Raw genomic sequence first — 52,305 nt, 5'->3', positions numbered from 1 at the left:
ACACTGGTGTGACACTCCCTCTGTTTTTGTGGTGCTATTTCAAATGTTCCTGTTTTTTACAATGGGGCAACTAAATCTCTGAGTGGATAGAATGGCAGTCTCATTTTCTTCAGTTTAAATCTAGTCTCAGACACTTAATGGCTGTGTCCATCTAGGAAAGACTCTTAACCCTCTGCCTCCTACCCCTGATTAGTAAAATGATCTTGAGAAAGCAAACCACTCCATTCTCTTTGCCAAGGAAACCCCAAGAGGGGCCACCAGGAGTCAATCGCAACTAAATAATGACTAAACAACAAAAACAATCTTTTAGGACAAATGTATATTTATTGTATCTTACATTAAAAGTATACCTTGAGAAGATGTCTATAGATTTAATCAAATGGCGAAATTCATTGTCATATGAAATGTGTTTTGTATTATGTGCAATATGAATTGATGAAATAAAAATATTTTATGTCCCTTCCATTAAAGAACTCCTGATTATTTACCCTCTACTAATTGGAAATAATCTCTTCCTCCTTGTAACTAACATGACATTTATTATGAATGTCATTATTAATCAGTGGAGCTAACACTGGTCTTAAAATAAAAGGACGTAGATGAAATTGCAACTCCAGCATTTAATATCTGTGTATCCATGTAACAGCCACTTCATTTCTTTGACTCAGCTTTTCTCCTGGTAAAATGAGGATAATAACATTTCTCCACCATGTGGGATGGTTTGAAATAAACCATTTAATATGTATTAACGTGCTCTATGTATCAGTTGGCTGTCATCTTTATTTGGAAACTTTTTACTCTGAATTTTATCTAATCATTTGCCAACCTAATGCATCCACCTCCATGTTTTATAAGAATGGGTACATCAGATTCATTATATTTGTATAAAAAGATGCACTAAAACCATTGGATATGGGGTGACTATAGCATCTTCTTGTCTAAGTGTTTCATCTTCTGCTACAATGTTGTATGTGTACTTTCAAAATGCCCATTTAAGGGCTGCCATATCAGTGAATGATTTTGGTCAATTCATCAATTTCATTATCAGTTCAGGTTCTGAATGGCAATCAGTCCAATCTTCAAGCATTGACTGGGGGCGTACTGCTTGTTGGGCAGGATGTGAGGAGTTAGAGATAGAGTCATGGCAATTTAAAATTCTTTCCCAACCAGTCCAAAGTTTTCATTTTATAGGCCCTAAACAGTTCCTATTTGAAGGGCCATTCTTTGCGCCTGTTTGTTGTCACAGTAAGATAAATTCCTTGAGGGCAAGGAATAGGTTATAAGTCTTCACAGATTCAATAAGAGCAGTGGGTGACATGTTAAGAAACGAGGGCTAAAGAAGGAGACAAGGAATGAGGAATGTGGACTGAAAATCTGGCTAGCTCAGTGACCCACTCTTCCTAGACCAACTTGTCACTCAGTAGTGGAGGAAGTAACATTCAGTCTCCAGCTTTGTATTCCATGATATTTGTCATATCATCGAGTGACTCTGCCTGTGGGAATCAGGAAATTGAGACATATTCTTACCTTAGAGCGGAACTGCTGTACAATGGCCCAGCCTGTTTTGTTTATAAGGACCTCTCTGAATTGTCTTTATATTTTTACAAAAGTAATCAATAAAACTTGCTCCATTTTGAAGCCATTTACTGATCTCTAATAATCAACCTATCAATGTGTTGTTACTTGATATATTTTAATAAATTCTTTTAGTTCTCTTTTTCCTGAATTTTGTCTTGTTATTGTTGAGGATGAAGACCTAAATAACAACCTTTCTTTTGAAGAATCATCTAAGAAAGAAGATTCTATAATCACAAATGTTAAGGTCAGCAATAATTGATAGACTGATTAATAATTGACACTATGATCTGTTGGTGTCTTCGTGATGTTGAAAGAAAATAGGGAAGGCACTTAGTAAGTGATTGGTTTTACTTTATGGATGAAAAATGGATAAATATCAGTCAGGATGGGAGGAGCTTTAGAGGCTGCATTATTTTTCTGGAAGGAGTATTCACAATGAGGAGATCAAAGCTCCATTATAGTGTTGTGAGTTCCAGAGCACCCACTGTGCAAACATGACATAGGACCCTGCTTTGGGAAACTTCTGATAAATCCAAGCTGTTATGATGATTTGGTCTCATGACAGCAGAAATATTCTGGGAGGCCTCCCTGACTCAAGAACTGGTCAAATACTTAGGGCTTACTAAAGCTCTAGAGACAGAAGAGAGGAAAATAGACTTTGAAATTTGTTTTCTCTATGTAGCATTTATTCAGCACAAAAGAAATAGTTTTAGACCTACTATGTGATGGTCACCAGACACTAATCTTATTAACTAAGATTATCATATGCATTCTGTACATAAGAACAACAGAGATAAATCTCAGAGAGAGATCTCCTTTCCTAATTTAGTCAAGGGACACTGAGAATAACGTCTAACAGGCAGTAATATTCTAATGCCCTTAATTGCCTCATGTCCTATAAACACATCATACGATTGCCAACTTTTATCTTTGTGTTTCACTTAATATGTGCCAAGGTACGAAAGATCATCTGTTATATTGGAGGAAATAATCTGTATCCTTAGAGAAAAAAGTGTAGAAGCAAAAATATTGGTGCCAATGTGCTGACCTCCTCCTTAGCTCTAGCAATTCAGAACTTGGGATAAGAGCATGGAGAAACTTGTTTTCGTGTTCTCTAGGGGGTTTCTCTTTTTTCTGCTAGTTTCCTCTTTCTAAGGAAGGGCTTCTTCCTATTTTGAAAGACACACTCAGAAAACCACACACACACACACACACCATATATCTACTTATGTATGTGTGCATGTATATATGTACACAAATAACTGTGTACATATACACTTTTACACAATTATATATTACACATGTACATTATATACAAACACATGCATAAATGATGAGGGGTGTACATTCCATATAGCATGACAGTGCCATTATGTGACTAACGCAGGGCCAGAATAGACATCTTTCCTGTTTTCTCTCCAATCCTTCTCTAAGAAAGACTAATTTTGTCAGAAAACACCACAGGATTTTGATGCCAGAAGTTTGATCATTCAGCTTACTGAAGGGGACAGAGTAATAAGACAGAATTGTGTCTATCTGTTCCTGTATATATTTTTTGTCTAGAAGATATGGTTTTGGGGTTCAAACTGACCTCCTTATCACTGTTCAATAAGGAGAAAGAGCACCTCGGGCTTGATTCCTTGCATTGTAGGTAGAGATTCCACAAAGAATAAGCTTTGAAGTAGAAACGAATTGCATTAATCCATGTTGAGAATAACACAAAAAACCAGAAAGCACACACAGGAGAATGTGTATTAGACAATACAGAATGAAGGTAATTTAGATCACCCGAGAGAATTCTTTGTTCTGTGATGAGAAATGCTACCTTGAAAAAAATTGAAGTTAAAATGCAGGAAAACATGCAAAACCAATTGGATGATTTAAAATGCTTCTTACATGAACAATTGGCAAATACTGACCACACCAGAAACATTTCTGACCCTGACAGACGTTTTTATAGACCTCTAAATGAGGAAATTCCCTCCCTCGAAATGAGAATGGAAAACACCTCTCCTATAGCTCAGCTAACAGACTGGTTCTCTCATGTTCTGCAAGTCTTGGCTGAACTTACTTCCCAAGACCCTTCTCCTGAAACCCAAACTTCTGAAATCCCAGTTTCTCCTGTTCCTTCTCCTACCCAAAAACCAATTCCATCCCCCAGGAACTCTTGTCCTTCTAAAGAAACTCATTCTAGTCAAAATGACTCACAGGTACCAAATTCAACTAGAGGCCTTCTTCCTCTAATAGAAGTACCTGAAATAGGACACAAAGGGGATGTGGTGACTCTAAGGCACAATACACCAATTACTCCCCAAGAAATAAATGAATTCACATAAAATGTTCTCACATATGAACAAGATCCCTTGCTGGTAACAAAAAAGATGACAGACATATTTTTTTTTTACTGTATAATCCATCTTACAAAGATGTTGAAAACTTGCTACAGGATTTTTTAATTGAACATGGTAAAAATAAAATAATTTCTCATGTCAATAAAACCCAGGGGCACAATGCAGCACACTGACCATCTCAGGATACCAAATGGCACTATACCAACTCTGAGGATTATTTACAACTATACCGTCGTAGGGAGTCCATCTTAACAGCCATGAGAGATTGTGCAGGCAATACAGATTAGAGGACAGAATTTGAAAGAATTAAGCAAAATGAGGAAGAGACACCCTTCAGATTCATGGACAGAATAATTGAGTTTGGGGGTTGATAACTGCATTTTGATTATTTTAGAACACTTTGCCCAAGATGGCTACAGATTGGATCTTGAAGAATTGTGAAAAACTGCTCTATATGTTTCAAAAGGAAACAAAGAAAAGGAGGAAGAGACTAATGATCTCATGGAGAAAATTGAGAAACAATGGAAAGACAGGATTGTTAAACTGAACAAAGGGCATGATACTCAACCAATGGCACTTGCCCCTCTCCAAGAATCTATTTATTGATCCATTACCTGCCAATTCCTTGAGAAGAAGGGACACAAAATGATAGAGTGTAGAACTTTATTCAAGGCAATCAGAAATAATATGAAGTTTAGTAACAACTATATAAATGATAATTAAAGAAGTATCTATAATAATAATTGTTTTAGTTATTATTAATAAAACTTTATAAAATATACTATTTTATTATTGATTATTAATTTTAAAACACACATAAAGAAGATCTTTCAATGAAGAGGTTCAGGTAATTAATGGGCAATTGCTTGTAAGAATTTGGTATGTAATATTACATATTCATATTGCAATGCATTCAGCACTACATATTACTACCATGGACTTTGGAGAAGAAGAGATTTCATCAGAGAAGATGAGAATATGGAGGATCTGAAGTTGTAATAGGTATGTTGCATACAACAGAAGCATAACACAACCCAACCTAAACATATAGATATAAACATAAACACGGTTAATATACATGGTTTCAAGTAGTGAATACATGAAAAACTACTTGTTATAGGATTTATTTATATATAAATGTCATGTAGATAAATGGATACTGTTTAGATTTTAGATAGGTTGGAATAGTAGTAGCATAGGTAGGTAGGTGGGTTTTTACTAGATCACATTAAGATAGGATGTCAGAGGTCATGGTGATGTTAGGTAGTATATAGGGATGTAGTTCAGTAATTTAGAGTTTAGGGTTGATCAGTTAAGGTAGGGTATAAAATTATATTGTAATATACATTTCATTTTACACAATACATTGTATATAGTATATAGTCTAGTCTAGTAGTTGTCTCTTGGTAATCGAGGATGACGATTGTCTTTGTGCGTTTTTGTGCACAAAGACACTTGTGCATGAGGATTTAAGTGGAAAAGTCGATGCACAGAGACAGCCCCACTCTCTCGGCGTTGGAAGCCTGGATTCAGTGGCACGAAAAGTTGTTACATCTGGAGACTTCCTCAGCTGCATTGGATGGCCGTGTTGTCCTTTGTGCTCCAACACGCCCTAAGCACTCCACAGTGCTTTGCTGCGTCGCCATCTCAGCCGTTGAACCTTCTTATTGGTTTCTTCCGCCTGTTCAGCTGAAGCAGTCTTCACATGCTGGGTGAGCAAAGCCCTGGTTCACCAGGGGTCAATGACCTGATGGATACCCTTACAAGGTTTAGCCAACCTGTCGAAGCCATTGCCCGGGGTGTGGCCGCTGCTGCATGCTAGCAGATACTGGCAGCCACAAGTGAGAGCTGGGTGTCAGGTGAGGGTCAGAGGCTGGAGAGCTGCCCTAGAAGGGCACGACAAGCCCTCCATACCAGAGATACTACCCCTCCCTGAACACCCCATACACCCCATAGTATATAGTACAAATTATATATCACATAAACATGTAAATAGATAACTAAATATATGTAAGTAGTATGTATCTTAGGTTTGAAAAATTAAATTATAATGTATGTGTATGCATATACAAATATATGTATGTGTGTAACATCTATGCAAATATTATATTTATTGTCTACTGGGATTGGGGAGATGATGACATTCCAACCTTTGTGCTTAGGCCTGGAATATTACTTACAAAGTTTGTACCTTTGCCTAAGTTCCTAAGCCCCAAACTTGGGTTGTGTCTGTCAAGTTTATAAAGATAGTACTTTCGGACTTCATTGTTTTACATGAAGTTTTGTGTTTGTATTTCTATTTCAATATTTTCTTTGCTTGTTTTGATTTTGCATAGGCTTATTTTGTATTTTGAGCTTTGGAACAGTACATTATATAATTTTTCTTTTTTCCTTTCCATTGTTTGAATCCCTAGAGTAGGAAAGTGTTAGATAGGATGAGACAAGACAGAGTGGGCTGCTTATTATTTTGGGTAAGAATTTTAGGTTGGGTGTAATTTAACTTTATTGGTGCACAAATGCCAAAACATTGTTTTCAACACTATTTTGGCTTTGTGCAAAGTGGGGAACTGTTATAAGGAAAAGTTAAGTCTAGGAGGAAAGTGTATCAGTTTGCAAAGGAGAGTGGCATGAGACCAGCAAGAAGAGATTCTGGAATTTTGAAGGAAGGTTAGACTGGAACTGAGGGGGCTGCTGTCTCTCTGGAGGTACTTGGAGGGGGTTGCTTTTCCTCAGGGGCTCATCCTATCCTTATACCTGTCCTTCTGGGTCCTTTTTTGATCCAGGACCTTCCTTGGGCCCTAGCATTCTTTCACAGACCAATTCCTTAATATCATCTAAGAGGGGATTTAGTTGTAGCTTAGCAAGAACTGGGGCTGGGATTGATCTAGGCAGAGAGGAGAGGGATTAGTGTAGACATAAACCTCTGAGAAGAATCTCCATGAGGAGACATTAGATCCTGGGACTTCTAGTTAGAGGGGTTTGGCTTTAGAGTTATCCCAATCCCTTTTAGCCTTTCCCCTTTTCATTAAGCTACTGTTCACTTTTATTGAGTGGTCTGTGTGTGATCTCAGAGCAGGCTCTGCCCTGGTCAGAGTGTCTATTACCCTTCAAACCAACAGTCAACCTACGGACACCAGCCCAATTGCATCCTTCCGATCCCAGCCCCAAATACCACCCTTTTACACTTTATAATTTAAAGAGAATATTCTATGTTTAATGACATTACAGCCTCCCCAACAATCATGGTACCTAGAACTCAGCAATTTCAAAAAGCACTGAGTCTGGATAGCAGGCACAGAAAAGTTTCTAGTCTCCTAGAAAACTCACAGCCTTAGCAAGTGAGAAGGAATACACACCAACTGACAGCCCCACTGCTTACTACCCTAATTTGTATCCCAAGTTCTCCAATCACTGTGTACAAAGTAAGGGTAATGAGTTCTTCCTAGAATTCCTTTTGGACTTAAGAAAATATCAATATATTTTTTTTGAGGCTTTGGATATTACAATATTGATTTTCTTTTATTCTTCTGTGTTTGTGACCTTGTGTCTACTGTCACCAAAATAAAACTCTATACTGTATTTCATTTTTGTTTTTATTCATTTTATAGCCTTTCTGGTGGTTTTTATCTTTCATTAAATAAAATGTTAAATTTGATCTCTGTTCCTGAGTTGAAAAGCTTGAGTTTATTTGAGCAAGTGCTTTCAGAGCTAGCTCTGGAGATTCATAAGTTTTCAGCTCTTCCAGGTGGGTATGATCTAAGGACAGGATTGTTTCAAACCTTTCTAAACTTTTTCAGAGCTGTGAACCTACAAGCACAATTTTCCACCCTGTTCCTATGACCTCAGATCCATATACTCCTCTCACTACAAGCACAGCTGTGGTAGCTCTCAGTTTCCCAGTGGGAATATTCCTGGATATGTCAGGGGTAATGCAGTAGAGTCCTGTACTCAGAGCCAGAAAAAAGGACTCTTATAATTTCTGTTGGATACATTGTCTGATCAACTTACCATTTCAGGTCTTAAAGCTCCAGGAGCTCTTGCCACTAATTTAGCTTTCCCCAGACCTTTTGTGACATGATTTGAAAATTCTGCTTTGGTGTACTAGACTGTGCTCCACTGCAATACATGGTGACAGATCTTTCCTAATCACTTTCTAAGTGGTCTTGTGTAGAATATTGGTCCATGCTGTCTTCTGAGAGGGGTTTATACTGCTTAGGCATTAATTTTAGAGTGACATATCAAAGTTTTTGAAGGGTAATTTAGGAGAGATAAGGAGAGTTCATATTTCTTCTGCATTATCATAACATGGCCATCTATCATTGTATTTTCAACAACTCTTTTTCAGGTAGCAATAAAATGGAAACATGCTATGGTATTAATTGTGGAATGACCCAACATGTTTAATATTTTCTTTTGATGGATTATTAATGTTTTATAATGTAAAAGTTAATTTTAGTTTCTAGCAATAAAAGTATTATATTTTAAGAGGTTTATTAAAGATTATTAGAAATCACGGATAGAAAATAAACCACGTGCCTAGGGCTGATTAGCCCATTCACATCTTACTCACAACATCTTGTCATGTCCAAGTAGAGGAAGAGGTAGGCTGAAGTAGAAGTTACAGCCAGTTTAAATACAAATTGTGATCTCGTCCAGGTGGGGACTCAGGTGAGATTATAGGGAATTCTGGGAAGTACCAAGAACTTCTGGGGATTGAAGTCTGGGGTTCAAATCTCCAGTTTGCATTATCCCTCTGAGGCCCAAGGAAGACTAATCTCTCTGCTAGAGTTTTTAAACATACACACTTTGAAATTACAATAATTTGAGTATAAGAGGGAACAGAACAAAACTAATGATTGGTAGGCACATTGACAAAAATCCACTTAGGGGGTAGTCCCCTTTGGCATGAAAGTATACATACAAGTTAAATGTTCAATCAACCACACCCAAAGTTCATTCTTGATCTTTCTCGTGCAGCTTGTGGTCTGTGGAGCCATCTTCATGATGTCTTCTCCAAACAGTTCAGTTTCTGATTCAGAGAGGTAGTATGTTTCTTAACCTAAAATTCTTCTCAAAAGGAATTTAAACTTTGAAATTTAGAATAATAATAATAATAATAATTTTACATTACATTATAGGTATCATTTAGGGATGCATGGATGAGTTATGAGGTATATGAATCAATTGGCAAGAGAAATAACAAAAGCCATCAGAAAAATCCAAATATAAAAATATAACTTCTGGATGGAATATAGACTATTAAAGTCTTATGTGTAACAATTCTTAGTAAAGGAAAAGTAAATCTATAACAGGCCCTTGAGTCAGGGCCCAATTAAAATGATATATGGAATTAAGCATTTACACAGTCAATAGCCAGGACTACAGAAAGTTGCCACACTATGAAAGACAGAAAAGGGAATAGATTATAGGTGCCAGGTAGGAGCCAAATTTTGACATACTTGTCTGTAAGTATTTTCATGAAGAGTGTGGATACCAGTAACTCCTACATCTTAATGTATGTCAAGCATTGCAACCTCAAATCTCACACAAGGTTCAAGTGCTTTGTATTGGCTTAGAAGTGAATCAATGCTACCTGGATTGGTTTACTCTTTTTTTTTGACCTGTGTGCTCTTTTGCCACAATTCATGTTTAGTTTTGTGCTTCTTTGGCCCTGTACAATGGTTCTTTTGTATTATCTTGTCCTGGAATTGGACAGAATCATTAAGCAATGTCCCATAATTTTTTTAAACAATTAGTGGCATAATTTTTATAGTCTCAAGTTTTGGGCCATGCATTGACATTATAGAAAATATATTTTAAACTTATATTACTGCTAAATCAAAAAAGTTAAAGAAAATATTAATACTGGTGACATGTGCTTAAAATATAAAAAAGAGAGAAAAAATAAAAAAACTAAAATAGTATATTGCACATGCAAGAAAAATATAAAAATAAAAGAGTTTTAAAAATTAAAAAAATGTGGCATATAATCATTAACACACTCTGTCAGCTAAGGAAATATAGAATACAAGGCTTTCTTACCAACAATGAGATCCATTTTCTCTTCATTCCTGGCCATGATCCACTGTAAGGGCAAACAAATGAATTTTCCAAAGTTACAATTTTTATATAGAGAACAGTAGTACAAATATGTAGGTATCAACATCCCCAAAATTCTCAATACCCCAATTAATTACAAAAGCAAACAAAAGCACTATCACTTTTCACATAAGTTGCTGGATGGCATTGTTAAAAGCCTGTGAACTGATGGATATTTGTCACAATTTTTACAAATGTAGCAAATCTTTCAACCTGGGTAAACATATTTTTAAACAAAGTAAAACTTATTTTGGTTCTAGAACATCATAAAGAATTCTAGATATCATTCTTGTGGAAGTAAAGTGAGCTGAAGAGTTATAAATGAGAGATGTTCCTCTTTAGGGAGTGCTCCAGGGGTACTATATGCCCTGGGATTAACTTCCCAGCTTCCATTCAATTTTTATAAATGTGGGTTGTAGGGATTAAATTTGTGTTTCACTTCAGTTACTAACATGTACCTTACCTCCTGTTAGGGGCAGGCAAAATGACCAGTTGTTGGGAAAAAAATTCTAAAGAACCCTTCAAATCAATTTGAGATATTTAGCTCATTAAATTTTTCAAAGGTTATTATACAATTGTAGCAATGTTCTGAAGGAACATCATAAAGAATTCTAGATATCATTCTTGTGGAAGTAAAGTGAGCTGAAGAGTTATAAATGAGAGATGTTCCTCTTTAGGGAGTGCTCCAGGGGTACTATATGCCCTGGGATTAACTTCCTAGCTTCCATTCACATTTTTATAAATGTGGGATGTAGGGATTAAATTTGTGTTTCACTTCAGTTACTAACATGTACCTTACCTCCTGTTAGGGGCAGGCAAAATGACCAGAGTTGTTGGGAAAAAAATTCTAAAGAACCCTTCAAATCAATTTGAGATATTTAGCTCATTAAATTTTTCAAAAGTTATTATACAATTGTAGCAATGTTCTGAAGGAGTCTATCTATCCTCTATGTGACAATTTACTGAGTCAAAAATAGAAAAGCTGTTCGTTTATACACTTACTCAATAATATTTGTTCAGTATAGTTATAGGGGAAAAGTAACAGAATTTAACAGTAGTTAAAACCGTACATTAAAGTGATTCAGTGCAACAGAATAGTATTGAATACATTAATATATGAACTTAAAATCACAAAGTTAAAGTTTAAACAATACAATCAGTAAAATGTAATAAAATACAGAGATTTTTATAAAACGTTGGAGTCTAAAAAGCCTGAAATATATCACATCCAGTCTCTTTAAAGTTCCTTGTTTTTTTCTTTTTTTATCCATTTAGATGCCTGTTCTCAGAAGGCAGAAGAGTGTTAAGGGGTAGGCAATGGGGGTTAAATGACCTGCCCACGGCCACACCACCAGGAAGTGTCTGAAGCCAGATTTCAAACCAGGACCTCCCATCTCTAGGCCTGACTCTCAATTCACTGAGCCACTGAGATGCCTCCCCACAGTGAGGGTGAGTTTTTGGAATCTCAAATTGGGCCAAAGAATTGCAACAGCTGAAATTTTTCCACTGAATATCTGAGAGAATTAGAGGGAGTAAATTTAAAGATTCCTCAGGTACTTCCAATGATAGGGAACCATCTGGGGAGATAAATAAAAGTACCAGTGCACTCAAAAGATATCCTTTTAAAGCCATGTTTATAATTTCCTGTTTGGAAAAGTCTCTTCCTTCTCCCCACCTGTGATCCCCTGGCCCTTGCCACATGGAGGCTAATCCTGGCCTAAAGAAATATCACCCCTGTTTTTTACCAGCTGGTGGAAGTGAGTCCTGGGCCTGGGGCCATGAGAGATCTGCTCTGAAACCAGAGTTGCTGGGTCTGGGCTGGTTCGGACTGGGAGAGAGGATCTGCTTCAAACAGGTCTGGATTGCAGGATTCCAGAAGCAGGGCTGGGTGGGCAGGGCTGTGATCAGGTGAGCAATCTGAATATAGAAAGTCTGTAGAAGATGGCTGCAGGTAGAAGCGCAAGCAAACAGGCTCAAGCTGATCAGGATGCTTTTCTAAAAAGCCTTGGAGAAATGTGGCTGAGAAATCATTATCTAGGCTATCTTTTTAAAAAACATTTGAGTTCTCATCCAATCTAGTGGTCAGCAGAACTGTAAAACTTAAATTAGTTTCTCTACTAAAAGTATTATATTTTTAGAGGTTTATTAAAGATTATTAGAAATCAAGAGTAAAGAAATACAAAAATAGAAAAAAAAACCTAGGACTGGTAATCCCATTCAATTTCTCTTACTATATCTTGAGAGACATGTGTGTTTAGAAGCAGAAGCAGAGAGAACCAAGTAGGCATTGCAGTCAGTTTAAATACAAATGCTGATCTCGCGCTCAGGTAAGGACTCAGGTGAGATTATAGGGCATTCTAGGAAGTGCCAGGGATTTCTGGGGATTGAAGTCTAGGGTTCAAATCTCCATTTGTACAGATAGAAATGTGAAAAATATTAAACCAAGAATTAGAAATCGGGCACACACACACACTCACACACGTATACACACATATACAGACATATGTAATTTATTTTTAGGATATTCTTTTCATATTCATCAACATATTAAGGTTCTGCTCTTTAGAGGCCATATTATATACTCAATAATTTAATTCTAACTCTCTTCAGAAATCAAGCAATATGACTTTCTTCAATAAAATTTTTGAATTAGTACAAATGAAAGACATGATGATAACAGAAAATAAATGGTATAAAAGCCAGAGTATTTTAAATCATTCATTAAGAAGGGAGTGCTATATCTTTAAGATTTGAGAGGAAGAGCTTCAGAACACCTTACTCCTCAAGGACTAGCTTTGTTTTTTAATATCTGCAGGGTATTTCTGTCCGCCCTCAGAAGGATCACATAGCATTTGGGAGCAAAGATACAGATGAGAATCCCAGCACTGGAGACCACAATGGAAAAGATCTCCATGGCCACCATGGCCTTCCCTTTGGTGCTCTGATATGCGGGCAAGAAGGCAATCCAGACACTGCAAAACACCATCATGCTGAATGTCAGGTACTTGGCTTCATTGAAAGTGTCTGGCAGATTCCTTGCCAGGAAAGCCAAAGTAAAGCTGACCAAGGCCAGGAAGCCCATGTAACCAAGGACACAATAGAAGGTCACAAGGGAGCCCTCATTGCACTGAATAACAATGAAGGAAGCCTCAGAGTGTGTATCCATCTCAAAGAATGGAGGATCTGTCCCCAGCCAGATGCTGCAGAGGCACATCTGTATAAGTGTACAAATGAAAATGAGGGCATGAGATACTGCTGGTCTCAGCCACCTCCTGAGCTGGCTCCCTGGCTTAGTGGCTCTAAAGGCCAGAACCACAGTGATGGTTTTGGCCAAGATGGAAGCAATGGCCACCGTGAACACAATGGCAAATGTGGTTTGTCTTAAGATGCAGGTGACTGGTGTAGGACGACCAAGGAAGAGTAAGGAAGAAAGGAAGCAAAGGGTGAGAGAGATGAGCAGAACGTAGCTGAGACTGCGATTATTGGCTTTTACTATGGGGGTGTCTCTGTGCATAACAAACACTCCAAGGACAAAGGTGGTGAGAATGGACAAGCAGAAAGCTAAAGAGGCCAGAATCATTCCCAGAGTCTCTTCATAAGCCAGATAAGTTACTGTCTTTGGAAGGCATCTATCTTTCTCCTTGCTTGGGTAGTGATCTTCAGGGCATTGCATGCACTGTTCTGCATCTGAAATACAATAAAAATTAATCTCACTCTCTTTTATATGCAGTATATTTTTCTTTCTCCAGTAAGTTCAATATTAGACATTTCACATGAAGCTCAACTTTTTTTGGGACTCCTCTTCAGTCAGAAGAATAAGAGTTCTGGAGAGTCAATAAAATTTAAAAATACATATTTTAGTTTCTCTTTATCTCTACTTGTGGAAAAAAAACACTTGTTAATTATTCATTCTGTCACATATTTCTTAAATGAAAACTAAACTATGACCCATTCCAAAATTTAACTCTCCACAGAAAGACTTTAAGGCCTAAGTGATGACTATATATATATATATATATATATATATATATATATATATATATATATTTATATATATATATATATATAGTGTGTATATTTTTATTTTTGTAACGAGTATTCTCACAATACTAATGAAATAGAGAATGATTTATTCTGTAATCATTGTCTATTACAACAATTCGTTAAAGAAAATGCACAATTGCAAGTCCTCTGGGTTCTGTGAATCTTAAAATTTCTCAGACTTGTGAATGTTAAAAATTCTCAGACTCTGCCTTAGAACATTTTGTTAAGACCATTCCCCATTTTACACAGTGAAGGGATTTTGGTCAGGAATGTGAAAACTCTAACCTTATTCCACCCATACTTAAGCATACTTTAGGGGAAGATAAAGTTGTAAACTACTTACTGCACAATGAAAAATTACTTAACTCATATGTACAGTGTGGCAAAAGCCTTAAGCTAATTCTATTTTTAAATCTAATACAAAATGTTGCTAAGTACTTATAAAGGTCAGGCAACTTGCAAACTTGCAAGGGGCAAAGAGGTGTGAACTTACTCAGAAGTTTTAGTCTACCCAGAGAAGTTGAGAACTAAAGAAGGTGTGAATTAAGAATGGTCAGTTCTGTGAAAAAGACTACTGTGATTGGTAGATGTGAAAACTTAAGGGAGGTGACATAGGAGAAAATTCTCTTTAAAGGAGAATCAGAAGGCCTCTGAGAGGGGAATTCAGCCTTGGAAGCTGAAGTGGAGCTCAGGAACTGAACTGGTGGGTCTGCTCTGAACACTAGATTCTTGCTTGGGACAAATCTTTTGGTGAGAGAATTAAATAATGACTGATTTCTCTCTTAAGGCTTTAAGCCTAGGCTGACCTAGGCTGGCATAAAATGGCCTAACCCCTCTCTCATTATTGCCTCTTACTTTCTCTCTCCCTTTCATTAATTCTTTAATTTGTATAATTAAAATATCCATAAAACCTATCAGACTTGGGTATATTTCATATTTGGGAATTTTCCCATGGTGACCACTATATTTTTTATTTCAAACCATATTTCTGCAGTCACAGTTTATGTCAACCACTCTTTTAACTGTTACAGTTCTTTAGGTCCAGGATTCTGTTGATGATAATCAAACATGTCCTATTGAAAGTTGGTAAAGATAGTTTTCAAAACTATTTTGGTTTCTTAAATTAGAAACTATCATGCATCTATAGCAATGGCTCCATACTTTCTTCAGGTTATTAAGTCTCAATTTCAAATCTTTCTTCTTCATGATTTCCACTCATCAGGATTATGCTTTTATTGCATACATTAGCATTATTTCATCATCAGGGACTATTTCCCTCACCAAGTGTGTTTCTTATAAATGTACATATGTGTCTAATTCTTTGCTATATTTTACCTGAACTATTAATAAAGTATATAATTATTGACTAGAGTTTTTATTTATGCTCATGAGATTTGGGGAGAGAGTGAAATTTAGAGATATACAAGAGAAATATTATAGGAAAAGGAATTTGATTAAATAGAATTTATTCAAACACTGGTGGATTAGAAATCATTCATTATTCAGTTAGAGGGTGGATGTCAATTTAGTCATAATCTAGAAATATTGTATACAAACCATTTCTTACCACTGAGCCTTGGGCAAAAATTAAAAAAAAGTAAAAAAATCAATAATAGGTAGAAGGAAGACCAGTCACCCTTTGTGATTTATACATGGCATTTTTATACTCAGTTTTTCCATTTCATTTGAATATTAGCACTATGAAATTAATAATCTTTTAATCCTTTTTCTATGAAGAAATGGAGACAGTCATGAATTCTTAGTATATTAGACCCTCATTATTTTATTCAATCTTAGCAAAGAAGGAAAAAAAAATATAAGAGAAACAAACATCATAAAAGATGGTTCTAAGTCTTATATACACTATTCTGCCTATGCATTGCAAATGGCAAAGTTAGGGGAGAGGGAAATAAACTGGTGTGCACCAAGTAGTATATTCATTAGTGTGACCACAAAAATATGGATTTCAAGACTGTGAATTGTCAAACTGTAAAGATAATTTTTAGTGTCTTGATTTAAATAAAAAATAAGTGGTCACCATAGGAAAATTCCCAAATATGAAATACCCAAGTCAGCTGCGTTTTTATGGAGATTTTAACTAATACGAATGAATTAAGGGAAGGGAAAGAGACAGAGTAAGAAGAAATAGTAGGAAAATGCTAGGGCCTAGGCCAAATGGTCTAGACCTTTCTCTTTAAGAGAGAAACTACGTCAGTCTTTAATCATTCACCACAAGATTTTTTCCCAAGCAAAACTCTAGTGTTCAGAAAGACCCTCCAATTCAGCTTCAAAAATCAATCTAAGTTCAGAGGGCCAGCTACTTCAAACTAGACTGAGCTCCAACTAGCCCAAACTCTTCCTAAGTAAAGAGAGCCAGCTCCTTTTAAAGAGAAATTTCTCTTATGTCACCTCCCCTAAATTTTCATATCTACCAATCACAGTAGACACTTTCCACAGGACTGACCATTTTTAATTCACATCTTCTTTTGTTATCACCTTCTCTGAGTAGACTAAAACTTCACATCTCTTTTGTTAAACTTGCCTTTTCTAAATTGCTTGAACTTTAGTGATTAATTTAACTTTTATAGATACTTAGTACCCTTTTGTAATAGATCTAAAAATAGACCTAGCTTAAGGTTTTGGCCTCACTATGAGTTAGGAACTTTTTCATTGTTCAGTAAGGAGATTTACAACTATTTCTTCCCCTACAGTATGCCTAAGTATGGGTGGAATAATGTTAAAATTCCCAAATACATTCCTGACTAAGTACCTCCATTGTTTAAAATGGGGAATAACTTAACCAAATCTTCTAAGGTACAGTCTGAGCAGTTTTAAGATTCCCATTAGTTTCAAATGATCAATAATTCTTTCATCTCTCTCTAGTTTAAGTGCAAAATACTCATCAGAGAATAAGGAAATTTTTTATTCCTGTTATTTGTACTTCATTTTAAATATATCATACTATACATTAATACCCTATTTGTAATTTATCTTGTGCTTTTGAAATATAAGAAATCTTTATTTCAGAATTACAGTTAAATATGTTTTAAACAGGGGATGCTATTAGATTATAGATTGACTTTTTTAACAATAAGATAATATCAACAGTAATTGAACACAATTGAATATTTAATGGAATATTTTAAAGAAAATATGAAGTTCACTATAATAAACACAATTTTAATTTGAACATAATTTTGCTATAATTTACAAAACATTTTTAAATGAATAAAATATTTTAAAGGTATAATGTCAATACACAAATATAAATCTGCTGCAATGTATTCTCTATATTCTGAAAGGTCAAAATGAAATTAGTTTTACTCGATAAGTAAAAAATGAATGGAAAATAATTGCGTGGAAAATATGGGAATATAACTTTCAAGGTCTAAGTTATGGTAAGTGGAATTTTGCTAATTGAAGTACATATTCATTGGACACTATATAACATAGAAATATTCCATATTACTCTGGTAAGAGAAAAATTTCCCAGGTTAAGCCATGGAACTAAAATTAAATAAAAAGATAGAAATCCAGTGTTTATAATTTGGCAGAACTCATTCTCTTTAGGCACCCACCTGTTTTATTAGAAATCTTCCCATCAGGGCACAAGGTACAGTCAAAGCAGCAGATGGGCTGGCCTTCAAGAGATTGTTTCCTGAAGCCGGGGTCGCAGGCCACACTGCATATAGAAGTAGGAATCTGAGTTTCCATAAAAGGAAGAGAAAAAAATATCAGTGCAAGATGAGGAAATGATAATTTAAGACTTCTTCTATAGCAAACATTTAGAACAACATATTTGAAGTTTGGAAATACAAGGATGATATATTTCTGATTGGAGATTTTCTCCCAATTATCCCTCTTCTACTCCATCTCATCTGCTCCTAAAGCCATGAATATGGAGAGAATCGACACAAAACGCACTATAGCTGCTCCAATTTTTAAAACACAAATGTGTTGATAGCATATTTTCCACCAAATATGTGACAGCACATCTCTACAGTGAACTTCATTTTGTACAAGGAATGTTGAAGTAACATATTGCTCACAGGAGAGGAAATATTTCTTTATATTTTTGTTCACTAAAAAAGTCTTGTTCTTCTCATTTGAGTAAGGTATCCTGTTTTTTTCAGAGTCATAACTTTAGACAGTTTATAATAAAATTTTAATTAAAAAAATTAAAACCAATAATTAATTAATATTTGTTTGATTGAATCTGGTTGATTAATAAGAATCAAGATATTTGAGTGGTTGATCTTGTTTCCTAGTCTGGCATCTGGACGTACCTCTGATGATTCAGAGAAGGTGGGATTTATGACTTCCCATAGACAAATAGAATTGAATTTTTATAGAAGTTCAATATCAGAAGAGGAAATACCCACAACATTCGATTTGTCGTTTGGTCATTTAGCATTTGTGCCACTTTTCACTAACTTAGTTGGGATTTTCTTGCCAAGGATGCCAGAGCGGTTAACCATTTCCTACTGCAACAGATTATGCAAAAAATAAAAACTGAAGGAAAAAGGATTCAGTGACTGACCCAGACTCATAGAGCTAATAAGTATTTGAAGGCAGATTTGAACTGGAGAAAAGGAGTCTACCAGACTCCTGAAACTCTTCCCATTATACAAGTATATTTTAATTAAGAGCCTCTAAAAGCAGTCATGGGAATTTTTGGGAAAACAAACTCATGATCAAATGTTTATATCAGCTATACTTTGGTGGGTAAAAATTTTCCACTCTCCCTCCTTCTGTTGTGATTCAAACTTGCCCCCTTGATCTGAGGTATTTCAAGATTTTCGTCATAAGATTTTTTCAGATCATTACATAACTTAATCAGAAAGACTTTTAAAGGAATATTGAGAAAAAGAAATAAGAGGAATCAAGCTTCTGTCTTACTGAGAGCAAGAGAGGAAAGTAGTTGTTTCTGTCCTGTCCTTGTCATTCACAATGTCTTCAGGGAAGTTTTAATGTCTAATGAAAAGACAACAGTGTCCAGGCTTCTAATAGCCTCATCTATGTAGCTCTTATTCACCTGACTCTTACCTGGGGGAAATCTTCTGGCCAATCTATGTCCTCTTCATTAATTCTTAACACTTTTTCCTGAGGAATCACTTCTCCAACTTTCACCTCTATCCAAATCTTATCACGGAATGATCTAAAATTCAGGATATCATATGTCTCAGCAGTCATGGAGGGTCCATCCCCACATAAGTCATCTTTGATGCCACTGACAGGATTAACACACTTCAGGAAGTGGAGGAGCTGAAGGCAAGGGCAGAATTTTGTTACACCTTAGGGAAAGAAGGGTTCATTCAGTTTTCTAAGTCTTGATAATCAACACAAAATTGGGTATTTGTTTGAAGCTTACAAAAGACATCATTCTTTTCTTTTTTTAATAAATTTTTCTTATTGGGTTTTACCTAGCACTCCATACTCTATTTCTCTTTTTTCCGAGCAAGTCATAGGTGACATGAGTGATATTCTAGATAATGAACAGACCTCAGATGTAATTTTAACTACCCTCAAAAAAAAATCATGAATTTCTTTCAAATACCTCTGATATCTTCTATTCCAAGATCTTTTGAAAAAATCTGTATTCACAAACAATATATGGATTTCAACAAGAAGTCTTTTTCCTTAGGAAAAAAGTCTATACAAGATCTATAGAATATTTGATTAGCTAAATTTAGGATTATAGAACTCTTTCAATCCATATTGCTGAAATTTAAGGTAAAGAAGAAAAGGAGAATACAAATACTTAAAAGAGTAAATAATTCCAAAAAAATCATTGAAATAAAATAAAGGGAAATAATTCCAGTAAAAGAGAAAAGGAAAGATGTTGTTCCATTTTGATAGATTATAAGAAAATGAAATAATAACAAAATTGAAGAATATTTGAGAGAGAACCATTTTAAAAATACCAAAATAATTATTTTGTTGGAAGTGAGAGGACAAATAGAGAAATTAATTTATATAAAAAGGCACCCAAGAAAGAACTTTTGCAGTGGAAATAAAAGAAAAAAGAGCAAGCAATGGTTGAACCCCAGAGAAGAATTAGGGAAGGGGAAAAAAAGTAAAAGACAATGCAAATGAACAGAAAACAGAATTTTAAGTAAAAGACTGGACACAAAAAGAATACAAAGGGAAATATATATATATATATATATATATATATATAATGGAGAGAAATAGACAGAAGTGTAATCATGAATAAGTGTGTAAATGAGATAGATTCACTCATAAATAGCATCAAAGCACAATGCATAAGAAATCAAAATCATACAATATATTGTGTGCCATAAAAATACAAGGAACAAAAAGTTCTCATAATTAAAATGAGGGCTTTAGCAGAATGTATAGAATTTTGGTGAGTTCAAAAATCATAAAGTACAAATCAAGATCTCTGATAAAATAAAAGTGAAAAGAGGGAGACAGAGTCAAGATTGCGGCCTAGAAGGAGCAGAATTTCAGTCCTCTGAAAACCCTTCCTTACCGATCACAAACTGAATGCTCCCAGGGGACTGAAAACCAAACTTAACAACAAGAGAGAGTCAAGGAACCCTCCTGCTGGACCTAATTCAAAAGATATGCCCCCTGAAAATCTGGAATCTGAGAGCACTTGGATCTAAGGGGAAGACAGAAGCAAGATCCCAGAACCCACCCCCCCTCCCACACAGAGTGCTGAGATTCTAGCAGCAGTGGGAAATTCTGTGCGGGCAAAGGTGCTGTTCTGAAGGACAAAGCTTGAGAGCAGGGCTGGCCAAATTCAGTGCTTCCAACACAGATGGCAGGGAAGAAGCTAGAGAGGGAGCATAAATCTGGCAGCCTGGTCAGAGCTTTGGAGATCCTCCATATTTGCTCCAGCCTTCCAGGAAGTTTAGGACTCAGAGCAAAGGCAGCTCAACTAAGCTGAACTTAATCCCATCAAAAGTCTGCAGAACTCAGGGAAGCCCAGGCTACCCACCCATCCTCATTGACTGCTGGATTTTAAGCCAATCAAAAGTCTCCAAAGGACAGGGATGCTCAAACCCCCAACAATCCTCCCCCAGAGTCTACACCAAGAGATCTTCTGTTAAAGCTCCAAGTGGGGAGACTGATATAAGCCCCCAAAAAACAAAAAAAAATGAGAGAAACAAGAGCACAGACAAATACGGGGAGTAAAGAGGAGGTGAATTTGTGCAAACAATAGAAAAAGAAGAAAGAAACTACAATCGACAGCTTCTACTCAGCAAATGGAACAGAGGGGGAGAGATTAGCAAACAATAAATCAGAAATCCCTGTGAATTGGATACAGGCTGTGGAAGAACTTAAAACACAACTAAGAGAGGCTGAAGACAATTGGGAAAAGAACTTAAAAATTAAGATAAGTCATCTGGAAATACAAGTACTTTAACTAAAACGAGAAAATAATGTTGTGAAAGCCAAAATCAACCAGCTGGAAAATGAGGAAAAGGAGATGAAAGATGAGGTAAAAGAGATGAAAGATGAGGTAAAAAGGATGAAAGAAGATCTCAAAGAAAATCTGACCAGAATGAAAAGGATGACCAAAAAGCCAGAGATGAAATCCAATCATTAAGAACCAGAATACAACAACTGGAATTAAGTGACTTCACAAGGCAGCAGGACACTATAAAACAAAACAAAAAGAATGAAAAAATTGAGGAAAATGTGAAGCATCTCATTCACAAAACAGACGATTTAGAAAATCGTTCAAGAAGAGACAATTTAAGAATCATTGGACTACCAGAAGACCATGACAAAAGAAAAAGCCTGGACATAATACTAGAGGAAATTATTCAGGAAAACTGTCCCGATATCCTAGAACAAGAGGGTGAAGTGGAGATTGAAAGAATGCACAGATCACCCCCTGTATTTAATCCCCAACTGACAACACCCAGGAATGTTATAGCCAAATTCAAAAACTATAAAAGCAAAGAAAAGATATTACAAGCTGCCAAGAAGAAGCCATTCAGATACCATGGAAACATGGTGAGGTTAACACAGGATCTGACTGCATCCACACTGAAGGACCAAAAGGCATGGAATACGATATTCGGGAAACCAAGGGAACTAGGTCTACAACCAAGAATAAAATACCCATCAAAGCTGACTATATTCTAACAGGACAAAGTATGGTCATTCAACACAACAGAAGAATTCCAAGCATTCATAATAAAAGACCAGACCTGAACAGAAAATTTGATGTCCAAGCACAGAACTCAAGAGAATCATCAAAAGGTAATTAAAAAAGAGGGGGAAAAACCAAAACAAAACAACAACAAAAAATTTTTAAGAGACTCAATAAGTTAAAATGATGTGTATCCCTATTAGAAAAGATGTCATTGGTAAGTCTTAAAAACTGTTGCTATCTCTTGGGCAGCTAGAAGAATTACACTTAGAGGGAACAATGACAAACTGTATAGGATAAAAGGACAAGACATAAATAGGTATATAGATATATTCATGTATAAATACATATACATGTGTATATATATATATATATATATATATATATATATATATATATATATATATATATATATATATATATATATATAGTAGTAGTCTCTCAGTGACCGAGAATGACATTGTTCTTGTGCATTTTCATCTATGGTGTACCCTCATATGGCTTTGGATATATATATATATATATATATATATATGTGTGTGTGTGTGTGTGTGTGTGTATGTATGTATATATGTATGTATGTATGTATGACCACAGCTAAAAAAAAGAGGTTAATACTAAAAGAAATGGGAAAAGGAACAAATGGGGTTAAATTTATATGTCACAAAGAAGCTCATGGCGTGAGGGGGGAGAACATCGATACACTGGAAGGGTAAAGAGGTTGGAGATAGGAAATACTCAACTCTTACATACTTTGAAACTGACCCAAAGAGGGAAGAACAATCCAGTCCATTGGGGAAGAGAATAGATTAGCACCCTATAGGGGAGTAGAAGGGTGAAAAATGGACTGGTGGGGAGGGAAGCAGTACAAAAGAGGGAGAGGGTGGGCGGATATTAAAAAGACTACAGGGGAAAATAAGGGAGGGAATAAGAAGAGAGGAGGGGTAGAAAGTGAAGGAAAAAAAGGGGGAAACTAGGGGGACTGACTATAAATAAACATTGGTGTAGAAGGAAACAGTGAAAGAAGAAAAGGCAGGACCAGGAGTAGAAATCAAAATGCTGGGAAATACACAGACAGTAATCATAACTCTGAATGTGAATGTAATGAACTGACCCATAAAATTCAAGCAAATAGCAGAGGGGATTAGAATCCCAAACCCTACCTTATGTTGTCTGCAAGAAACACACATGAGGAAGGTAGATACACATAGGGTGAAAGTAAAAGGATGGAGCCCAATCTATTGGGCATCAACTGATAAAAAGAAGGCAGGAGTAGCAATCATGATATCAGACAAAGCCAAAGTAAAAATAAATCTAGTTAAAAGAGATAGGGAAGGTAATTACATACTGATAAATATGTATGCACCAAATGACAGAGCATCCAAATTTCTAAAGGAGAAACTAGAGGAGCTCAAGGATGAAATAGATAGAAAAATGATACTAGTGGGAGATCTGAACCTTCCCCTATCAGAACAAGATAAATCAAATAAAAAAATAAATAAGAAAGAGGTGAGAGAAGCAAATGAAATCTTAGAAAAATTAGAGTTAGTAGACATATGGAGAAAAATAAATAGGGACAAAAAGGAATACACCTTCTTTTCAGCAGCACATGCTACATTCACAAAAATTAACCATGTATTAGGGCATAAAATCATTGCAAACAAGTGCAAAAGGGCAGAAATAATAAATGCAACCTTCTCAGACCACAATGCAATAAAAATAATAATTAGAAAGGGTACATGGAGAGATAAATCAAAAATTAATTGGAAATTAAACAATATGATTCTACAAAACTGGCTACTTAAATAACAAGTCATAGAAACAATTAATAACTTAATTGAAGAAAATGATATTGGTGGGACATCCTTTCAAAACCTATGGGATGCAGCCCAAGTAGTACTCAGGGGGAAATTTATATCCTTCAAATCATATATGAACAAATTAAGAAGGGAAGAGGTCAATGAATTGGGCATGCAAATTAAAAAAAAAAACAACTAGAAAGTGAACAAATTAAAAATCCTCAGATGAAGACTAAATTAGAAATCCTACAAATAAAAGGAGAAATTAATAAAATTGAAAGTCAAAGGACTATTGATTTAATAAATAAAACTAGAAGCTGGTACTTTGAAAAAACAAATAAAATAGACAAAGTACTAGTCTAATTAAAAAAAAGAAAGGAAAAAACCAAATTGGCAGTATCCAGATGAAAAGGGAGACCTCGCCTCTAATGAAGAGGAAATCAAGGCAATCATTAAAAACTACTATGCCCAATAATATGGAAACAAATATGGCAATCTAAGTGATATGGATGGATACTTATAACAATATAAATTGCCTAGACTAAAAGAAGAAGATATAAATTATCTAAACAACACCATATCAGAAAAAGAAATTGAACAAACCATCAAAGAACTCCCTAAGAAAAAATCCCCAGGTCCAAAAGGATTCACAAATGAATTCTATCAAACATTCAATGACCAGATAACCCCAATATTATACAAACTATTTGACAGAATAAGCCAAGAAGGGGTTCTTCCAAATTCTTTTTACAACACAAACATGGTACTGATCCCCAAGCCAGGCAGGTTAAAAACAGAAAGAAAACTGTAGGCCAATCTCCCTAATGAATACAGATGCAAAAATCTTGAATTGGATGCTAGCAAAAAGATTCCAACAAGTCATTACAAGGGTTATTCACTATGATCAGGTAGGATTCATACCAGGAATGCAAGGACGGTTCAATATTAGCTGCACTCTTTGTGGTGGCCAAAAATTGGAAAATGATGGGATGCTCTTAAATTGGGGAAAGGCTGAACAAATTGTGGTATATGTTGGTGATCGAATAATCCCTCATAATAGTTGTCTCTCGGTAACCGAGGATGACTATTGTCTTTGTGAGTTTTTGTGCACAAAGACACTTGTGCATGAGGATTTAAGTGGAAAAGTCAATGCACAGAGACAGTCCCACTCTCTCGGCGTTGGAAGCCTGGATCCATTGGCACGAAAAGTTGTTACATCTGGAGACTTCCTCAGCTGCATTGGATGGCCATGTTGTCCTTTGTGCTCCAACACACCCTAAGCACTCCACAGTGCTTTGCTGCGTCGCCATCTCAGCCATTGAACCTTCTTATTGGTTTCTTCCACCTGTTCAGCTGAAGCAGTCTTCACATGCTGGGTGAGCAAAGTGGTGATAGACTACTATTGTACTAAAAGGAATAATAAAGTAGAGGAATTCCATGGAAACTGGAACAACCTCCAGGAAGTGATGCAGAGTGAGGGGAACAGAACCAGGACAACATTGTACACAGAGACTGATATACTGTGGTACAATCAAACGTAATGGACTTCTCCATTAATGGCTTTAAAATGTCCCTGAACAATCTGCAGGGATCTATGAGAAAAAAAAAAAAACTGTCCTCAAGCAGAGGACAAACTGAGGGAGTAAAAACATAGAGGAAAAGCAGCTGCTTGACTACAGAGGTTGAGGGGACATGATCAAGGAGAGATGCTAAATGAGCACCCTAATGCAAATAACAACAACAAGGAAATGGGTTCAGAGCAAGGACACATGTGAAACCCAGAGGAATCGTGCGTTGGCTAGGGGAGGGGTACTGGGGGGAAGGGGAGAGGAAAAGAAAATGATATCTGTTTCTAATGAATAATGTATGAAAATGATAAATAAAATGTTTTAAAAACTGAAAAAAAAAGCTAAAATAGACCTAATTAAAATAGATAATTAGGGAAATTACATCATGCAAAAGGGAAACAAATAATATAAAAAAATTTTAACAGCATGATCTTCTGGTAAAGATTTCATTAATGAAATATATATTTAGTCTACAACTGAGATAAAATTATAAAATTTAAAATATTCTCTACTTGATAAATGGTCAGAAAATTCAAAAAGCCATTTTTAAGAATAAAAAAGCTAAATACAATTATTTGGAAAAAATGCTCTATCTCAGTATAAATTTAAAAAGTAGATCGTGAATCAACTGGGGTATGCCAACTTAATTTTATTGAAACAAACATTCTGAAGATTATAAGGGAAATAATTTGGCAACTAGTAGTGGAGCAGTGAACATCTCCCTTTACACTGCAGAACAATTTGGATTTATGCCCAAAGTTATATAAATTACTAATACTTATTCACTCAGCTATAAGAATACTAGATCTATGGGTAAACAATATAAAAAAAAATGAAACAAAGGATCTATGTTTTAAAAAATGTATATAGCTACTCATTTCCAGGTGACAAAGAATTACCCATTGAGGGAATGTCCATCAATTGGAAAAAATAACTGAATAAATTATGGCAAATAATTGTGATGGGGTTCTATTGTATTAAGGGAAATACCAATGGGGTTGGTTTACAGAAACATGGAAAAGCTTTTATGAACTGTTGTAAAGTGAAACAAGAAGGACCAGGATATTGTACACAGTAATAACACTGTAGCTATGACAATCAATTGTGAAAGAGTTAACTTCTTTGATCAATCACATGATCCAAGACAATTCCAAAGAATTCATCATGAAAACATACTAGACACTACTAGAGAGATTAATGATGAACTCCTAACGTAAAATGAATTTTAGTTCCTCACTCTCTTTCTTTTTCCTGCTTTTTCTTCAGAGACAAGGCTAATACAGACAAGTTTTGTATGATATCACATGTATATTTTATCATTTGTCTCGCCTCTCAGTGAATGGAAGTAGGGGTGGAGGTGGAGTGTTCAGAAGTCAAAATATAAAATGAAAAGAATGTTGCAATTAAATAAACAATATTTTTAAGTATGGAAATGTTATGGGAAAAAATCCCAGGAGATATTAATGGTATACTTAAAAACAATCAACTCTCTCACTCCATAATCTCTTCTCTTGATACATTTCTAAATTTAAACTGCTATATTTTTATTATTTTGAATGACAACAATAAATCAAGAGTACAAATAAGAGCAAAAAGATAATGTATTCTAGAAGTTTTCAAGCATTCAAGTACAAGTGTTCTTGCCTAGAATTAGTAGAAGTAATAGTGATCACAGTAGTAGCATTAATAGAGTAGTAGTAGTAATAATATCATAGCTGTAGTCTTAGTCAAGGTAGAAGTATTCATTATAGTAGATGTGGTCATCATTGTCATCATCATCATAGTGTGGGTGTAGTATTTTTATTTTGCTGTTTTATAATTACACATTATACTATATATTTTACATTATTTTTTATTTTTCAGAATCACATTTTATATTAAGTAATCACTATATATGTATGTTGATAAAAAATTATTATATTTTATTTAAACTAACGTTTATGTACTGCCTACTAAATGCCAGACATCATGTAATACCATGACTTAGAAATAATTTTATTATCATGACTTCCTAGAAAGTAAGGTGCTATTTTCTCCCTGTTTTGTAATTGAGGACTTTGAAAAAAAAAAAGAGATTAAGTGACTTGTCCAGAGTTGTGCAGTTATTACATTTCTGAGGTTTGGTTTTAAATAAGGTCTTTCTAATTCAGTCAGATGTTTGATGTAAAGATTAAAATTAATATCCAGTATTCCAAGTATTATATTTAATAATATTTATTACATCTTTATCTTGAAGTATAAGGAAGAAAGGCTAGCAAAAATCATGAGCCGTTCCTCCTTCCTCCACCATTGATTCCAAGAGACTACGTGGGTGGAAACAGGAACTCAAAGCTCCCCCCACATAAGGAGAGAAACAAACAGGAAAAGGAAAAGGGGATTGTGGGAAATGTACTGTCTACTGTTCAAGATTCAAAATCAATACATACTTCCCTGTGATCTTTTGGGAGACCAGCCTCCTCAATTGATATCAAAAATATAACTTATAACCTGAACTAGAGGTATATACAAATATTTCAGTTTTTAAAAGGAAATTACAATTATTTGGGATAAGAGGGAAATAAAAGGGAAAAGGAATAAAACCAATAATAAGTTCATTAACAAAAAGCTATTTAGTGGGCAGTACTCTTTGGTATGAGATTATACATTCAAAAATAAAAGCATTCTACCCCCTCAAAGTTCAAAATCACAGTATCTCAAAGTTCACTCTGGATCTTCTGGTATAGAGTGTGGTATCTGCAGGCATCTTCACAATGCCTTCTAGATTCTGGGAGGTAGTCTTTTATTATAACTTTGTCTCTAATTCAAGTCAAAGTTTACAATAATAACATAGTACCCTCTGAGGAAAAAAAAAATACATCCCCCCTGAGGAGGATATAGGATTCATGTAGGAATTACAATGGATACATGGTCGAGTTATAAGGCATATGAATAAAGTATCAATAAACATCAAGTAATGTATGAAATTAAAATAAAAAAATTACTTCTGAGACAGATAAAAAAAAAACATATAAAAAGAAAACTAGAAAAATAATCCTGGGAAGAAGGGAAAAAAAGAAGAAAATGGAAAAAAATATCACACCTCACAACAGGTTCTTGTAGGGTTCCATTTCCCATAAGTGTGGAACCATAATTAGTCACTAACCCAGTTTAGCAGTCTGGACTACAGTAAGTTGTCACATCATGAGAGAAAATAGAAAAAGAGACTAGATCTCAAGCCAAATGGGAAATAGAATTTCCTGATTCAACACTTTTCTTCATTTTTTGGGGGGATAATGGAGCCAGAGAAATTGATTTTATATTCTTGATATAACGTGTGGTACAAGGAAGTCCTTCAATTTACACATATTAAACAGCCACAAACTCGATTCTCACATATGGTCAAGTCATTGTGCTTTTTGTGCAAAATATCATCAATCCCCATAGGATTGATTTGGTTTCTTTAGCCTTTTTGTACTCATTTGGCACTTTGCAAGTCAAGTTCTTTGTGGTCCATTTGGCCTTGGATTAGACATAGTCATCGAGGTATGGGATGAATAATAGGCTACTAGGCATTGAGCAGGAACCAAAATTTCAGTTAGAACACCTAAAGTTATGCCTTTTGTTATTGGAACTACAAGGTAAATGGTTTATCATAATTTGGTATGCCTATGGCAGGGACACACAGAACAGCTTTTTTTTTTATAAGTGCTACAAGGGGCTTAGTGATTTCTCCATAGCAAGGGATCCACTGCCAACCAAATCCTGTTGCTCCAAGAATAGCTATCAATTGGTTTTTAGTGGTCGGAGGACTTAACTTTTCGATATTTTCAATATGTTTGGGAGACATTAAATGGGACCTAGCAGATAAAACAAAGCCTAAGTATTGTACCTTGGGGAGATACCACTGAACTTTTTCCTTGGAGACCTTGTGGCCTCCCCTATGTAGCTCTAAGTGGGGGTGTTTACTCTCCACTTTCCATGCTTCAGCATTTTATGAGGCCAAGAGTAAATCATCCATATACTGAATTAAAAGACTGTATTTAAATTTTATGGCATCTGTATCAGCAGTTAAGAATTGTGTAAACAAAGCAGGGCTGTCCACAAACCTTTGGGTAAGATGAGTTCAGATCCACTGGAAGCCATTCAAGGTGAATGCAAAGATATATGCCTGGAATTCTCATGTATGGGTATAGAGAAGAAAGTTGAGCAAAAGTCTAATATTTTAAAATATGTAGCTATGGTAGGAACAGAAGAAATAATAGTATTTATGTTGGAAACTACAGGGTGTCTCTTTATAATTTGTTCATAGCTCTCAAATCCTAGAGAAATTTATAGGGATGCTTGCCATCGGGCCCCAGTTTTGACTTTTTAACAGGCAGAATGGGTGTATTGTACTCAGATTCACCATGAATTATGATGCCATGGTCAATTAGATAATTTATTACTGGCTTAATGTTATCAATTGCCTCCTTCAAAAGAGTGTACTGAGGAATGGAAAGAGGTAGGATAGATTTTGTTTAAATTTGGACAGGGACAGCCGATTTATGTAGGCCAACATTAGAAGATGGTGTGTCCCAGAGATACTCAAGTATATCATCTGGGATCTCAAAAACAGGAGTTTCCTTCATTTCATGAGTATGTGAAAGAATTACAGGGAGTAAAGTTAAGGATTCCTCAGGCAGTTCCCGTGTAATAGAGCCATCTGGAGAGCAAGTTATTGTGGCCCTAAGATTGCACAAAGGTTCTCTCCCCAGCCAATTTATAGGAGAGCCAGGCATGAAGAGGAGGCAGTGTTCCATACTAAGGGTTCCTATAGACACTATTCTAAGGGAAATCTTGGGAACATTTAGGGGTGTCCCTGATACCCCCCTGACATTAACTGAGTCAATGGATCTGCAGTAAGAATCAGGTGTACTATTCAATACAGACCGGGAAACTCCAATGTCAATGTCCAAAGGCAATCATAATAGGCATTACCAACCTTTAATGTTACATGGTGCTCATTAGTATGGGGATAGGCAGGATAGGGACAATGTTCAGTAAGACGTCAGGGTCTGGAAAATAAAAGTTTGTAGCCACCTATCCTTGTTCCCCAAACCCCAACTCCCACCCCGGTACACCTTCATAATCTTTCGTTAGTAGCTTGGACTGAGTCCTGAAGGATAGTAGCTCCCTCTGTGGTTCAGGGATGAACTCCTCTCAAAATATACTGCTGAGAGGTCATTTGGTATGAGTTGTCAGGTGACTGATTTATGTCCCTAGGATGATTATCAGTACTAAAATTATGATTCCTGAAATCACTATTATAATTATCATTCCTGTAATTATTTCTATAAGAATTTCTCCGATGGGTATAGTTCATCATCACCCAGAAAAAATCCCTACAGTTCATTATTATGTGACCCTTCTTATGAAGGAATTGGCAGGTAAGGGACTGATATTTAGGTTCTTGGTGAGGGGCTAGTGCCATTAGTTCAGCATCATGCCTTTTGTTTTATTTGCAATTTTTATCCTCCAAAATTTTTATTTATTTTCACAGGGTTTCTATGATATTATTAGCCTCTCTCTGTTTTTCCTTTTGGCCTTTAAAGACATAAGGAGCAGTGTTTCTCAACTCTTCAAAGTCCATTTGAGGCCTTCTTGGCAAGGCATCTTAAAATAATCTTGGACCTTGAAGACCTTGAAGAGTTGTTGACAATATATCTCTTTATTTGCTCAATATCTTTGTCTTTAGAATTATCAAGGACTAGATATTGACCCCCCAGATCAATGACCTTATCCATGAGTTGTGAGGATTTCACATGATCTGATTGTCTAGGCCTTTCTAATTTTAACCATGCTTCCATATATTCAGAACATTCTACCATAGCTGTTATAATGGTATCTCTACAATGATGTAATTGAAACTGGTCCATAGTACTTTTATAATCCCGTGCAGGATCCTGAGCTGGCCAGTGTGTACATTATGCCCCTGGACCATGTTAATATAAGAGATGATTTCATTTTTCTCACATTCCATTAGAAAAGCATTAAGCAAATTCCCAACATCCTTATAGGATGGGTCATATTGATGAAAAATGTCAGTCATCTTCTTGGTCATGACCAAAGTTTCATATTCAAATGAAGATACATTATGTGTCATTTCTCTAATTGCTTGGGGGTGTAAAAGGAATATGATTTCTTAGGATCACCACATCCACATTGCTTTCTATTTTGGGCACTTCCCTTAATGGGAAAGAGGTTTCGTAATAGTCATCTGATGTCTATGATTCCTTAGAAACTGACTGTGGTGATGCTGAGGCAACAGGTTAGGAACAGGTATGGTAGTAGAATGAGATTTCTTTGGAGTTGGGGCCAGTTGTGGGGTGGGAGAAAGGGTAGGAGAGGATAGGGTGCTAGAAGAATATAAGAGGAGGTAAGATCAACCAGCAGTTGCAGAGCATGAGATGTTACAGAGTATTAAAGAGAGGGGTCTGCACCTGATGTATATGAAGGGGTGTCTCATCTCCATTTCAGGAGAGAAAGGATCATCCTTTATTTGTGCTTCAGAAGCAGGCTCCCAAAAATTAGACTTGTCTTGGGTGGGATCAGTATTTTCATTTCATCATTTAAGTGATATTTTTTGATTGAATTTTCCTGTTGACCTGCATTTCGGCATTAATCTCTCATATAGAGGCATCTTTTGTCTTGAGAATGAAGATCAGAAAAATACAATGTGGTAGGAGTACAATGAGGAAGAGGGAATTTGGAATTTTACATGCTTCTAATTGGAATTTTGATCAAAAAAGGAGAAAAAATACTATATATATATATATATATATATATATATATATATATAAAGATATATTGATTTATTATTTAATTATTTTTAGTATATGGGGTGGGGTAGAAAGTGAAGGTACTTAGCTTATTTCATTTTATTTCATGGTGATTTTATTGGATTTTAATTTTTTTTTATAAAGGGAAAAAATAAATGAATTATTTATTAATTGCTGCCATCTAGTGGAAGCAGACAACCACTTTAGCGAAACAGAAAAAGGGGAAAAAATAAAAGAGAAGAGGAAAAAAGGAAGAGTAGAGAGAAGAAAAAAATAAGTACTCAATATTGACCAATAGTAGCCAAGAGGCAGCACAACAACTGGGAGCAGTTAGGGAAGTGGTTAGGGGTGGTTTTCAGGATAAGGGATGTGGTTTGGGACTCCCAGAAACCAAAATGGAAGATATGACTACAAATTTGGTAGCGACTGAGAGATAGAAGTAAGGCAAATTTGGTAATTCTGGGAGGGGTAGGAATTAACTGGGTTGGTTAAAAAGAGGGCTAGAACCCTCCCAGCCAAGGGAAAGAGCTTGATGGAGCCTAGGGGACAATCAGCTGTTCAGTGGTGAAAGGGGCTTCCCTTCCACACTGGCTGGGGAAAGAGAAGCTTATATTCACCAGCTGGAATGGATCAGGGCAGCAGAAGCGGCAAAAGCAGCAGCAGAAGCAGCAAAAGCAGCAGCAACTCCATGGTAGGGGCCAGGCTAGAACTAGCTGTGGCTAAAACAAAAATCCCAACAGCAGCTTTGGGGCTCAGGAAGGGGAAAACAAGCCAGGTGTGACCAGGCTTTAGCAGCTGCAGGATGTAGTAGCAGCATCAGAGGGGCCTGGAGTGCCCTGGCTGAGGTAGTAGTTTGAGGCAGCAGGGGAGGGTGGGCCTGGCTCTTAGCCGGGGTTTGGCCAAGCTGCAGACAGGATTGGTCAATCAGGCTGATGGGGCTGCTTTTCAGGCCATGGGAGGGAGCTGCTTCTCCTCCAAGTCCCCTAAATTAAGGCAGCTGGTCCAGTAAGAGCCTGACGGTCCTTTGGGGTTTGTAAACATACTTGCAGCTTCCATAGGCTCAGAAGGTAGAAGCAGAACTATGGGACTGAGCTGCAGTTGGGCAGCAAGAGAAGATTTGAAAACTCCCAGTAGAAAAGCAGCTTTGGTTGTAAACCAGTAGCAGATTTCAAACTGCTGGGATGCTGGGCTGTAACCAGGCTGCAGACTTTAAACAGCCAGGCTGCCAGCTTTCCTTTTAAGGAAAAAATAAAAACAAGTTCTAAAATCTCTTCATCATCTGCCAGAAAATATAAAAATTAAAATTAATATCCAGTACTTAAGGCATTCTACTTCATAATATTTATTAGATATTGATCTTGAAGTATAAGGAATTAAGGCTGGCAAAAACCAAGAGCTGCTCCTCCCTCCACCATGGATCTGAGAGACTGGTGGGTAGAAACTGGAACTTAGAATTCTCCCCATGTATGGAAACACACAAACAGGAAAAGGAAAAGGGTATTGTGGGAAATGTAGTCTCTAAGGTCCAAGATTCTAAATCAATACACTGGTCACTTAAGGGATGGGAGGTAGTGAAGTCAGTACACAAAGGACAGGAGCTTCATTTTTGTTTCTGGGTCATCTGTTACCTGGCTAAACTTCTTTCTCATGATCTTGTAACAAACATCATCATTAGTCTATATAAGAAAGTCATGTTTTTCTGACTCAAATTTCTCTTAATGACCAATGAATAAAATTCTTTGAACTTCCAGTCAGTTCTGTGGTGACTGATCCCATAGAATTTTAGTTCATAGCAAATATTCTGTCTAATTGTATTTGAAATATGCTCATGCAAAGTCTAGACTTTCTGTACCCAGATATATGAGCTTATTTTATGAATTCTCCCAGGTTAAGATGATTCCATACATCTCCAGGTTCCCAACATGTCCACCAAAGCAACCAGTTACTCTAGCATGTAGGAACAAGACATAGAATACAATTTTCACTAATGGGTTCTCTACCTGTTAAGAAATAAATGAATCATTCATGCAACTGTGTGTATAATTATGCATGTGCAAATACCAAATATTTTGGTCAGCATGAGAAACTGTATATAAGCATCATGGTATTGGTAGTATATACTTGAAAATCTGTTACCCTAAAAAACAACTCTATTTCCCAGGAGTGCATTGACTTCCTCTAATTACATACTTGCTGTAGATATGGGATATTAGGTGGGGACAGGGAAGGTCCCAGCTCTTTACTTCCTGTCCTGAGCTTGGTGGTAAACTGGCTGATCAGTAATGGGCACATAGTCTTTATTTTGTATCTTCTTTATTCCTTGATTTCTAATGACCATTAACAAATCTCTTAAAATATACTATTTCTATTATTAGATATTATAATTAAAATTTTACAGTTAAACAAATGGGACAAGAAAATCTCTTTTTTAAAAAGATATCCTATGTAATTTTTTTAAGTCACGTTTCTCCTGCCAAGGATTTTTGCCCCTCCCACCAACCTCCACAAACTCCAACTCTCTTGAGAGCTGCTGTGATTTGTTTCCCTAATTTTTTGCCCAATTGCTTGCTCACTCTACCTACCTGGCTATTTTTAGCCTGGGGGCTCTTGGTGAAGAAGAGATAAAATGCTACTCTTGCCCATCTGCCTGAGTCCTTCATTACTCCTTTCTCCTTCATTCCTTGTTCCTTGCTGCTGACTCTGGCATTGCTGATAGTGCTTACTCCAGTCCCTGACCCCAATCACTCATCTGGCCCTGAGTCCCAGTTCCCCAGTGGCTCTGCTCATAAAATTCCCCTTCTGAACAGATCCTGACCCCCTACTGCTGTTGCTGATTGTTGCCACCAAGAACCTAGGTGTCCAGACAGATGGTAGAAAAATAGGGTGTTCTTTCCTTAGGCAACAATTAGCCAATGTAAAATTGAGATTTGAACCCTGGACTACAATCCCCACAAGCCTTTGCTCCACTTCCCCAAAATGCTTTGTAATCTCACGAGAATTCTCAGGTGGGCCGAGATTGAGAAGGTACTTAAGCTGATTTAAAGGCTTTTGAGAGGGCTCTTGGACTTCCGTTTTGGGCAGGCATGGCTTTTTTCATAATGTAGGTGAGGTTGTGTCTAGGCCACTCTATGGCCTGGACACGTGTTTCTTATCCTGTATTTTCTTTAATCCTTAATCTTCAAGAAACCTCTAAATATTATAATACTCCTTGCAGAGAGAAACTAATTTCTACCTGCCTCAGTCTCCCCATATTCCTTAAATTTTAATCTTTATACCTCCACATGGCAGGGTACCTAGGGAGGGTGGGGTGATGCGAAGGAAGAGACTCTTCCAAACAGAAAGTTGATTATAAGCATGGTGTATTTTATGAAAGAGCAGTGCATTTCCTATTTCAAAAAGCTTCTATCATTCATGAGTGCAGTGATCCTTTTAATTATCTTAGCTGAGATTCAGGGGAGTAATTTATCTTCCTGCAACTCTTTGCCATTTGGGACTGTCCAGTTTGAGATTCCTAAAACCCATGTTCTCCTAGTACTGATAAAAGGAATCTCAAGGGATAAAAAAAGGAACTTTAAAGTGACTAGAGGTGAAATTTTTAAGGCCTCATCAGACTCCAATGTTTTATAAAATTCTCTGTATTTTATTGTATTTTGCTGAATATTTTGTTTTAAGATTTAATTTTGTTTTAAGTTCATATATTAATGTATTTGATACTATTTTGTTAAACTGAATCATTTTATTCTACTGTGTCTTAATATTAGATATATTCTGTTGCCTTTCCCCTAGGGCTACTGAACAAAATATTGTAAAAGCCCATAAATAGTTTTTCCCCCATTTTTCAATTATTAATTGTCATATAGATATTGGATGGACTAAACCTGGCTAACAACCTTTAGAGAATTTAATAAGCTAAGAATGTAATTGTGATTTTAAGGGGCCTTAAGAAATAATTTTAATTAACTACTGGTTTCTGAATGGATGAACATTTTTATACTTATGTTTTAAAGAATACTGTAATTAAGTTACAGAAACAAAGAAATGTTCCTACCAAAGTGTTTATATGAATGAGGAAGCCAAAAAGAGAGCTCCTGAAAAACCTCATCTAGTTAGTTTACTTCACCCAAAAAATGTAGATTTCTTGGTGATGTTCTAGACTCAAATAAGTGTTACTTTGTTTAAAAATATATTTCCCAAGGTTGAAATATTTCCTACATCTATAAAAATTGTAACAAATATCTATCAGTTTATAGGGTTTTTTTTGTTGTTGTTATACAGCAATTTATATGAAATATGATAGTGGGTTTATTTGCCATTGTAATTAACTGGGCTATTTTGAATTTTATGGATTTTGACACTTCTTTGAATGTGTATTATCTACTGTATTACTGTTTTATTCTGAAAATCATTTGTACTCACACAGTGGTTAAGTTAAAAAGGAAATGCATCTCATATTTTGGGTGAGAAACCTTTGTAGTCTACATTTCCTTACCTGACACAGTGTGTAAATGATTGAAAGGTATATATTTTTGAATTTTAAAACACTTTTATTATTTTTTTCTTGCTTATGCAATACATTATTTCAGTTTAATTTTCTCTACTTTTACTATTTGAAGCACATGTCAACAGTATTGAGAAGATTTTTCTTTAACTTTTTTTTGAATTTGTAGTTATATAAGTTTAAAATATATTTTCTATAATATGAATGTATACCACAAAGCATTAGTGTATACAAAACTGTTATTTATTAAAAAATATTTATGGAACTTTTCTTAATTTTCCTGTCTGATTGCAAGACAATTGAATACAAAACGAGTCATTGCACAATGTTAAGAAGCACAAAATTAAACTGCATAGTGTCAATTGAGCACAAGGTCAAAGATTCCAACCAATCCCAATGGGATTGATGTAATTTTGAGGGAAGACAAGAAGACTTGAACTTGTTTGGGGTACGAGGTTGTGGCTGTTTTGACATATATCGGGGTAGGTCTTCCTTTTCCTACATTCTACAAAGTATCTCAAATGTGGCTCCTACCTGACTCTTATAATCTAGTCTCTATTCTGTCTTTCATAGTGTGGCAACTTCCTCTAGACTTGGCTGCAAATGGGTAAGTAAATTAGTACTGCAGTTTGTCCTACAGATTTGTGGGCTAGAAATTACTTTAATTGGATCCTAACATAAGGGCCTTTGATGAATTTATTCTTATTTACTCAAAATTGTATGTACATAAATTTTTGGCATTTTGATTCTGATTTTGAATTTGTTCTTTCTCCCCAAAATTTACTTTTTCTTCCATTTGTTTTTCTTTGATGTTTATCTTTTTTTCTTTTGATAACATATACCTCATAACTCAGTCATGCATCTCTAAGTGATCCCTCTAAGTGATCTCTAAGTGAGTTTTTTCAACATCTTCTTCAAGAGGGTATGTATTATTTTAAATTGCAAAATTAAAATTCTTTTTGAGAATAATTTTAGATTAAGAAACATGTTACCTCTCCAAATCTGGAAAATGAACTCTTTAGAGAAGGCACCATGAAGATGCCTGCACAGACCACACATTTAACCAGAAGATCCAGAGAGAACTTTGGGATACGGTGATTTGAACTGTGTGGATTTGAATGTATTTGTTTTGTATGTATCCTCTTATGCAAAAGAGGACTGTCCCCTAACTGCCTTTCTGTAAATGCACTTAGCAATTCTTGATTTTGTTCTCTTTTCCTTTTCCCCCAAATTATTTTAATTTCAATATTGGGTACAAGATCTATTGGAGAAATCAGTCTTCCTCAGACCTCAGGGGGATAATTTGAAAATCTATTACCCTAAAAAAAACTACATTTCCCAGGAGCCCACTGACTTCCTGTCATTATGTACTTCCTTTGGGTAAAGGATATTAGATGGGGATGTGGAATGTCCAAGCTCTTTACTTCCTGTCCTAAGCTTGGTCATGATAAGTGGGGTAGGGGAGCTTTGAACTGACTGATCAGCCATGGACACATGGTCTATATTTTGTATCTTCTTTGTTCCTTGATTTCTAATTATCATTAATAAATCTCTTAAAATATAGTATTTCTATTATTAGAAATTATAATTTAATTTTTACAGTAGTATTGTGATCTAGCACAGAATAAATACCCTAAATTTGAGTTGAATTAATGAAATTCTCCTACTACATAGAGTTATATGCTGAAAAATGTGTATAAAGAAGAACATCTATATTTTTCCCAAGATTATTATATAAGAATTGGAGTAAATGGTAATTATTTAAGATAATACCATGTTTTTTACACAGACTGTCATATAATCAAATAAAATAGACAAAAATAGGGAGTAAGTTGTGATATTGAAGTATTAGATCATTGCAATATCATACAAAGGTAGATGTTTCAACATACAATAATGTATTTTCTTATTTTAGTATATGGTTTAGGTTTGGGGTTTTAAGGTTATTCACTTCCAAATATGAATAATATGGAAATATGTTTTGAGTAATAATACACATATGACCAAGATTGAATTGTTTCACATTTCTAGGAATGGGGAGGGAAAAAGAGATGGAGAGAGCATGAATAATATAATTTTGGAAAAGGAATACAAATTTTTTATTAAAATAAAATGATGAAACAAAAACAAGTGTTATGAGTAGTCTGTGCCATATTCTAACTGGCAAGAGGATGGTTACCTTCCATGAAAGAAGCGGGTGTGCTGGAAGTTCTGATAGATCTTTTGCCTCAGTCTGAAGCATTTGGTGGAGAGCATGAGCCAATAAATAAACTCCACTGTAGATATTAGAACTCAGTTCCATTATGGTCTTGTCAAAATAAATAGGATGTACATCTGCAAAGGTCAAACTTTCTTCACATTGTCGATGAGTTTTATTTAAATTCTTTATTTCTGGAAGTATACAATTAAAAACTATCTCCCAGAAAGATTTTAGGAAAATGTCCTCAGGGTTGGCTTGGGGATGCACACTTTTTAGGAAATCTGTGAAACCAGGAGTCTCCCTCTTGAATTGTGAAAATATTATTGTACCATGAAAATTGCTCATCATTTCATCACTGGAATATGCAGAATAATCCCAGGAAGCACTGATGACCAACAGCTTCCCATACAATGCAAAGTAAACCAATGTTTCAGAAAAAATTTTAAGGGAGTCTGTACTTCCATAGATGAAAATCACATTGGATGAGGGCCCAAGGATCCTATAGAAGAATTTCATATAGTCACCTTCCAGTTTAATTTTATCAGAAACTCGTTCTGTAAAAGCCAGACATAAACCATTCCAGGCCATCTCCTCTTTTAGATGCTTGGAGAATTGTTCCCCTGTCAGGTCATCTGAAATAACCAGCCCCACCCAAGTCCAATGAAAATGTAGCATCAGTTGAATTGCTGCCAGGTGCAGAGTGGATTCCCTGCTTCCCAGCTGATAGATGTATGGATACTGGACCTCATCAGACAGGAGAAGATCAAATGAGCCATAGCTGAGCTACATGAATATAAAGAAGAAATAACTGAAGTGCTGATATAGAAGCAATTTCTGAGTTCTTTAAATTTCATCTCAAGCAAATATCAAAGCCTCATACATTGAAAGTATTGATAAATTATCTTTAATATAATTGGATAGATCTTGGCTAGAATAGATTTTATAGAAGGCAATTCTGTAGGTAGATTCAAGATTCAGAACACAAAATGACAGAATTAAGGAGAGAGACATTTTGAAAGGAACTCCTAATCTCTCCTGTATAAAATATCCTTTTACTCGTATCTCCTCTAACAATAATTTCTGTTTGAAACTTTTTAATGAGGTAATATTATCTTACACTAAAAACCCTCTTCTACTTTTAGACAACTCTTCTTATTTGTCTCTTTTTTCTTACATTCATCATTTTCAAAATCAGCTTCTTTGAAACATCTGCTCATTGCTCCAAATTCTTTTATCGTCTCTAAGTCTCTTGAATGAATTCATGAGTTTAATATTGAAACATAGATATATGTCCTCTTAATTGACCTCATCACTTTTTAACCTTATACAACAACCATTCCTTTTTCCAGCCTTTCTGTATCAAACATTTTATTCATGTCAAGGTAAGAAGGAAAATTTGATAGATGAATAGTTTTTAATCACTGGATCAAAAAAGTTCCAAATCAATTTTATAAAAGATGTATGTAAGAATAATTTGGGCAACCCTGAATAAGACTCACCCTTAATAGGAATTGCTAGTTCCCCCTGAACACCCAATACTTATTTTATGTCTATCAACACTCACCCGTGGCTCCTAGGATCTCTAGCATGCAATGTGACCACATACTAGTAAAACTTTATTAGCAGACAGTCTAAACCTGGTGGAGGGTAAGTGTGCAGCCTCAAACCACAGACTCAGTTAGGAATGAAAATCTACTACATCAAAATGGGATGATAAGAACAATTTGTTCCAAAGGCCATGAAGGCAGCTAATGCAGTAGCTATTAAGCAAAGGTGGTACAAAAATAATTTATGACTATAACATAATTAGTGCACCCATTTCTCACCCAACAGAACAATAAAAACTACATAAAATAAAGAGGATACTTTTATTTTTTATTAATTGTATTTTCCTTATTAGTGACTTTTTTTTATTGTGGATATCACATGACACTGTATACTCAATGTGGATTGTATGGAATTATACTGATTGCTAGAAGGGAAATTAGTCATTTATTTGAGTGACCCTAACTTCAAAGGAATCTTGATATTCACAATTGCTACTCATGGGAACTTGCTAAAAAAAGGGGATGATGGATCACCATCACCATGATCTTTGAAGAATGAAAACTGTGAAATTACCAAAAGATAATGTAAAGAAACAATGCCATTTTAAGTAAATTATGGCAGGGAAACATCAGGGAATTTACTGAAATATGTAATTTCTTTCTTTCCTAATGCAAATACCCATCTTCCTAGGCAATAGAGGGATGCATTTGGACAAGCAAATAAATGGAGACTAGCCTTTGCACTTAACCGGGGGATTATGGGGTGTTCAGAGAGGGGTAGTATCTATGGTATGGAGGGCTTGTCGTGCCCTCCCAGCTCTCACTTGTGGCTCCCAGTAGCTGCTATCATGCTGCAGCGGCCACACCCCGGGCAAAGGCTTCGACAGGCTGGCCAAACCTTGTGAGGGTAGCCGTTGGGTCATCGTTGACCCCTGGTGAACCAGGGCTTTGCTCACCCAGCATGTGAAGACTGCTTCGGCGGAACAGGCGGAAGAAACCAGTAAGAAGATTCAACGGCTGAGATGGCGATGCAGCAAAGCATTGTGGAGTGCTTAGGGCATGTTGGAGCACAAAAGACAACATGGCCATCCAATGCAGCTGAGGAAGTCTCCAGGTGGAACAAATTTTCATGCCACTGGACCCAGGCTTCCAACGCTGAGAGAGTGGGACTGTCTCTGTGCATCAACTTTTCCACTTGAATCTCCCTCACGTACAAGTATCTATCTGCACACTCATCTATCCTAATCCCGTCCACCCACTTCAAGACCTGCAGCATTGGGGGAGTGACGACACAACAGATGGAGATGACCACTGGCAGTTGTAGTCACGATCCTGCACATAGGCGGCCCATGGACCAGTGGCCACTTGGACCTATAAGTGAGCAGAGACGTTGGGCAGCATCCTGGGCAACTGAGCAGCCCTCTCTAGGACAGCCCTGCTCACCCTAATCAAGGGAGGGGACTAGAAAAGGTGTCCCAAACATTGCCTTCCCTACAAACACACAGTCAGCACAGCCTGGCTGGCAGGTCATCCCTTTAAGCAATCAAAATCAAAGAAAACATAATACAAAGAAACCCCTACTAGGAGCATGGAACATCAGAACATTACTTGATAGAGAGAATACCCCAAGACCTGAGAGAAGAACAGCTCTAATTGGTAAAGAATTGGCCCGATATAACATCGACATCGCAGCATTAAGCAAAGCACGCTTACCACAAGAGGGATCACTCAGAGAACCCACCACTTGATATACCTTCTTCTGGAAAGGTAGAGCCACAAATGAAGAATCCACAGTGTTGACCTGGCTATCAAAACCAGTTTGTTCAAACAGCTGCCAGACTTGCCTGTGGGCATCAGCGAGAGGCTCATGAAGTTCCTTTTGCCTCTCAGCAAAGACCTGTATGCCACAATCATCAGCGCATATGCCCCTACACTGACCAGCACAGAGGAGACCATCGAGCAGTTCTACTCTGACCTGAGTGCTGTCTTGCACGCAGTGCCCACAAATGACAAGCTGATAATTCTGGGAGACTTCAACGCCCGCGTTGGCCAGGACCATGAAAGATGGAAAGGAGTGCTCGGCAAACACGGCTTGGGCAAAATGAACAACAATGGCCTGCTGCTATTCAGCAAATGCTCAGTATTTGAATTCACCATCACAAACACTGTGTTCAGAGTGGTGAACAAATATAAAACAACATGGATGCACTCACGATCAAAACAGTGGCATCTCATTGACTACATCATTGTACTCCGGCGAGACATCAGGGATGTACAGATCACCAGAGTCATGAGAGGAGCTGAATGCTGGACAGACCACCGATTGGTTAGAGTGACTCTTCAAATGCGCATTGCACCTCGCCATCCATGCCCTGACAGTTCGCGCATTTTACAATGTGAGTTGTCTTAGAGATCCATTTTATTTGCAAACATTCCAATCCTGCCTGGACGACAAGCTGTCTGCCAAGTGACCACTCACTAGAAGCCCAACCAAGAAATGGAACCAGTTTAAAGATGGAGTGAAGGAAACCTCAAAGACAATCCTAGGCCCCAAACAACGCAACCACCAGGACTGGTTCAATGAGAACAACACTGCTATTGAAGACCTAATGAACAAAAAGAACAATGCCTTTATGGAGTGGCAAAATAACGCAAACTCTGATCCTAAAAAGGACAGATTCAAGTCTCTCCAAGCCATGGCGCAGTGTGAGATCAGGAAGACGCAAGACCAATGGTGGGGAAAAAAGGCAAAAGAAATCCAGCGCTTTGCTGATACGAAAAACTACAAACAGTTTTTCAGTGCCCTCAAGACTATCTATGGGCCATTAAAACCCACTACCACTCCCTTGCTATTCTCTGACGGTGACACTCTCATAAAAGATGAAAAAGGCATCAGCAACAGGTGGAAAGAACACTTCTGTCAGCTTTTCAACTGACCATCTTCAGTCGACCAAAGAGCCCTTGACCAGATCCCCCAAAACCACACCATTGAACAACTTGACATCCCTCCTTCAATAGAGTAAGTCCAAAAAGCCATTAAACAAATGAGTACAGGGAAGGAACCCCTTAAAGACGGGATCCCAACCGAGGTGTACAGGGCCTTAAAGGGAAAGGCTCTTCAGGCATTCCAGATAGTACTGACCAGCATATGGGAAGAGGAAGAAATGCCCTCAGAACTCAGAGATACCTCCATCGTAGCCCTATACAAGTACAAAGGTGCACGAGCAGCCTGTGACAACTGCAGAGGCATCTCACTACTCTCCACTGCTGGAAAGATCTTCGTCTATGTTATACTCCACAGACTCCTGTCATCTGTTTCAGAGCACAACCTGCCTGAATGAGAATGTGACTTCCGACCAGATTGTAGCACCATCGACATGGTCTTCACAGTGAGGCAAATGCAGGAAAAATGCCTTGAGCAGAACCTGAGTCTCAACATTGTCTTCAAAGAACTGATGAAGGCGTTCGACACACTGAACAGGGACGCATTGTGTGTGATCTTTAGCAAGCTCGGTTGCCCAGCAAAATTTGTCAAACTGATCCTGCTTTTTTATGTTGACATGACAGGGGAAGTCCTACCTGGTGGAGAGACTTCCGATTGCTTCAACATCTCCAATGGCATGAAACCAGGCTGTGTCCTTGCTCTGGTACTATTCAACCTATCCTTCACCCAAGTATTACAACATGCTGTGATGGATCTAAATCTGGGCACCTATATCAAATACTGACTGGATGGCTCACTATTCAACCTTCGCCACCTGACTGCAAAAACAAAGACAACAGAGAGACTCATCCTAGAAGCTCTCTTCACAGATGACTATGCTCTCATGGCCCACCAAGAAAATCATCTTCAAACCATTGTGGACAGGTTCTCTACCACAACAAAACTGTTTGGCCTGACTATCAGCCTCAGCAAAACAGAGGTGCTGTTCCAACCTGCACCAGGGAGGCCAACGAACCAGCCATCCATTACAATAAAAGACACACAGCTTTCTATCGTCAACACTTTCAAGTACCTGGGCAGCACCATCGCCAACGACGGGTCCCTAGACCACGAGATTAATGCCAGGATCCTAAAGGCCAGCCAGGCACTTGGGCGGCTGCTCTCCAAAGTCCTCCAACACAGAGGCGTGAGCACTGCAAAGAAGCTCAAAGTGTACAATGCAGTGGTCCTCAACTTGGTCTTATACAGTTGCAAGATATGGACACTGTACCAGAAGCACATGAAGCAGCTGGAGCAATTGCACCAATGCTCCCTCCGGTCAATCATGAGGATCCAATGGCAGGACCGAATCACCAACCAGGAAGTCCTCGACAGAGCCAACTCCACCAGCATCGAAGTCCTGGTCCTAAAAACCCAGCTACGATGGTCTGGACACGTCATCCGCATGGACCCACAGCGAATACCAAGACAGGTATTCTATGGTGAACTATCAGCTGGACTCAGGAAACAAGTCCGACCAAAGAAAAGATTCAAGGATCAGCTAAAGTCCAACTTGAAGTGGACTGGCATGACACCAAAGCAACTAGAACTCTCTGCCTCTGACAGAAGCAACTGGCGAACCCACATTAACCATGCCGCCACCACCTTTGAAGATGAGCGACATCGACGTCTTGCCGGTGCACGTGAACACCGACACCAGGCCACAACCACACCGCCTGTAACAACTGGTATCCCAGGCCCCATGTGCTACAAACTCTGCGCCTCAGCCTTTGGACTCCAAAGCCATATGAGGGTACACCATAGATGAAAATGCACAAAGACAATAGTCATTCTTGGTCACCGAGAGACAACTACTACTACTACTACTATCAGGCACTTGATATTTAGTCCCCAGAAATAAATTTACTTGAAGAGATAAAAAAGTTTGTGTCTAAAGAGTACATCACATATTTAACAAACCAGGCCCAGATTAAAGAAGGGAAGAAATTTTCAGCTGAAATTTTAAAATCACTGTAAACACAGAATTAGATAAAAATCATTAAAACAGAGCATAAGGGATGGACAAATGCTTCATATATGTAGGATAAAGTACAAATTAATTTCACAATATATAGAAGCATAGTCCTTACCTTGGCAAATATCTGTTGTGAAACTGGAAAAAAATAACCTCTCCAAATTCTTCAGAATTTTTCTCCCAAATAAAAAGGTGAAATGAGAGGATAGGACTATGTCTTGGGAAGATATTTATTCAATTCAAAATCATCACTCAAAATGAATAATTCAAAATAGCATCACCTCAATTAAAGAACAGAGTGGGTTCTTTCATGGAAGGGACATTTTTTTCTACTTTTTCTATTTCTTATTTCAAATCTGTGCCTAGGGCTTCTTGATGAATGTGAATTGGCTCCTTGGTGACAGTACAGATTATATAAAGAGTTGTGTATTATAAACTCATAGAGTGTATGGGGTGAAAATGGGCAATAGTATTGCCTCACTTACCTGTGGGACTTTATATAGTCCTAACAAAGTGGCCATGGCCATGGACAGTGTAGATGACATCCCGCCAATGACAACCATTGATTTGCGCTGCCCGTCACAGCTATAGTTAGGGATCGTTGGCCCCTTCCCTGACAACCACATCAAGGAGTTCTCCACAGCCAATCGACTTTCATGGAAGTTATTGAGCAACTGGTATCCCAGAGATATGTTGGGCAGCAAATGGGGGTCCTTGTTGATCTCATCCACAGCAAATTGGACAGTGAGAAAATGTTGGTAATGTTTGAGCATGTATCTGATGTGACGAGGAAAAAGTAAGAATTAGGCACAACTTGGCAGGCACAGGAATGGCAAAATATCATAATGGATTAAATAGGGACCATTAGCTGAATATTTCGAAGACTATATAGAAACCATGACTGATCCTTATAGGGCTGTCATTGAGTGAAGGAAAAAAGATGTAAGTGGAAAATGTAGACATTGTTTGAAATTATGAGTGTGCAAGTGAGTGTATACACCTCTTCTTGAGACACTGTAATGGATGAATAAAGGATAGACAACTGTGATAATATTATATTTGGAATGGAGTGGGAGGATTAGGAAATAAACCTCAAGATTTTGTTTTCAGCATATAGTAAGGCAATGATCACAGCTAAAGTTTAGGAGAAAAGTGAGATATTGGAAGTTTGTCAAGTCTAGCATAAGATTTAGAATAGCTTTGTGGAAAAAAGAAAAGAAATCACCCCTAGCAGTATATAGAAGTACACTTGAAATTTTGTAGTGAAATCGGTCTGCAACTGTTTGTGATATTCTCTATTTTTTTTTATTACACCTGAGTAGGAGGAGAAGCAATAGTTGCTAATAATATTCTGGGGTAGCTGTTTCACAATAATTAAATAAGTGATTGTTGCTGTTTGAGAAGTCATGCTATCAGATAAATTCCACAGTAGAAAAGAGTAGCCATTTGTCCCTTCCCCTGATTTTTTCTGTCATGTATTATTTACATATTTATTTGTAAAATGTATTTTCTGTGCCCAACACCAGTTTTGGATCTAGAAATTTAAATATATAATTAAAATTCTAATTCATATTTTTCTATATATTCGATTCATAGGAAATAGCTTATATACTTATATATACATATATATGCACATGCAATAAAGTATATACAAAGTATATACACAACAAAGTTTACAAAGAAATTGCAGGCATTTAGTTAAAATAACTTGAAGACTCAAAGTAAAATCCTTATTGTAAGTAGTACACATGATCAGCTTTAAAGGAAGAAAATGAATTTTAACAGACAGAGTAACCATGAGAGCATCTTTCAGACATAGGTAACAGCCTGTGTTAAAATATCTTTAAGGAGCCTTGATTTCATGGATAAAAGAAAGCGAGAAAATCAGTTTAGACTCAAAGTCAATAACTTGAAAAGGAGTGTCAGGCAATAAGCCTTCACAGGAAAAGTAGTTTTGAGTCAGAATCTGAAAAGCTCTAAAACAGCAATAGATGAATTAAAATTTGGTACTGTTGGCCATAATTAGCCATTAATGTTCCTTTGTACCTCAAGCCAAGGAATAATATTAGCACAAACACTCAAATCATCAAAAACTTTACAGTAGCTTTCTGAAGACCCAACCAATCCTACCAAAAACAAATCTTTCCAAGATACACCAGGTCTTCTGCTTTCCCTTAAGGTTCAAGACCCAACAATATCTAAAAGGAATTACTTCAATATTTACATCTCTTAAACCATTAGGAGGTCATTCCTTCTAAAATCCCTAAATTTCTCTGTTGGCAAATTTAAAGCAGCTCTCATATTTATTGACATGATTCCAGAGAATAAAAAAATGAAGTGAGTTGTCCAAATCAACCATAATTGGAACCTGATAACATTTACACATTTCCCCTAGTTTTCCAAATCCTCTTCAGCTTTCTGTCAAATTTTCTATAATGCTGAATATAACACAATTCACCAATAGTTGTCTGACTAGAATTTTATACTGAGAGACCCTCATATTCTTTGTAGTATAAGAAAATTCTTTTTTTTCCAATCATTTCATTTTTCACTAAATTCATCCAATATTTTTTTTATTGTAGCCATGTCAGTTGTTTTATTTTGATATTGATTTTAGAAGCAAAGTAAAGACTTCATATAACACAACTAAGTATCTCCTTATTTGATTCCTTTGCCATCACCCATCTTCCAAGACTGCTTTTGACCTACATTTACATTTATTCTTTTATTAAAACTTTCTAGCTCTGTTTCTTCTGAAAATAGAATGGATTTCAGTCTTGTACTTCACCAAGCCCTTAAAAAAGATGGAATTTGAGTTATTGCATTTGGGGGACGTATTGATTGAAAAGACTGGGGCCTTCCCATTATATTCAGAAGAATTGTCAGTAACTAACTTTGAAGATGTTTAAAAAGAGAATTCTGAAAGCTATTAGTTTGAAGAAATACTTTAGTCATAACAAAACCTAATGAGATTGTTAAAATACTTTCTCTATCCTCAGAGCTTTATGTTCATAATAAAGACAAGATGAAGGAATTCTGGCAAAAAAGAAGACAATTATCAACTCATGAAAGGACTAGAAAGCAGTAAAACCTCGACAGAAGACTATGAAGAGCCATAATATCTTGTCATATGTAAAGGAAAAAGTATTAAATGAGAGTAAGGGAAATAGTTGTGAGAGATTTTCCATGCCCATTGCTTAGCAAAACTCCACCTGCTGACTAGGTAATACATGTGAGAGGAATAAGAAATATCATACATTTCACACATCTCAGGTTGGATATATCCTAGAAAAGAATGCAATGCCATTTCCTTGGAGGACATTGTGCTAACCATTTATTGGTAATTCTAAAATCAGATTAAATCACTATATTCTCTCTTAAAACTAAAGAAAAATCAGAAGTTTGAAAAAGAGTACGAAAGAAAAATAGAGAAATCAGAGTAAAAAGAATGGGTTTAATGAGAAGAAGTGAGGGCATTTACACACTTAATCTCTAAAGGTTCCAAAAGAGCAATATTATTCAAAAGGGGAATTATTGACACAGACAATAATGTCAAATAGAGCTAACTTTGCCATGTTCTTAATTGACAAATTATTCAGGCATCTAAATATATGGCCCTTTTGGACATTTAAAACTTAACATTGTTTGGTATTTTATTCATATTTTGCTATCATATTATAATGCTAAAACTCCAATAAGAAATTACTTTCACCAAGTTGTCCAAACCACATAAAAGCTTGTAGGGAAAGATAAATATTTTGTAAATTTCTACTGCTAAATCTCTTTCAGACAGGTAAGACATGAAGCTTTTGGTTGGATAAAACTTTAGAGTGATTGTAGATTTCTGAGTTAATCCTCTTTCCTGGTGACTTAGTAAGTCAATTATAGACCCTTCTTCCAATTTGTTACATCAGATTCAGAGACTGCCCCTGGAAAACTTATCAAATCAGAGGATAAGAAATTGATTTCAAAAACTTCCTCACCAATATGTTTCTGAAAAGAAGTCTGTCTTTCCATGTTTGAGACTTGTAGCCTTTTCTCAAATAAGGGTATTCTTGGGGAACCTAATTGTGCCACTTGAATCACAATATTAGGTGTTTTCCTTCCCTGATATGTCTCCTAAATCATTTCCCTTCATGAGTATCTTCCAACCTCATTATCTGTGTTGCCACATAGTATGCATATATACTTTCAGTCTGTCTGTTTGCTCCACAAAAATTTACATTGGAAAAGTCTATGATTTTACCATCTTCCTGACTACCATTTTCCTCCTACCATTCAAAGCCAAATCTTTTCTTTACCCAAAGCTGTGAGGCCAGGTAAAACACAATTCTGCCCACAAGACCAGTCAGTCAGGAATGTGAATGATGACATTTCAGCAATGAGAAAAATAACACAGAAAAACAACTTACTCTATTTCTACAGGTATCCACATTGGAGGGTATTTGAAAGACTTCTTGTCAGTCTGTAATTCAGGGTTCATAAATAAGGACAGGAAGGCCCCTATAACGATGTCTCCTTCCTTTGTATACGTGAGGCTGAAATCTCTTCTTAAGTGACAAAGATGCTCCCTCATTTGATATTTAGAAAAAGAAAACTGAAAAATCAGGATCACAAATAATCTAGAAAAAAATAGCCCCGGTTTCCTCAAACCCATGGCCAAACTTCAAAATCTATGAAGTATTAAAGAAAAGTAGAAATCTAATAGGATTGGGTTTCTTTTGTCATGAATCTACAGACACATTCTCTGTTTCTAAAGATTGTGATTTTCTACTAACCTTTTAAACTGTTCTATTTTGAACAGTTCCTCATATCTGGGAAATCCTAATAGGAGACATGACACAGGCTTCTGTTGAAGATAAAGGAAAAAGATAGCCGAATTGGGTATATTTATGAGACATTTTTGCCTTCTGGATATTTTTCACCGTGTTCCCTATGGATCAGGAGTAAAAATGGCCTCATCTTTATGCCTCTGGAGTGTTAGTCAAAAATCATGTTGACCAGAGTCTGACAGTGAGAGCATCTGGGGACCGTCCTGGCCTGCAACTCTTCACCTGCGTCCTCCTTCCAGAGTGAAAAACTCAAGTGACAAAATAAGTTTGGCCACCTGCTTCCCTATTTCAATCTCTGTGGTATTAGCAGTTTCCCGGGGGTTTGAGAAGTCAAAAGTGCTGTCTGATTGTCTCAATTGAGGGCTAAAGGATTCCTGGAGTGATACTTCCCCTCTCACCAAACTAATTCACTGCAGTCACTCGATATTTCCAGATATTACATCAGGTCGATTCCAGCTTTAAATGAAAAGACAGAAAGTGAGAGTTATAGTTTCCATGACAAGGCCTGACAGTTCCTAGATGGGGTTGAATCTAGCTGTGATAACACACACTAAGTGAATCCTGAATGAACATATATGTAATAGTAACAAAAAGAATTTCAATGCTTGATGATAATCTTACCATGAGTTTTTCTTCCAGGATTTTGATCACAACCCAGATATACCTGTCGATTCTGGAAGACTCTTTTCCTAATCTTCCCATCAGTTTCCCTTTGTGTGACCACCACTTATTCTACCTGTTGTGAATTTTAAAAATCTCCATCTTGCTTGTTCTAGCACCAAAAAAATTGTGCGCACCCACACTACACAGGCATGTGCTAGTCAGCGACAAATCAGAAATAACTAACTGCCCACCTGGGCTGTTCTAAGCCAAGCTTGAGCCACCATTGGCACTTGTGAGGCACAAGAAGTGACAGAGAAAGGAGCCTGTGGAAATCACTTGCTTCCTGTGGACAGGGCTAGATGCCAGTTTGTGCTAGAAGCTTGAACAGGGAGGAGATCCACAGACAGATTCCCTTCAGATTGGTCACGTGCGTCAAGGACTGATTCTTTTCTACCTTGGCCCTTTGGGCCTAATCTCCCTCTGCCTTGGTCAGAGGCTGAGTAACCCCTTTCCCTTTTTTCCTCTCTCCTTCTCTCCCTCTCCCTTCTCTGACTCCCATTGTGTTTAAACGACCATAAATTCCATTCTGACTTGAGTGTGTCATTTAGGAATTTCATAAGTAAATTCCTTGGCGGCCACAGTTTTAATATTATAACAATCTTCTAAGGTGAAATTTTCACTACAACAATTGGCAGACATTGAGGTTTATTGAACCTCAATAAATTTCCTGAAATTTCTTGCCTTTTCACCCCACTTCCTCCTCACTCAGTCAGTCCTTTTACCAGCTAACTTGGCTTAAAGACACAGCTGCCAATACAGGTGAGTATAAAACACGTTTTCTCTCTTCTTTTTTCTCCTTAAATTAAATTGGGTTCAGCAGGGTTTTTTTCATTTCCTCCTCCCTTTACTTTAAGGGGGTGGCTCAGTGGATTGAGAGCCAGGCCAGGCTTATCTAATCCACTGATTAGTAGTGAGGAAACTCTGGAGAATGGAGCTCTTAACCAGCAACAAAAAACAGGTGAATACAGCTAGGGAGCCAACTTAAAACCAATTTTCCTCTTTTCCTGTCCTTTCTAGTCTTAAAAATTTAAGTGGGCTTTGCTCAAGGAAGATAGCACATGGTCCTAGCAGTTTTAACCTGAGGACTAAAGAAGATTGCTGGGACCCTCCCATATACACACTTTGTAAAAGAAAGAGTTTTAGCTCTACCCTTTGTTTACAGCCTATTCACTCCTAATCAGCTTTTTTTCATAAGGCCTCTGCCTCTGGGCATAAGGCTTTTGTGACCCCTCCCAGAAGC

The 52,305-nt window shown here is 36.7% G+C and overlaps 1 protein-coding gene across 2 annotated transcripts; it reads right to left on the bottom strand.

Moving 5' to 3' along the window:
• Positions 1-12,810: 12,810 nt before the first annotated feature.
• Positions 12,811-50,227, bottom strand: VN2R623 (vomeronasal 2 receptor 623). Of its 2 annotated transcripts, XM_016422765.2 has the most exons (6): positions 49,983-50,227; positions 46,056-46,347; positions 39,045-39,848; positions 19,119-19,337; positions 17,651-17,774; positions 12,811-13,715 (listed from the first exon to the last, which is right to left on the bottom strand). In XM_016422765.2, the coding sequence occupies exons 1-6, from the start codon at positions 50,225-50,227 to the stop codon at positions 12,811-12,813; spliced, it is 2,589 nt and encodes an 862-aa protein (XP_016278251.2).
• Positions 50,228-52,305: the final 2,078 nt, after the last annotated feature.

Source organism: Monodelphis domestica, chromosome 6 (assembly GCF_027887165.1).
Source record: "Monodelphis domestica isolate mMonDom1 chromosome 6, mMonDom1.pri, whole genome shotgun sequence".
NCBI lineage: Eukaryota > Metazoa > Chordata > Mammalia > Didelphimorphia > Didelphidae > Monodelphis > Monodelphis domestica.
This window is presented reverse-complemented; position numbering and strand designations above follow the sequence as displayed.

Coding starts and splice junctions, on each gene's coding strand:
- VN2R623 (XM_016422765.2), bottom strand. CDS start 50,227: ATGGGTTTGAGGAAACCGGGGCTATTTTTTTCTAGATTATTTGTGATC. Junction 39,849..46,055: donor GACTATATAAAGTCCCACAG/GTAAGTGAGGCA, acceptor ATATTCATGTAG/CTCAGCTATGGCTCATTTGA. Junction 19,338..39,044: donor ACCCGCTTCTTTCATGGAAG/GTAACCATCCTC, acceptor CCTTGCCTTCAG/CTCCTCCACTTCCTGAAGTG.